Raw genomic sequence first — 72,089 nt, 5'->3', positions numbered from 1 at the left:
CAATGCATCAATGAGATGAGTATGAAAAAAAAGTAGTAGTAATCACCTAAAATATAATATAGTTTGAATATCATTAAGAGTGGTAGACTTCTCAACAATTGAAATGTCACCTTATATGAATGGACGAGTACATGTCATCGTCTTAATAAACCTCTATCAGGTCTAGGTCCAAATGTCATTACATTATTATTCATTTATTATATAATCTAATTGTTAAAAAATAAGTCACATTCATGTGTTAAATTGGTTAAATACAGAAATCTCAACAAGTTTCATTTCTCAACATTAAAGTAACTTCGCTAGAACAAAATATCATGCTTTCTCACTATATTTTTTCAATTTTTGTTTGGAAAAATGATATTTTGGATTGTTTGTTTAGTGTAAATATATACACTTGAGTTTAAACTATATATAGTAAAACATCTATTTAATTTGAATCCTACCTATTATTGATATTTATATCTATGATATAATTACCATATCAATTTATTAATAATATATATATATATGAAAGATATCAAATGATAACAGCTTTGAGGGCTCAGAAAAAGAAGATAAGAGAAGAGTGTAAAAAAGTGTGAAAGAGAACAATATTGTTATTTATTACTGATTGTGAAAACTGATCATAAAAGAGGTACAATGAAGATATTTATAAGGTGTGATTGGGAGTAACTAACTAAGGGTGAGTATAATTGATTTAGTGTAACTAACTGCTGAGCTGTCATTAACAACTTCCAACTGCTTTGTCAGTTTATAACTACTTTTGCTTTTGCATTCTGTGTATGGAGTTATCTGGCTATATACACTTACATGCCCCCTAAAACAAAAGCAATTCTGTGTATGGAGTTATCTGGCTATATACACTTACATGCCCTAAAATCAAGGGCTACCTCAGCTGCTCCAGACATTAGGGTGTTGCTTCAAACACTCTTAATGAATCCCTAAACCTCACGAAAGCAGCTGCTGGGAGAGGCTTTGTTAGAGTATCTGCTAGTTGATCCTGAGCTGGAATATGCTGCACAAAGATTTCTTTTTTGGTGACAAAATCTCTGACAAAAGACGGACTTAGTACAAAATGTTTGGATTTGTTATGTAGAATTGGATTTGCTGACAATAATACAACGCTCTGATTGTCACAGTAGACTACAAGCTTGGTAGAACAAGGGAGTTTTATTTCTCCTAGCAAGTTTTGTAACCAAATGATCTCACTTACAGTCTGAGATGCCCCTGAATTCTGCTTCAGTGCTACTTTTGGATACTGCAGTTTATTTTTTGCTCGCCCATGACACCAAGTTTGATCCCAAGTAAATTGCATATCCATTTGTTGACTTTCGGTCATCAGTATCACTGGCCCAGTCTGAGTCACAGAATCCATATATTCTGAGGTTGGTGAATTTGCTGAATCTCAGCCCGTGTTGTATGGTTCCTGCTAGATATCTGAGAATACGTTTGACAGCCTTCCAATGGGATTCAAGGGGATTATGAAGAAACTGTGCTACTTTGTTCACTGAGAAGGAGATTTCTGGTCTGGTTATTGTGGCATATTGTAGGCCACCAACAATTGACCTGTACAGTGTGGGGTTGGTAAATGCAGTGTCACCAAAGGCAGAGAGTTTCTGGGAGGAGGTCATAGGGGTTGGGACGGATTTTGCATTGCTCATATCAGCTTTCTTTAGTAGGTCTCTAATGTATTTGGTTTGTTTTAATGTGACTGTGCCTGTGGAGCTTCTATGGACTTCAATTCTGAGAAAATAGTGCATTTCTCCAAGGCTTTTTAGTGAGAAGGTGTTGTGCAATTGTGCCATGAAGGTGATAATCTCACTTTCAGAGGTACCAGTGACTAGTATATCATCAACATAGACAAGAATGTAGATAGCAGAGGTGGCTGTCAGTTTGGTGAAGAGGGATACATCAGATTTGGTGCTTGAGAAGCCAAATTGGTTGAGAGCAGTACTTAATTTTGTGAACCATGTCCTTGGAGCTTGCTTGAGCCCGTAGAGCGATCTTTGGAGCTTGCAAACTTGCTGTTTGTTGGAGGAGACAAAACCCTCAGGCTGTTGCATGAATACATCTTCATAGAGATCACCATTCAAGAATGCATTGTTGAAATCAAACTGGTGAATTTTCCATCCCTTGGCTAGCGCTATGCTTAATATGATTCTAACAGTCGCAGGTCTCGCTACTGGACTAAAGATCTGATCATAGTCCACTCCTTGCTTCTGATGAAACCCCTTTGCCACAAGCCTGGCCTTGTACTTATGGATGCTGCCGTCTGGATTCTTTTTGACTCGGAACACCCATTTGCAGTCTATGAGAGCTGAGTGAGCTGGAGGATCGACAAGCCGCTACGTACAGTTGTTTTGTAAGGCTAAGAATTCTTCTTCCATGGCTTATCTCCAGTGTGGGAGTACTAAGAGCTTGTTCTATTGACTTTGGTAGGTTCTGATCTGCACATTCCTCCGCAGTTGAGGCTAAGGTAGTTGTGAACACTCGTAGCTTAAAGATGCCATTTTTGCTTCCAGTCACCATTGCATGTGTGTTATGGGTAGCAGGTGCTGGAGACATTGATTCTATGGTTGCTTGCAACAGAGAGTTAGAGGAATCTGCAGTGGTAACAGAGTCAGTGGTTGCATTATGCTCAGTGACTGCAACAGATGCATCAAGTAATGAATTAGATACAGCATTGATATTAGTGAAAGGTGTATCATGAATGTCCATGCATGCAGGTGAGGAAGAGGGACTAGAGGAGGGTTGAGGTTGAGGGATTTGGCGAAATGTGAAGTTTGAGGGTGGGGAGAGGACCAGGTTGGTTGGTTTAGGTGGTGGGGTTTTGAATAGAGTTGTGTAAGGGAATTCATGCTCCCAGAAAATTACGTTTCTTGACATATAGACTCTGCCAGATGGGAATAGGCACTTGTAGCCTTTGTGGTCTGAATTGTACCCTATGAAGATTCATTTATGAGATTTGTGATCGAATTTGTGTTTATTGTATGGTTTTAACAAGGGGTAACATGTGCACCCGAAAGATCTTAGGTGCTGATAGTCAGGTGTGGTGTGGAAGAGGGTTTCAAGAGGAGTTTTGAAGTTAAGGACTTGGGTGGGTAAGCGATTTATCAGGAAGGTTGCAGTTAGGATGGCTTCATCCCAAAAGGAGAGAGACAGAGAGGCTTGAGAGAGTAGGGTGAGGCAGGTTTTAGTTAGATGCCTGTGTTTTCGCTCAACACACCCATTTTGCTGGTGTGTGTGAGGACAAGTGAGTCGGTGCTGAATTCCTTGGTTTGAAAAATGCTGGGTGAAGGGTTTTAAAAGATATTCACCACCATTGTCTATTTGAAGAGCTTTGATTTTGTGGCCAATTTTGGTTTCAATCATGATTTGAAATTGACAGAAGGCTGAGAAGATTTGGGACTTGGTTTGTAGTAGATAGGTACATGTGTATCTGCTGAATGCATCTATGAAACATGCATAGTATCTGTAACCGGACTTACTGGGCGTTGGGGCAGGCCCCCAAAGGTCGGAGTAGATAAGTTCTAAGGGTGTGGTGTATTGTGTTTGGGAGGGAGGGAATGGTAGTTAGTGTATTTTGTTGATGCAGCAAGGTTCACAGGTTGTTGTCCTGGGGTTAGTGAATATTGAGGCGAGCCAAAACGGTTTTGGTGACTTTAGTGGAGGGATGGCCAAGTCGTTTGTGCCAAAGGTCTAGGGAGTTGTTGGTATTGGTGCTTGTGATTTGGTTGGGTGGGATTTCGATTGTTGTTTTGATAGTGGGAGTGGTGTGTGTTGGAGCTGTGGATTCTGGTAATCTGGATTGAATCTATGATAGCACTGCCATACAGTGTGACCTGTCCTCCCACACAGTTGGCACTGGGGTCTGTTGTTCTGCCACTACGATCTGCCTGATCTGAAGGAATTTCTTCCTCTGCCTCTTCGACCTGTTTGACCTCTGCCATAGTCTCTTGTGTAACTCTTATACGGTGCTTCAGTTTGACTTCCTTGCTTGAATCAGGTTTCTTGTGCACTAGATTTGCATGCACCATATTCAGATTTGCTTTGCGGAATCTCTCATTCACTTCTTCCTATGCTAACAATTGTGATTCTAATTCATTGATGGACATATGATCGGATCTTCCATTAACCATGGTGATAAAGGCACTGAATTCTTCATCTAATCCTCCGAGTGTGCATTCAAAATATTCTTCTTTTGTTAACGGAGCCCCAAGGGCAGAGAAAGAGTTTGCTACCTTATTAATATTTGTGATGAACTCTGCTGCGGATGAACCGTGCTTCTTGATTGATTTCAGCTTAGTTTTTAGCAACTTGATCTTTGATTTTATCCTGGCTGCAAAGTGTTCTTCAAGAACTTCCCAGATTTCATGAGCATATTGATATTCAACTACTTTGTTTACAAAAAATTCATCCATTGTAGACAGCATCCACGCTACAAGACATTCATCTCTTTGCTCCCATTCTTCAAATTCTGGAGACACCCGTTCAGCTTCTTGATCTTTCACTGAGTTGAATTTTCTTGGCATTGAGCGTGCTGAGATATGGCTTTGTAATCGATTTGCTTTGATGCAGGCCAGAGCTTGTCTATTCCAGGCTTTGAAATTGTCTTCATCTAATTTGATTGTTGCAGAAAAGTTTGCAATTGCAGCCATGGGTGAAGTTGAACGAGCTTGCATTGCGGAAGAGTCGGGTAGAGCCATTGAATCATAATTGAAGCTCTGATACCATAAAAGGTATCAGATTCTTGAAAAAAGAAGGAGAAGAAATAAGAGCTTTGAGGGCTCAGAGAAGGAAGATAAGAGAAGAGTGTAGAAAAGTGTGAAAGAGAACAGTATTGTTGTTCATTACTGATTGTGAAAACTGATCATAAAGGAGGTACAGTGAAGATATTTATAAGGTGTGATTACAGATTGTTGAGGCTGGGAGTAACTAACTAAGGATGAGTGTAATTGATTTAGTGTAACTAACTGCTGAGCTGTCATTAACAACTTCCAACTGCTTTGGCAATTCGTAACTACTTTTGCTTCTGCATTCTGTGTATGGAGTTATCTGACTATATACATTTACATATATATATATATATATATATACCACATAAATATTGTAAATTATTTAATTATATATAAATAATCACAAAATTAACTAGAAAATTATTCTTATTAATATTTTAATTGTTCTTCACTACTGAAAATAATACCAACAAATTAATATATCTATTTTATTATTTTAGTTTAATTTATTAACTTGCAGTTTTATTCATTATTCTAATTTTTATTTTGATTTTTCTTCACGACTGACAAATATACCAACAAAATAATATCTATTTTAATTTAATTTCTTAGCTTGCAATTTTATTCTCAAGTTGAGTCTCATATGGTTCACGCTAGTACGTAGCTTATTAGGTAAATGTAACAAAAGTCTACATATAAATCTTCTAATAATGTATGTATGTGTGTGATCAAAGGGTTGGAATTAGATAATTATATATGAATTAAAGTTAAGATATTTGTTTGCTTATAGAAATGAGTGCCAATTGAATTGTCATTTTCACGAAAACAAACAATGAACACCTCTCCCATCTCATGCAAGCTAGGATTGACATCATGGAACTTTCAAGTTTCAACTAACATGGAACCTACATATCATATTCATGCCCTGCAAAAATTGATTGCTTTTCGTATGCTATTTCCAATAATAAATTAAATAATACCAAATTTAATAATTTGTTGACTAGTGAATAATATTAGGTTGAATGTATAAAAAGGAACAATCACCCACTTTGTCCCAAGTCATCTAACATTTCCCATTCTTAAATTCCATCACAAGCGGCATGCACAATGAATGAAAAAGGAGTGTGGATAATATAAGTAAAAGAAATAAAGAAAAAAGAAAAAAGAAAAAGAAAAAGAAAAAAAGAAAAGGAGTGACCAACAAAAAAGAAAGAACATAAATGTGGACACATGGATTCCCATTATCATATTTAATTTCTCTCTTTTACATCTCCTCTATTATTGCTTTCTTCCATCATCAACAAATATACACCATTCATTATTCATTCATAAATATATTTGTTCATATAATCCCATATTAAAAAAAAACACTATATACTTATTTATTATTATATTAAACTTTAACCACCTTGGAAGTAAACAAAAGTATTTTGAAACAACGAAAGAATCTTAGTGTTTTTTTTTAATTAGAAAAAGAAAGCATAAAAAGTTCATCATGTACTTAAAAAGAAAGCACAAAACTAGATAAAGTATATATATCACCATAGATAATGACCCTTTATCAAAACACTACTAGATATTTTATTTTATTTTTTATATTTTTTAATCTTAACTCAAAGAAAGCCAAGCCAAACAACACTACTGCCTTGGAAAATACGAAGATAAGTACTCATTATTAAATTTAAATAGAATAATATTTATTTTCTATAAAAGCATCAAAGTGTCAGTTAAAAAATATTAGAATATATATATATATATATATATATATATATATATATATATATATATATAGTGTGTGTGTTTTGGCATAAAGATGCTTTGAGTAGCTAAATTAAACTTGTCGTTTATAGTGTCATTAGCATAAAATTAAACACCTATTTAGCAGAGACAAACTTTTGGTTGCATTTGCTTACTACATGTGATTATGACAATAATACATAATATTAGGCATGCCATCATACATGCACTAATTAATTGTCAAGTGCATATATATATATATATATATATATATATATATATATATATATATATATATATATATATATATATATATATATATATATATATATATATATGAATTAATTTATTTTGGATCTTCATTTGATCATGATTATTAATGTGGAAAGTGTTCACAACTTTTCCAATTGGTCACATAATGTTAAAAGAGTTTCCACTAATTAAACTTCTAATGACACTAATTTCTAGTAAGCATAATAATTTATGGGTATGAAAATTTGGCCTTGAATTCATCTAAAAATAAGCCTCTTCTGACCAGCAATTAATCATACATTATTTTTTCATATGATAGTTGGAATTATTTGCCAACCAATTTGGAATTATACATCTATCATCCTTCGGTGTTTCAAAAAGTGTTTCAAAGTTTTGTGATTTCAATGTTGAAAATAGGGTCTTGAGGAGATCGAGTTGATGGAATTTAATTCCCATGTACCTTTTTGTATTTTGTTATTTAATTATTGAATTTTCTTCTTATTTTGTATTTTTTCATTTTTCTATGATCATTCTTAAATGTTCTTTATATAGTATTGTAATATCTATTAATTAAATAAATATTAATTCTTTATCTCTTATATTTTATGCCAATAATTTAAATTTATTAAAAATATATTGTTAGTTAAGTTAATTACCTTTTTAAAAAAAATAAAAAAACGTATACATTCTAATTTATTTATTATCTTTAATAATAAGTCATTTTTTAAAGAGTGCCTTTATTTACAAAATGCATTAAGAATAATTCTCATTTTATAGCGACACATAATACAATCAATTATATAATTTTGATTATACTGCTCTTAAATTCTTGATCTATATCAAGAAATCAGTTATTGATGTCTAGTACTTTTGACAGAAAGAGTAACAAAATGATATCATTATCGGCATCATCAACAGTATAAGTAGGGCATACTACTATATATCTATCTTCTTTCATCAATCCTTCAAAATTTTCACTCATCGTCATCATGTCATGTGTATTATATTGTAACATTTAGGAACCCCTACCTACCATATTTCAGAGAAAATAAATGCACTGTTTTTTATCTTTAGTATTTAATTTAACAAGGAGGAATCTCTGTTGGTCTGATATATAGAAGAGTTACCATTTTACATTTTTAATATTTTTATAGAATACTACAATAAAATGTATGTACTAAATGATGTCAAATTAATGTAAATTTTTATAATTATAAATTTATGATATATAACATATGAAATTTAACCAAATAATTAATTTTGCAAAATTTATCTTTTAAAATTTCTTTCATAGAAACGGTTAGATATATAATTATTCACCGTGGGACTCTTTTTATCGGTTTAATTTTTGAGAGAAATAATTTTATAAAATTTTTATGACTTAAATATCTAAAGTTTAATAGTTGTTAATCGAAAAAAATAGTATATATAAAAATTTATACAAGTTTTAAAAAAAGACTTGCATATTCTTTTTATTAAATTAAATTTTTAGAAAAGATGATTTTATGATAAATTTTAATTTTAATCTTTATATTGCTATAAGAAAATGCACATTAACTTACTTACACCAAGTTAATTTTTTTTACAAAATTAATGTTATATTATATATATTTTTTAATCATTGATTTGGTCGCCGATTTTAACAGTGTTTTTTTATAGTGATGGTATTTAATTTCTAAATCTACATGGGATCTTGTGAGATATAGTTGAATAATAGCTATGAGGATGAATTGAAAGAGGATTACTTTTGGGAGTGAATTTGAAAGTGGGTAGTTAAATCATAATTAAACTGAAGCTATATTTTCTAAAGTGCCTATGCTTTTTTAATCATATATAAATATATATCACAAAAGTAAAAGGAAATCGAAATCGAAATCACGTTTCGACTTTTGATTGATTGGATGGATATATAATTATGGACCTAATAGTAGAGATTATAGAAAAAAGATCTGATCAATTTAATTAATAATTATATATCAGATAAAGATTAAGCCGTGATTAATTGATTTGACCCCATTGAGTCTTATTTATTGACTTTGCCTTAACCAACATGGCCATTATTTTAACCTAAAGTTAATATGCTATACTAGGGCAAATCTTTGCTGTTTTAGGCACACACACAATTTTTTTATTGCTTTCATATGATGGATCGAACCTGGCAAGATAGATTTATTAATAATTAATTAACTTTTAATTAATTATTTAATTAAATTGTCACGGTTGAAAGGTTGTTAATTAAAATAATAAGAAAAGTTATGCAGTGTACATCATGTACGTATTTTATGAAAATAAAATAATAAACAAAGTTGATGAGTTTGAGGAAGTCAAGAAAACCATTTATGAAAAAAGAGAAATGAAAAAAAGAAAAACCGTATTTTATTTGGTATTTTGTTTTGTTGTCAGAAAGAAGATCAGATCTCATTAATTAATTAAATAATTATGCACTCTTTTATGTTTATTATTATTTTATTTATTTATTATTGAGAGGTGTTACAGAAGAAAAGAGACACGTGATCCAATAATTATCAACATATAACAAACTAATTTAGTGTACTTTGTGAATATGAAAATCTTTCAGAAGTAATAAGAATAATTGAGGACTTTTCAATATTATATATTTAAAAAATAAATAAAAAAAAATTAATCTAACCTTCCTAGTTAGTTCCTATATATGTGGCCCTAAATTGATGGCTACCAATGTTCCAAGCAACGTAATAATTGAGTCTAAGGTTGTAGATTGGTGAAAAAAAAATTCTGATATTTATTACCTGAAATTTGTATTGGGATTTCAACTTTCAACCTAATAATTGACTAGTTGCTCATTATTACAAAAACGAGATGGAAAAATCAAAAGGGAACTAAAATTGAACTAAAGATATTAGCAACAGTTTCTGTGCAAATTATATTGACTGATTGATAGATTATTAGATTGAACAAAATTTTTGGACTAAAATATTTAATTTATTTGGACAAAATTTTTGCTTTTTAAATAGATTATTAGATTGAAAATTGAGATATTTTGACTAAAATTTGAAATATTTTAATTAAGTTTTAAAATATTATTGAAAATATTAAAAATATGGAAAAAAAATATTTCACTGGCCAATCTATTTAATTCACGGATTAATTAGAATGAATTCATTAACATCTCATTTTTTATGGGTCTATTTTTAAAATAAAAAAATATAGGTTTAATTACTCTTTTAGTTCCTATAGTTTCGTAAAATTTTCAATTAGGTTCTTATACTTTTTTTTCTTTTAATTGAGTTCTTTTATCAAAATTTTTTTTAATTGAGTCCCTACACTTTTTTTCCTTTTATTTAGGTCCCTGTACCAATTTTTTTTTGTTAGGTCCTTATAAAATTAAGCCAATTACTATTAAGAGGGACTTAATTAAAAAAATAAATTTTGGTGTAGGGACCCAATTAAAAAGAAAAAAAATATAGGGACCTAATTGAAAATTTTACAAAACTATAGAGACCAATAAAATAATTAAATCAAAAATATATCATACAGTTAGGTTTAATTTTTTTTTTTTAAATTTCTAACAACAAAGGAAGATGCCCTAATGGAATCAATGTAGCCAATATAAAATAAAAATCCATTGGTATCTGCAGGAGAGGAGGATAGTAACATTTATTTATGCAATTAAGAAAAGGAATAGGACAATTGAATTTTCTTGTTTATATATATTTACAGAGTTTGATGAGAACCGTTGTGTGTGGACACTCCATGAGTCATTATTAATAGGTTGCAGGACCAAAGCTAAAGTCCAAACAAGAAAAAGAATGGAAAAGAACAAAATGCTTGCTTGGTAGCATATCAATCACGCATACCATATAAATAAATAATTAATTAATAAATTGCTTTAATGCTAACTTGAGAGGGTTGTACACAAACCCCATGTGACAAGTTCTTCCCCCTTCAAATTTTTAAAATATATGCCACCTATATATATATGTAGCTACCTCCTAATTAATTTCATTCACGTACATTTAGACCCATCACAATATTTTTGTAGGGTGCAAGACATTTTTATTTTATGTTCAAACTTATTTGATTCATTCAATTATTCAAACTCATAAAAAAAGGTATAGGAATTTCTCATACCCTTTTACTTTTTTTTGGTTAAAAACTTAACATTGCTTACTATTTTGGTTATTAGTTGCCGCCGAATTTCAAACTTGTTAATTTTTTTTATATATTTTATATGATATTCTCTAATGACTAATTTATTATAAATTTAAGTTTTATTTAAAATTTATTATTGACTAATAAATTATTACATATATAAAATATAAAATTTAATTTTTTGACATTTACTTAAGTAGACAGGTAAGTCAATTATTCAACTAACTCAAACTTATTTTGGGTGAATTTTAATTTGCCATAAATCAATTATATAAATTATGATCTAATGATCTATGATTGTCCTTTTTGGTAAAAAGAACATTTTTTTTGGGTGAATAAAGAACTAATTTTTTTGAAGCGATGTTACATCATCATATATTAATATTAGTCTAAGCCATCAATGATGAAAACCATGTTGAATATGCATGCTCCGTTCACATAATAAGTTTCTTGCAAAATATTATGAATCCAAATATATGTGTATATGTGGATCAAAAACAAATGAATCCAACTTAGTATATATAGCACTAAGACATACATGAATTGAAGAGTATGATTAGACATTTGAAAAAACCATTTGACAATTATCATATCTAGTTTGGACGCACTCTCTACAAAAAAATAAATAAATAAATAAATAAATAACAAATTAATTTTTTTTTTATAAAAGTGCTGCATACAGAAATTAATTTAAAAAAACTCAATTTTATTCCAAGTTTAATTTAATCTTAATTAGACTAGCCTTAATTATTTCTAAATTAAAATATTTAATTATGATATTATATTCCATTCAAATAAAAAAATTTCTAGCAAATTAATTGGTGTTGATTGCCGTATAATAATGGTATTTTCCTTTATATAATTAATGATAATAATTTGAAGGTTATGAGTGAATAATTACTAATACTTTAATTAAAATTAGAGTTATACTACGTGTACACTAAAATCAGCTACTAAAATCAACCACTAATATAAAATATATGTTAGAATACAAATACATATTGAAAATAAATTAAATCATATATGTATTTATACACAAATACATTGGTAGCTGATTTTAATGGCTGATTTTGATGTACAAATAACATTTTTGTTAAAATTAATTATCACATAAGGTTAAAATGTTGAAAATGCATAGGCACAAAAGAAGATCATCATATTCATGATTCATAATAAGAGATTCAATTCAAACCACAATTGAGTTGGCCATTGTAGCTAGCTAGACAGACAATACATCACAAAATAATAATAATAATAATAATAATAATAATAATAATAATAATAATAATAATAATAATAATAATAAGTGATGGAGATTGGTGTGAGTCACTTTCTTGGAATTTCTCTTTTGGAGGCTGCTAGATGAGCACGAAAGCCAGGAATTTGTGCGCGATATAAACAATTTTCTTTTTTCAATTTATTTTAATAAATATTATAAGTAGATAGTGTTGTGTCATGAGTCACGTACTTTAATGAAAGTATTTATTATTATTGTTATTGTTATTATAACATTGGACCCCATAAGAGGGGGTAGTGTGGACCAATTTTAACACCAATCTCTTGTAGTGACATAGATGGATGATTGTTTTTTTGTTTCCTTTCTGAGTTTCAAAATCATCAATTTCTCAAACTCATAGCTAGAGTACTTGTTTGGCTTTATTCACGAACAAGTTGATGTTGATATCTATCAATTATTTTAATTTATTATCTAAGCACACAACTCACAAGTGCAAACCCATCAAATATGCACCACCCTTAGCCTTTTTTATATATACAATAACAATTCTCTTAATTTAAACTATATTATTGTACGTCTCACTTTCATAGACTAAGCACAAAGGATAATTACAAAATTATTTATTTTAAAAATTTCATTTAATGAAATAAGATATATTATTGATTATGTATTTAAGTTTTTTTTTTAGTTTTGCCTTATAATAAATTTATTTTTTTATGTAATAAAGGATTTCTAAAACTATTAATAATATGAATCTGATATTATATTTTAAAATTATTTATTTTAAAAATTAAAATAAATATATTAGCAATATTAGCACATTTTTCATTGTAAATTTTTTTAACCTTTATTTGTTTGAGAATTTAGTATTTAAAATTTATGGTCTAAAATATTGAATTTAAAATTTAAGATAAGAAATAATTTTAAAAAATTAGATGATATTATTTGAAAAAAGAAATTATTTTCTTAATTGAAATCATTAGTTATATGTTTGGCAAATCTCTTATCTATACACTTCCTTTTTTTTATTAAATAAAAGAAGTTCCTTTATAAATGAAAAACATGATTCACTTGTTTAATTATTGGCACTTGGGTTTCTTTATTTAATGAAAAATAGAAAAAATGATGGGTGAACCACATGGCACGTACGCATGCCTTAGAAGCCTTAACAAAAAAAACTTTCATAAATAAAGAAAGTTGATGGAACTTATAACATCATATATATGCAAATATGCCATCCATATTAATTTACTTCTTGCATCTCCGTATATGTATAAGTTACAACGTCATATGGATACAATGCATGTACCAATTACCAATAATTGCCCTATTTTTTATGTGGGGTTTTCATCATTTGTCACGCATAAGTTTTATACATATAAGGAGCAAGATGCTTGCAACTATATAAGATGCCATTTGTAATTGTACAAATGAAGTACATATAGATATTATTCATATTTATTTATTGTTTACAAAAGTACTATACATACAGTAGTGGTTTATTTTTTAAGTGAAATTTTAAATAATTAAGCAAATTAATATTAAAAAAATATATTGGAGATATAATATTTATGTAACTCTTTTCATCAATTTAATTTAAAAAAATAATTTTATGACATGATATTAAAATTTTTATAATCCAAAGATCTAAAATTCGATCAGAAAATCTTACAAAAAAAAATCCATGCAACTAAAAAAAGTATTTTTTTTTGTGAGGAGATATGTGAAAAATATAATTATTCGTATATTTCTTTTTATCCGTTTAACTTTTTTAAAAGAATAAGTGATTTCGTAACAGAAGAAAATATGTCAATTTCATTATTATACACAATTTTTTCTTTTTTACCTAATGTGTTATATATTTACTAATTTTGTAGAAATTTGAATGCAAAAGTAAAAATTTTAAAAGAATAAGCAAATTCTTCAAATGATGATATCATATCAACAACACACAATATAGTTTTGTACATATATATATGGCACAATACAACTTTTCGGTTAGAAAAAAGAATATTGCAAATAAAGTGTTCCTAGCAAATTCTTTTTATCTATTTGTTTTGAAGCAAATAACATACTTTTATGGGAACCCTAGCTACTTTTTCTCAATCAGGAAAAAAAAAAAAAAAAACAAAATAAGTTAAACCTGTTTGGTTTCCTTTCAATTATTTTTCTTTTTACCGAAAGACATGTCATATATATATATTTTTTAATGGTAGAAACTCAGGTGCAGTCGACTTCACGTGAAGTGTATAGCTGAGAGCCGTTAGATGAAAATTTAGTCAAATCAGTCAAATTATCTAACGGCTCTCACCTATTAACTTCACGTGAAGTGAATTGCACCTGAATTTTTACCCTTTTTAATACCATAATGCTTTTATTAAGATAGTGTTATGTAGCTAACATTTTATTAATATATTATATATAAATTTTGCTAATGACAAATCAGAACAAAGAATTTAATACCTGAAAAAAGACACGTTTCACAACATCATCTATTGGATTCTTGACAATTATAGATTTGGCCCTACAACCACCTTTGGTCACTAAGTACTTTTTTAATTAACCCCAACAACCACTTATCAATTTTGGCTTCTTTGTCTATCTTTCAATTTATTAATAATTATTATTTTGATGAATTAAAATCATCAAGATAAGATAATAAAAATATCCAAAACCATCCAACTACTATATATATAACATCAAGTACACATTGCTAGTGGACATGTCTTATCATGTAGACAATGAAAAAGAAATTAAAAATAAAAAATTAGAGAGTTTATTAGGGACAAGACATCATGGATGGGGTTATGAAATTGTTGTCATTTTCAGTAACTGCACCCATTTATTTATTTATTATTTAAAATCTGATTTAGACCATTTCATGTGCTTGACCCTTCTCACAAGCTGTGTACATATTTTAATTTATGGTGGTTCATTTCATTCTCATCTATAATAGGTTCAGTCTAACTTAGAAGCAAGGAATCAGAAAATACAAAATTATTTTTTGGATTAATAAAAACCATTGCAATGTGTGTTAGGTAAAACGTTGATTGGGAAGACAGTGACATTAATAAACCCTATCATATCCAGATCCTATGAGCAATAATATTATTATAATTATAAAATAATGCCGCCTGAATTGATTTAATTATTAAATAATATTTTTTGAAAGTGTTTGACGCAATTAATGTGAAAATAAGAACTCATGTATCTATATATTTTTGTTTCTTGTAATGTGCAATTATTTGATATATAATTATTATATTATATATGGCTAAGATTATAGATAAGTCCATTATTTGGTGCTAACGTCTCTGAAAATGTCAACTAATTTGAGATTTTTCTTCTTTGCAAGACTTGACCCGTGAAGCAGCCAACTTGAACATACAAAACATATTGACTCTCTCAAAAATCAAAATCATTCATATATATATATATATATATATATATATATATATATATATATATATATAACATTTAACATTTACGTATGCATCACCATCATTTATAAAATTCCTTTGTATTTGATCTTCTCTATCTGATTAAAATAATTTATGTGTAAGTCAATTTCTTTCAATGTACTAAAATAAGTATTGCCAAAAAAAGATATTTAATTTTTATGATGATGGTATAAGTAGTTGAATTAATGTTGTTTAAAATGGAAGTTATAACTTATAACCATTATATATATGTTTGATGTATGTATTTGATGTACACTAATTTTATATTATCATTCAATTACATACATATATATGTGCGTAAGCGTTTTGAGAATTTAAGACGAGTATTAAAATAGCGAATTTAATAAAAAGTAATTTTTTTTATTGATGTGTATGATTATATGTATAGATATGTGAAAAAAAATTTTATGTTAGTCATGTATAAAAATTAAATCCCAACAAATAATTGAATCAAACATTTTCATAAATACGATGATAAATAATTAAATACATGTATAAAATTTACTTACAAATTAACAAGAATAAGTCATCATTTACAAGTGATTATTCATGGTAAATTTACTTATGCGTCTTGTTGCTATTGTTTGCTTCTTCCTCTGAAGTTTTGTTGGACACATAAACGTACAAATGAAGTGTGACATTTGAATGTGGAATTGCCCTTGATTGAAGGGGATATACCTTGCGTCATTTGGTTACAAATCTAAGCAAAGAAAATATATACAAGTATGGGAAAATAAATACTATATGGCTAACCCTAGAAGACTTTGACTTAGGTCGGTGAATTATTAACAAATTAATGATATGATGACACTAAAAATGAATTTGCATGTATATATTTTTTTTCATGAAATCGGAAATTCGTGGGCTTCTAGTTGCTAGAAGCATTTTGATTTGGGAGTAGTTTTGTTTTTTTTTTTTTTAGTTTTTTTTGTTGCTCATTGTATTTTCGGTCCTAGATCATAAATTAATCTATTGCGGATCAAAACTCCATTAAAAAATTTGTTACTGTTCAATAAATTATTGCATGTAAAAGCGGAATTTAAATTTCTACCATTTATTTAAACGTGCGATGAGCATCACCGGTCCAAGTTGGTTGGAGTTTTGTTTCTTTATGGCAATGTAATTATGTAAACAACTAACAACTAACAACCATGAATGAATTAATATTTGGGCTATTCAAACGTAAGAGCCCATGTAACTTTCGTTGAATTATTATGGGAAAAACAAAGCATTCCAGATTGCTATGAACAAAGTTTGAAATTTTGGTTATTTGACCAAGGACCCTTGAAAAACTGTTGATGAAAGAGTATGTAATTTATTATTTTAGAAATTGTTTATCTTGAAACACGGTTGCTTTGTCACACATTTTGTTTGTTTTTAGGGAGATTACTACTTTTTTCTAGGTTGAAAATTGATGATAATTTATGTTGAGTTTGGTCTCCTATTCTTCCTAAAGAAAAAATAAAATAAAATAAAATTTTAGCTCTGTTAATATTATTTTCTTATATAGCTATGTTGATATTCAGAGAACTAGTATATTCCCCGTAGGATATAAATATAAATATAATTAGTTTATTAGGAAACGCATAAATCTAAGCATGGTACTAAAAGTAATCAATATATATGTCTACTAAATAAAGAAAAATTAACAATAATAGCTGGATTTAGGGTTCAATTCTTTGCTTTGATTTGAGGAACCAAAGAGGTGTCAAAATTTGATTGAGTTAGGGAACAGAGCAAAATATTGGGAATAAAAAATCAAGATGAAATCATCTTAATTCTTAAATTTCATTTTCTTATATTAAAAAAAACACAGAAAATATTATTTTTTTTTCCTTTGGTATTAGAGAATGTCTTTTGCTGTTTAATTTCTTGGGCTTAGTATTAGATATTCCTTTTGTTTTAAAATTGTTTTGTCCAAAGTATTAGAGATTGTCTATTATAGTTCCAAAAAAAATATGGTCCTGATCCATCGCATTTGCTTTCACTCCAGAATTGTTTTGGGTTGACCTAAGTCCATTAATATGGTGAGAATAACATACCTCACTTCATTCAACTGGAGCCAAAAATTAATACCGCAAAAAAAAAAAAAAAAAGAAACCAAATAATTGTTTATTTTTTTTTTCATTTTTGTCAGACTACGACTAATTGTTATGAGTTGCCATATTGGGACGAAGAATGAAGACCCCACAAACAAAATGGGGGTGACGATGCATATATTTCACAAAACTGAAATGTTGTCACTTCTGTGGTTTCAATCGTAAAGCTACGAAGGGAATATGAAATAAATAACTGAATATATTAGTTAACAGTTTTATTATGTTTATACCAAAATCAACTAATAAAATTAACCACTAGTATAAAATATATATTGAGTTATTGAAATACAAAATACATATTTATACACAAATATACCGTAATTGATTTTATTGTACAAAGAAAAAGTATTTTTGATTAGTTTATAAGTAATACTTGACGTCAATTTGATGAAATATTATAATCCTAAGATAATCATATTCTGAGCATTAATCATAAAGATAAAATTGTTCCTTGCATTTAGTAAGATGGTTTTGTAGTATGAAATTCTCTGCTATTAAGGGTTCCCGCATGAACTTCTATCTGTTTCTTGTGTGCAAAGAGATTCATAGCTGGATTATTCTTACGAGTGAAGACATGATGGTGTTAATACCAGAAATTGTGCCTAGAAGATTATATGTAATTGGTGTAGAGTTAAACTTTTGTTGTAGATGTAATCTTTTCACTCTGTTGAGCTCTTTCATGCAGTATAATTGAAAAAAAACAAAGGCAAAAACAAAAACAAAAAATACCACCTAAGAGAGACAACCAGTCTCGATGCTCAAATTCCAAAGAGATACTTTCAAACTTAAAAAGTAAGATAGCACGAATTGAAACTAATAATGCTAATAATGATTTAAGCAACACAATTAGAAAAGTTGTAATGGAAAAAACTACGGAATATATATCAGAAGTAATTTTGCATGAAAAATGGGAATTAAAAAGGAACTTGATTACTTGAACAGAAAACCAAACATATATTTTCAAAAGCAATCCTATATAAGTAGAACAACGTGAACAGCATACCGAATTGTTATCTTTACTACATACAAAGTCATGACATATAGTGATATCTTTCCTCTCATAATCACAAGAAGCTAAAATAAACACAAAATGCGTCCTCAGAATATGGTGCTCATTTTCCACAGTGGCTGAACCCACGACACACAGACAGAACAATGATCAGGATCAGTGCTATCAAGATTCCCAATACAATCAGCTTTATCTTCATGTTCTGCAGCCACATTTTTCGACGGATTTTGGTTCCTGAGTTCCTGAAATCTTGTGCCTGCAAAACAAGAATCCTTTCCTCAGAAAATGTAAACATCAAATATTCATGCTTTGATGATCAAGGCAAAAATTGGGAATAATCTTGGGTACGCATGCTAGAAGAGGCAAGTGTAAACACAGTTAATAATAATAAAATACAAATTGAGTTTAAAATGCAATGTATAATAAAAATTCATTAGAAATAGACTGGATGTAAGAGACAATCAAAGCCAAAAGAGGGGAATGACCTTTTCTAAATATAGATAAGAATAACAGGCAGATACAAATATACTAACCTGGTGATGAAGGTTCTCAGTCTTGTCAACCAGCAGCTCTATCTTTTCACCCCTGTCCAGAACCTACATCAAACGATAAACATGTCAATATAAATTCTTTATGCATTATACATTTATACTTGCACATCTTAATTCAATCTTTGCACGAGTGTGCAAAACAATCGACTGTGTTTCAGATTTGTACAACTGATGTATAGTATTACTAGATAATGATGAATATAAGCCACTAACAGCGGTCAAGTGGGTGAGGGTTTTATGTAGTGTCCATCCATGAAACTTGTTGCCATTGATGTACCAATAAAAAAAAAAAGAGAGAATATTGAATATGATAAGGGCAGAGAAAAGAAACTCAGAACTCACTGTTCTATGTCATTGGAATGTCAAAGTTTCTATTTCCATTTCCATCTAAAATGCAGATGAAATAACATTTGCTATATCTTGATAATTAACTGCCATGGACGTACATTGTCTAAAAAGTTTGGTTTTTCACTCCAAAAAGAATTCTTATACATAACACAAGCAGCTCGTCAAGTAGATAAGTCAAAAACATACATATTGCAGAATGAAGTTGTCTGCTAGGTCCACAATATACTAAATCAAAATAACTCGGTGCCACCACGAACTAGATTCTAGAATACAGTGCCATAGACATCGTATAGTAATTCAACACCTATTTTTTCAAGATCCAATGTCTTCATATATGTGTTTGCAGTAAAACTCCCAATTAACAAGATCTCTTTAACAGCCAGGACCAGATCATTTATGTCAGATATCTGAATTCTGACATGCTAAGCTTACTTTTAGAAATATCTTTACAATGAAAAATTTTCATAAAATGAGACTACTAATTTAGAGTTCTCATGTATTTAGTTTCAAATAGTCTTATGTTCAATTTTGCTCGGAGTAGGAGGTCCACTTTGTTCTTTGTTTTGAAAATTCAAAACATAACTATATATAGTCATTTTTCAAAAGGATTCTTGAAGTTTTAATCACACAATTAGAATAGTGCTACCGTACCTTTTCAATATTCTCCATCATGACACCTTTAACTTCAGAAACCTGAGCTTTCACCTTTGCCAGCTTACTTATCTCTTCAGGATGATCCACGCAGTACTGCATATGTTCCTTCAACTTTGGGCTGCAGCAAAGAGATGACACATTACTAACGTATGTTAAAAAACCACAACTTGAAGCCTTACAGGCTTAGAACAGGAAGTCAATACCCAAATTCCTTGCTAAGACCATTTGCAGGAGCTGTAGCAGCCTTTCCACCACCAAATCTAGACACAAAATCATCCTTGATCCTCTCTAGGAAAGCAATGGGTACCTGTCTTCCGACCGATTCATCCGCAACAACGCAATATGCTAAAAATTTCCAAAGTCAGACATCAATTTTAACACTTACACACTAAAAAATAAATGCAGTATCTTAGTATATGATTAGAAGTTAAATTGCAAATCACCGAAAGAAGAAACGAGGGAATATTGTCTAGTTATATCATTAAAGTTGCAGGAATTGACTGATATTATTCCAATTTTTTCATCGTGTGTTCATATTATTCCATAGCCTCCAAAAAATGTGATATCGTTTGATATAATCACCCAAAAGAAAAGCAGAACATTGGCTACGTATAATTTGACATCTGTTGCATAACAATATATCCTTAAATTAGCATATATGGATTGGATAGTGTTCTCTACTCCCAATATGGTATTCATATTATATTCATATAGCATGAGATGATATTTTACAAAATCAATCTCGAGAAAAAAAATTTAAGGGAAAAAAAAAAAAGAGAAGATCCATTTACACAAAAATATACAATTAAAAACCCTGACCCAAGTATAACACACGGCTACGTAACAACTAACACGTGAAATACGCATATCCATAGATTTTTACTGTTGAAAATAAAAATTGATTTCGCCACGCATAGAACCTTCCCACGACCCAGTCGACCCTCAGTGACATTGAAATTTGAATGACCAGAAACCTAGCATAATCAACCCGGCGCCTAAAAAGTGGGGAGATTAAAAAACCCTAGTCAACAAGAACGAGCGTGTTCAAAACAAAACCCTTCAACCTTCACCAGATCAAGGTTTCTTTAAACCCTATCGTTAATCTAACAACAAAATATTCATTTCATTCAGAGTGACAACAATCGAAAGCAACAAGATCACACATCTCATATCTCATAATCATCATCAGGTCACTATAACCTAATCGAATCCAAAATCAATAACAAGAATCTGAAATAATAATCTCTCTATGATGCATAGCAACACAAACACAAAGCAAGAAAGTGCGAAAACATACTGTATCCATTGTCAACAAGGTAATTGAAGGTGTGATTATCGCAGTTGTAGGTGAACTTGTTGTTGGTAGCGGGTAGCTTCTGAAGGCACTGGAAAGCGATGGAGTTGAAGTTCCCTGAGAATTCAGTGTACTCGGCGAGAATCACGGTCCCGCGAGAAACGAAAGCGTAGATCAGCGACCTCTGGTTCTGCCCCATCGATGAATCGAAATTCCGAAAATTTGAAATTCGAAAAAATTCTAGGGATTCCGAATGAAAAAAAAGAAGAGAAAGGGAGAAAGAGATCTAGGAACAGTGTTTGCTTCGGTGGTGGTGATGATGAAGAAATCGAAACGGAAACCCTTTATTTCTCACTTTCTCTCTCTAGGATCTTTTTTAAGAGAGAGAAAGAAAAGAGAGTGTGTAAAAGAAGGAAAAGGGAAAAGGGAAAAGCGTGAAAGTGAGAGATAAGTATGAAGAGAAGGTTAAGGGTTAAGGAACGTTTGATTTGATTATTTTGAAACTGAAGTAAGTTTTAACTTGTAATAAGCAGGTTTTAGCGAGTGATTACTGATTATTTATAAATATTACCGATAAAACTATAAAAGCCTCGTTACGACAAACTTCTTGTTAATGCCGTGAATTTTCAACTAATTTTCCGCGTAATCAACTGGTGATTTGTTATTGTCTTATTGGTTGTTTTAAAAGAAAAAATAATAATTACAGTAGACACATGTACAAAATACAATTTTTTTTTTTAAGTTTTGAATGTGTTTAATGTATTGAAAATTTTGACAAAAATAATTTTAAAGATATGAAAAATAAGCCTCAAATAATTTAAAAGTGTGACAAATATAACAAATAACTATATTATTTATAAGTGACAAATAATTTTGTATTTAGTAAATGATGTATGTGTTTGATAAAATTTTTCTAAAATATTTACAAAAAATTGGCATAACATTCGATCATCCAAAAATTTTTTTAAAAAAATTATTGACATAAAATCACCTAAGTATTGAAAAGATATTTTTTCTAAAAAATTCTATCCAAATCATATTTCTAAAACCTTTTCTAATTATATATATTTAATATTTTTTCACGTTTTTTATTTTTTTTTTAACTTATTTATCATTCATTCTTTTGATATTATTTTCAATATGAAGTGCCATTTGGATAGTTAATTTGTTTTAAAAAAACATCAAACATTCATGATACTCCTAAAAATCTAAAATATATTTTTAGCAATATCCTAAAAACAATAATAACGATTTTTTTAGCAGAGTTAGATAATAGCCTTTTTCCTTTCTTATCCCAACCTCGATTTTTTTTTTCAAGGTAGGAATGATTTTTTGATTGACTTGAGCGAAGTAGGACCATAGGATGATGATATAATATTTGTTACTTTAATTTTAAACAAAAGGGTTAAATATGATTTGTTTAAAATTTTTAAAATTAATCATTTTATTTTTTAGGTAGTGTTCACTTGTTCATATAATGATTTGGATTTTAAAAAATTTAAAAATACAATAAAAAATAATTTACTAAAAACTATTAAAAATATAAACCTTTTATATTTTTGGTATTGCATATATCAAAAACTCAAATAATTTGTATTACTATACTCTTAAAATGTATTCTTATAATACAAAATAATTAAATTCAATTTTTTATTGAATCAAATTTGTTGTAATAAATGTCATCTAAATAATGTGGTGTGTTAGCAAAGAAATGATCATAGTTATCAAATCGTGTCGAACCGAAAACTTAATTATTCGGTCATTTTTTTTTTACCAAAGTTAGGAAGATTCAAACTCGTGATCTCTAGATAAGTATGTGAAAATTATGTCGTTTGAGTTGTAATTTGTTGGCTAATCACTGGATCATTAGCTCTGGTTAAATTACAATTTGAATCGGCTAAGTATTTAATCTAATTAAATTTGGTCACATTTAAAAAAAAATCGGTTGAATTCAGTCAAAACCAATTAAAATCGGATGAATTATTTGGGTTAAACTAAAAAAAATATTATTATTTGCTATACATGATTTTTTTATTAACTATATTACATAAATAAAATTAAATTATATTTAAAGATGTTCGGTAGCTCGGTTACCGGGCGGTTCAGGGTGGTACTACGGTTGGTGAGATAGGGTATCGCCTGGTTCCGGGTTGCTGGGTCGAATGAGGAGTAGCCGACGTCCCGAGCTCTTCGTGTGGAGAGGGGGGTGTCACCTGCAAAGACACTCCGACGCTCTAGTCAGTTAAGTGTGCAGGCGAAAAGGGGGTAAGGTGATGTGTGTGACGTACCTGGGGGAGGGGTAGGACCCTCCCCATATATACCGTGTCAGAGGTGGGTCTCGCAAAGGCAGACCCACCTTCCTCGAAACTTCCCCCTACAGCTGTAGTAGAGAGCTGTCAAGGACGCGTGTCCGGGTCGGTGACTGAGCGCCTCGCATCCGATCGTTCGGGTCGGGTCGCCTATGGGTCAGGTCGGCCCGCGTGATGTCTGGGTCAGGCCGTAACAGTGCCCCCAACGCGCCAGCAAGGATCGCGAGGGTCGTTGATGGCGTGTTATGTCCTCTCTTATGTGTTGTCGCTAGGTCGGCCGCTCGTGGAGAGGACGTGCCTCTTGCGCGCGTGTCTGTTCGTTGCTGGGGATAACCGTTCGCGCCTCGTTCTTCGCGCTAGGTATTAAATGCTCATAATGAATTATTTCAAAATTCTACGCGCAAAGACTATTTTGCCCTTTGCTTTTCGCGTTTCTTGAGTCAGTTTCTTAATCCCCCAGTTAGTTTTACGTTTCACTTTCGTTCCATTTCCTTGCTTGCTACTTCCACCTTCTTCTCTCTCGAATTTCCTGCTGACATCTCTGCGTCCTTGTGCATTCGTCCCTTCTTGCTTTCCCCCCAGCCATCGCAATCAATCAAGTAAGCACTCATTTCCTCGCTCTCTGCTTCGTGTTCATTTTTCCTTCATTATCAATGCTTCTGTATGCATGCTGCTTTCTCGATTGACTTGTATGCTGGATAACATTAGTGTTTAGTAGGTGCATTAGGGGGGTTACCATTCCAGGGTGTTAGTTTTTTAGGCTTTTACTTAGGATTTGCTTCGGCCATGCTTAGTTTCAGTTGTTGAATAGGCTAAAAGTAGTTTCTGGACCTTTTTCGAGCTCCCGACCTCGTAGACTAACTGAGTGGTGCCCCACTGTAGGTATGCCTCGTATCGTCTCACGAGCTTTCTCCTCGAGCGCGGGTTACGACCGGTATGCTTGGGCGACCTCCGACGTGAAGGACTCCCCAAACCAGATGGGTGAGGAGGAGCTTACAGAGTTCCGTCAAGCCGAGTACTTGTGCGGCGGGACTGACGAGAGGCTAACTACGATGTTTTCATTCCCGCCCCCAACGAATGGTTCTAGAACTCAACCTCCACTCCCCCGGGTTGCCGACTGGATTTGGTTCTACAGGGCAATGTTCACCCAATTAGGGGTTCGCATTCCTTTCTCTTCCTTTCAAATGGCGCTCCTTAGCCGGATTTTCGTGGCGCCGTCGCAGTTGCATCCGAACAGTTGGGCTTCCATCCGCTGTTTCGAGATAGTGTGTGAATACTTAGAGCTGCCGGTGTCTGTCGACGTTTTTCTTTTTCTCTTCAACCTCACGAATCCTTCCAAAGAAGGGAAAGCAAGGAAAGGATTCATGTCCTTCCGATCTGCCCAAGGTCGGAGGATTTTTGGCTTGTTCGATGACTCTTATCATGGGTTCAAGGGCAAGTATTTCAAGGTGCGTCAGTCAAAGGTCGCCATCCCTTCTGGCTATCGTTAGAAGGGCAACGCCTCATCCTGACGTATTGGAGTTTCGAGACGGGGTCCAATACCTTTATTAAGGTGACCTATAAGGGGATGTCCGCTGTGGACAAAAAGATTGCCGACGTGTTGTTGGCTGTTTTTGGGAGAAACCACGTGAATCCCCACCTCCTTATGGGTGACCGGGAGGTCGCCAGAAATTATATTTGTGAGTAGCTTTAACTTGTATTTCTTGCGTTACTGTTGCTTCGATTTGTTATGCCGATTTCATGACTAACCCGTTTTACTTTTTGTTGTAGTGGGAATGTCTGCCGAGATGACAGGTCTTAAGAATTTGTATAACACCTTCCTGGCTGATGAAAGCGATGAAGAGACGGTCGACGGGAAGCTGGAGGCCCCGCCTGAAATAAGGAGAACCAAGCGGTGTCTCTACCCCGTGATGCCGAGATGTCGGACCACAATGCTGATGAGGAGCGTGTCTCTCTTGTTCGTGAGGAGGTGGTTGGTACTGGGGGCTCGACCTCCAATCCACAAGTCGAGGAGGATGACTTGAAGGTTATCCACAACCCCAAGAGGCAGAAGTCGTCCTCCAGCCCTGAAGGAGCCCTCACTGTAATGGAGAGGAATTTTGATGCCGGGAACTTTATAGATTCCCAGCTGCTTCCCGGCACGGAGGAACATTTCCACGGCTCCGACCTTGCAGGGCAGGCGAGGTGGATATACCGTACCCTCCTCCGCGGCGCCGCCATAGCTCGGAAGGCCGAGTTTGAGCTGTCGGGAATGCAGTCGATGCATAGGAAGCTCGAATCTACTGTTAAGGCCAACAATCAATTCAAGACTCAAGTTGAAACACTTCGGGAGCAGCTGTCAAAGCGGAGGAGAAGCTTAAGGCTGCCGAGGAGAAGGCCACATCCGCTGAGAAAAAGTTGAAGATCTCTGATGCCACCGTTTCCTGGCTAACCGAGTGGGAGATGACTTTGGAGAGCCAGCTCAATGCTGCACAGGGTCGGGTGGTTGCTTTAGAGAAGGAACACGATGTGGCCGTCTCGTCGGCTAAGACTGCTCAAGCCGAAGCTGAAGAGTTTAATAAGAAGTACAAAGAGACTGTGAAGCAGGGGAAGAGCGCGATCCTGATAATTGAAGAGGCCCTTAAGGCTCAAGTGAAAATCGTGGCTCCTGACTTCGACACATCGGCAATCGGGGTTTTCAAAACAATCAAAGATGGTAAGATTGTCGATATGCCAAAGAAATGATCTTTTGTACCTTTGCTTGGAATTTGTAGTTTTGTTGTAGAACTTGTCGCGCGGTTTGATGAACTTGTAGAACTTGTGATTTTTGAACTATTTTGATAGTCGCTTGGTCGGCTTATGATTACCGTCTTTTTCCGCTTATTCGGCAATGTATTTTCATTCTATTTTATTACCGTTTTGTTGGTATTGGCTTGTCGCTTGCGTTTGTTTACCATTGTGTTGGTAATTTGACGAAGCCAAGTCGTGGCTTCACTATCGTTGCAGCCGTTTGTTATGGCGTTAACTTAGTCGGTTTCCGGGGTGATCAGTCCCGGGGTACCGTGTCGTTGTCCCGTTTAACATGTATTATAAAAAATTTGTTGTCGTGGGATGTATAAATGGGGGAGAGTAAGTTCAACAAGTGAGCATTAATCGACAGTTGAACAAGTCTATTGCAATGATAAGTATTTAACAAAAGTAAGTTATTTAACAAGTCTTACTTAGCTTGTCAAATCGCCTAGTCGGCGTGTTTGAACTAAGAATAAAATCTTCTTAAGTTGCCTGCATTCCAGGTTCTCGGGACTTCCTTGCCATCGAGCCCCTCCAATTTGTAGACGCCCCTGCCAATCACTTCTTTGACCCTGTAGGGGCCTTCCCAGTTTGCCGCCAGCTTACCTTCCCCTTGAGTCGGCAGCCCAATGTTGTTGCGCCGCAGAACGAGGTCATTTTGTTCAAATTCTCTCCTGAGTACTTTGGCGTTGTAGCGCAGGGCTATTCTTTGCTTTAGTGCTACCTCTGACAAATGGGCCATCTCTCTAGCCTCATCTACTAGGTCCTTTTCTACAACTTCCTCCACTCCCTCCAGAAGTAATCGTGGGCTCGGCTCGCCGACCTCCACGGGTATCATAGCATCCACCCCGTACGTCAGGCGGAAAGGGTTTCTCCTGTGGACGATTGCTCAGTCGTTCGGTAAGACCAAAGAACTGAGGCGAGTTCATCATCCCATGCACCCTTTTTATTATCAAGCCGCTTCTTGAGGCCTAGCAAGATGACCTTGTTTGTGGCCTCAACTTGGCTGTTCGTCTGGGGATGCTCCACAGATGAGAACTTTTGCTTTACGCCTAAACCGGCGAGGAACTCTACGAACTTCTTGTCAGTGAACTGCGTCCCATTATCAGAGATAACGACTTCTGGGATGCCGAATCCAGTTATCACCTGTCCCCACATAAACTTTTGACAATTGGATGAGGATATACTGGCCAGCCAGTGGCTCCGCCTCTATCCACTTGGTGTAGTAGTCGATAGCAACTATGAGATACTTGACTTGCCCCGGACCAACCAGAAGGGTCCCAAGAGGTTGACTCCCCACTGTGAGAAAGGTCAGGAAGACGTCAACGGGCTTAGCTCGGAAGCCGGCGCCTTATGGAAATTGTCATTCTCCTGGCACTTGATGCATTTCCTTACGAATTCTTTGGAGTCCTTCATCATTGATGGCCAGTAATAACCGGCTCTGATGAGCTTTCTTGCTAGGGCTTTGCCCCCGATGTGATGACCGCAGCACCCCTCATGGACCTCTCTAAGCACATAGTCCATTTGGTCAGGGTGTAGGCACTTCAACAAAGGTTGGCTGAGTCCCTTTCTAAACAACTGTCCTTGTATGGTCGCGTATTTGGCTGCCTCCCTTCTCAACGCTTTGGTCGTCTTCTTGTCGTCGGGGAGCTTGCTGCTTTCCAAAAAGACAGTGATCGGGTCCATCCAGGAGGGATTTATTTTTGTCAAGTGGAGGGTGACTGCTGGTTCCTTTATCAAACCCTGAATGAGAGACCGGTTGCCGACCCCTGGTTTTGTGCTTGCTAGCTTGGACAGGAGGTCCGCCCGTGTGTTCCTTTCTCTCGGAACGTGTTGGATCGTGACCTCCTCAAATTGTTTGCTCAACTCTTTAACCTTCTCCAGATATTTCTGTAACAAGGAGTCTCTGGCTTGGTAGGTCCCGTTGACTTGAGAAGTGACGACCTGCGAGTCACTGCATACTTCTAGCCTGGTGGCGCCGACTTCCCGTGCTAAGGTTAAGCCGCCTAGAAGGGCCTCGTACTCTGCTTGATTGTTTGATATCGGGAACTCGAACTTGATCGACTGTTCATATATGACTCCAGCGGGGCTCTCCAAGATGATCCCGGCACCTCCGAACGTCTGGTTGGTGGCCCCATCTACGTGGAGCATCCACCGTATGCTCGTTGTCTCGGTTGGGTCCCCTGTTACTTCTACCAAGAAATCGGCCATGGCCTGTGCCTTAATCACATGCCTGGGCTCATATTGCAAGTCGTACTGGGACAGCTGGATGGCCCAAGTCATCATTCTTCCCGCTAAGTCGGGTTTCTGTAGTATCTGGCAGATTCCCTGGTCTGTCCTCATGACCACCTGATGACCTTGGAAGTACTGTGGTAATCTACAGAAAGAGATTAGGAGTGCGAGTGCCAACTTTTCTAATTTGCTGTATCTCAACTCTGCTCCTTGCAGTGCTTTGCTCACGAAGTAAATTGGTTGCTGAACCTTCCCTTCTTCCTGTACCAAAACTGCCGCCATAGCTTCATCCGTTATGGCTAAATACAGGTAGAGCGGTTCTCCAACCTTGGGCTTCCCGAGAACGGGTGGTGTTGCAAGGATCTCTTTGAAATGCTTGAATGATTCTTCACACGATGGGGTCCATTCAAACTCTATCCCCTTTTTCATAAGGTTGAAAAATGGTAGCGCCCTAGCAGCCGACGCTCCGGCATGTCGGCTGGCGTCCAAGCAAACAGGTCGCTGTTAGCCCTGATCATTTCTATTAGGGGCTCCTTCAGGTTGTGTGGGAGATTTCTGTTCATGAAGGTGAACTTCTCCTCTGTGTCGCCAGCTCTGAATTTCTCTAAGTTACCTTCCGGTTCGGGTCTGGGTTTGTCATCGACTCTAGCGTCCAGGTCGGCAAGGAATACTCCCGATGCTTCCTTGGACTTCTTCCTTAATGAGAGACTGGCATTGTCGCAAGCGACTGCCATTTCCAAGTCTCCTTTTATGGATCCCACGGATCCGTCATCAGCGATGAACTTCATTACCAACATTTTTATACTGATCACTGCCCCGAGATCGTTGATGGTCTTCCTTCCTAGGATGACGTTGTAGGCCATGGAGTCTCGCAGAACCACGAACTCAGCCATTACCGATCTCCGCCCCTGTCCTAGTCCTACGGATATCGGCAGGGAGATTATCCCGTCTGGCTTGATGAAGTGGTCGCCTAAGCCTACAACACCGTGTTGTGGGTCTTTAAGTCGGCATCCCGTAGACCCAAAACATTGAACACATTGCAGAACATGATATTCGAGTCAGCCCCGGTGTCTACGAGGATCCGCTTGATGAGGCCGGTTCCTACTCTGGCCGTGATGACCATGGGAGGGCTTTCCGTGACCTCCTCAAACCACTGTTCTTCCGGACTGAACGAGATGGGTAGAAACCTCTTGGGGCTTTGCGCAGAAGATGAGGAAACCGCCAGGACTTTAGCGTCTTTCTTGTGTGTTGACTTCGACCTTGGGGCGCGTCTCTTGCTGTTACCACGTTCACTATGGTAAGGCCGTGTTCGTTGTCGTCCGGCTCATGACGTCGCTTCACTGCGCGGGTCTTGTCCTCTCCTTCACGGTCGCGATCTCGTCTCCTCGGTTCCCTGATGAGGTGGGAGAATTCAGCTAGTTTCCCGTCCCGGATCGCTTGTTCTAACGCGTCCTTCAGGTCGAAGCAATCCTGCGTCTTATGTCCATAGCCCTTATGATAGTCACAATAGAAGCTCTTGTTCCCCCGGTTCGGTCCTTTAGAGGTCGGGGCTTCGACAAAATTCCCTTCTCGGCTATCTGTTGATAAACTTCTATGATGGGGCGGTGAGAGGGGTGTAATTGGTGAACTTCCCGACCCGAGAAAATGGCCTGGATGTCTTGCCTGGACCGCCGTCTCTGGCGTGCTCCTTCTGCCTTTCTCCACCCCCGTGCTGCCGAGGTTGATTGTAGGAGGGCTGCCGCTTATTGGCAGCCACGACTTGACTGACTTCTTCATCGTTGATATATTCCCTGGCTACGCTTTGGATTTCCTGCATCGTCCATACCGGCTTCGTGGTGAGATGCTTCCTGAAGTCCTCGTTCAGAAGTCCATTCATCAAACATAGGCTAGCTACCGAATCAGTTAGCCCGTCGATCTCCAAGCACTCGTCGTTGAACCAGTCTAGATATTTTCTAGTTGGCTCGCCGGATCTCTGAGTCACCCCGAGTAAATTGATCGGGTGCTTTGCCTTTGCGATTCTGGTAGTAAATTGGGCTAGGAAAGCGTGGCTAATATCTGAAAACCTGGTAATAGAGCCCTGTGGGAGGCTGTTAAACCACCGTATTGCAGGTCCTGCCAGAGTGACCGGAAACGCGTGACACCTTACTTCGTTGCCTACTCCCTCCATGTTCATTCTGGCCTCGAAGGCCGTAAGATGTTCCTGGGGGTCCTGGGTTCCGGCGTACCTCATGTCCGTCGGCTTATCAAAGTGCTTTGGTAGCCGGACCTCGAGGATGGAACGATGAAACGGGGTTGCGCTCATTATCACGGGTCACCGTGTTCTCCTCGGCCTTCCCCCGCCATCTTCCTGGTCTCGCTCTGTGGCACGTCTCCTTTCCGGCCGGGTGTATATCACGGGGTCGCGGCGTCTTCTTGGGCATCCCTCTTCATCCCGGGTGCTCTCGGATTCAGATCGTGGGCTAGGCGTTCGCCGGGAGTGACTTCTCGGAGGAGAACGGGAGTACCTTGCTTCAGGAGTTCGTTGACGACATTCCTGGTCTGCCAGCTGGCGCTCCAGGTTCTGCATCCTGTGACGCAGTTCTTGCATTATTCTGGCACTGTTGCTGCCTGTTCCCCAAAGGGGCGTCCTTCTTGAGATCATGAAGACGTTTCGGTCCGTCGTGGAGGGGACCTCGTGCGCTCCCGGGAGGAAGCCACGGAGGCTTCCCCTCTGTGCTCGGCCCCGCGGCCTGGTTCTCCAGGACCTAGTACAACGTCCATTCAGGCAGTTCCCACAGACGGCGCCAATGTTCGGTAGCTCGGTTACCGGGCGGTTCGGGGTGGTACTACGGTTGGTGAGATGGGATATCGCCTGGTTCCGGGTTGCTGGGTCGGATGAGGAGTAGTCGACGTCTCGAGCTCTTCGTGTGGAGAGGGGGGTGTCACCTGCAAAGACACTCCGACGCTCTAGTCAGTTAAGTGTGCAGCGAAAAAGGGGTAAGGTGATGTGTGTGACGTACCTGGGGGGAGTGGTAGGACCCTCCCCATATATACCGTGTCAGAGGTGGGTCCCGCAAGGGCAGACCCACCTTCCTCGAAGCTTCCCCCTACAGCTGTAGTAGAGAGCTGTCAAGGACGCGTGTCCAGGTCGGTGACTGAGCGCCTCGCAGCCGACCGTTCGGGTCGGGTGGCCTATGGATCCGGTCGGCTCGCGTGATGTCTGGGCCAGGCCATAACAAAAGTTTTAAAAATAGCAATTAAAATATATTTTTTATTTTTATGATTATAATTTTTTTATAAATACTTGAAGAGTATAATAAATATAAATTTATAAAGACTTAAAGAATATAATAAAAATAAATTAATTGATAACTTATTAAAATTTAAAAATAATAGTTAATTTAACGTAAAATAAAATTTTAAAAAAATATTTATTATAAAAATAAAAAAATTTAATTAATTTTTATATAATTATTTATTTTTTATTAAATTAATTAGTTTAACTTATAATTTATCAATTAAATTAATAAATTAGTAATTTAATAGTTTGATTGATTTTATTATTGATTCGATTTTGATAACTATTGTGATGATAAATAATGGTGATAGAATTTGCAGCATTATTCAATGTAGCAAACATTATGAAAAAGATTGCAGGTAATTGCTACGAGTAATTGTTAGAGCAATGATATCTCAATTCATTGTATATCTATCAAAGATTGGTCCTAAAGTTCAGGAACTGGTTATAACAAATACTAGTAGAATTTATAACGAGTCACATCAAATGAGGATAGTTTAGTAGTTTAATAAACATATTAAATTATTTACACACTTCTTCTATGCAACTAAAATAATTCTCTAGGAGAATATATGTTGAACTGCTTACTATATTTATCTGCTGAATGCTAATAATAAATATTTAATCCTTTTCCTGAATCATGTTCCTAGCTATAAGAGGTTATTTTCATAATTATCAGTCATAAATCAAAATGCTTGACTTTTATCATAACTTTATCTGAATCAGGTAGAAGAATTCTTCTTTCATATGTGAATATAAGATGCAAGTTCTTTAGCTAATTTACACATTACGGTACGTTAAAGGATATGAAATGAAACTCATTAATTAGTAATTACTTTGAAGAAGGGGATAAAGATTTACATCAAGCAAACCATTAAAGTTGTATTCCAAAGATCTTACAATTCACAAACCCTATTTAGAAAGACTTATTCAGCTATATATCTTAATTAATTTTTGTATATATAATCTTTTATTTGAAAACTCTTTCTTACAATATATAATTCACAAATACCGAAAATTTTTATCTATTTATCATAAATATATCTTATTTTTATTTCCATCTCATTCATTTAATAAGTTGTTAAATTAAAATTTTAAATTTGTTTGGACATTTTTTTTGCATGTCACTTTAACCTTTTTTTTCTTTTTTTTTTTTAATAAAAAATACTAAAGGACTATTAGAATTTATTATTTTTTGTATTTATTTTTAGTTGTCAATTTAATTCTTTTATTTTAGTAATCTAATAATATATTTTAACATATATTTTTAAATATTAATAGTTAATTAATAACTAAAAATAATACATTCGGATGATCCTCTAGTATTTTCTTTTAGTTATAATCTCACCCTTTTAATCCTTTTTTGGTAATTACCACTACAAAAAATTACCAGAATAGCGACCGATTTTGATGGTCGCTAAAATCTTAGTCGCTAATTAAAAAATAGTGATCAACTTTGGTCGCTAACCGTTAGCGACCGATTTTTGAACAAGGCCATCAAACCCTCACCAAAGAGTATCGGTCGCTAAATGGTGGCCAAATTTTTCGTCGCTAAATCGGTCACTAAATGGTGACTAACTTTTCGGTCACTAAATCAGTCGTCGATGCCTGATTTGAAAATCTAAAATCGGTCGCTAATTCCTAAACTAAAAATCTAAATCAGTCGCTAAATCGGACGCTGTTTATAATCTTATAATTATAAATTTTTACTAAGTTCACATTTACCACTATTAAAACTTATTTTTCATAAATAATTAAATTTTTACAAAATATAAAAAGAATCAAACATAACTCAAATTTTCAAATAAATATAAAAAATATTCACAATGTCTACATAGAAATAAAAAATTTAAAATATTCAAAATTCCTAAATATATCAAATTTATGATCCACAAGCTAGACTAAAACATGGTAAAAATAATTCATGAACAACATAACTCTGCTCTATTTAGCTTGTACACTCCGATATAACTCGAGCCTCTTTTAAGGACACCACGTCTTCCATAATTGCAGGATCCTCATTTAGCAATGATGAAAATTGACAACTGCTTTTGCTGTAAAACAATATATCAAGATCAAATTAAAAACAACACAAGAACATTAAAAAAATAATGTTCACTAAATACATGAAAGTATTGGAAAGAGGGATGGATAGCTTACATCCATTTTGCCTAGCTCGGTGAAAAAGTGATTAGAGTTAAGTACGATTTTGGTAATGTAGAGACCAAAAATTTATTTCGTCCCCGACCTTTTTTTTGCTACAAAATGGTCCCAAAGGTTTCAGTTTGTTTTAAAATCATCATTTTTACCAAATTTTAAATTTTTATTCCAAACAGAGACCTAACTAAAAAAAACGTTGAATAAGGGGGAAGGGTTTCAATTCACGCTGGTTCAGTTTAGGGAAGGGAAGAGGGGACAAAAGAGGGGGAAGGGAAGGTGGGGAAGGGAAGGGGAAGGGCCACCGCTGCTGCTCCTCGCCGCCACCCCCGCTACTCCTCTCCCCTTCGCGCTAACCTCAGAGCCACCGCGACCCTCTCCCCTCCTTCCCTGTCTTGGACCTCCTCGAACCAAAGCTCACCCCCGGCGAGGAGCTGTCAAAATACTCCTGTTGTCCATCAGCGGCGAGGCATCTACGACCTTTTGTGACGAGGAATCTGAAGAAGGCAGCTGGTCCGAGACTGATGCGACGCTGGCGGCAAGGGAGGAGGAAGAGGCAGACGATGGCAGCGGCGGCGATTGCGGAGTCTCGGTGGTGGATTTGGGCTGGGCGCCGCGGACAACTTGAGCCCATGGAGACTTGTTCCGCGCTTTTGATTCCATTGAAGAAGAAGACGATGCTGTTTCACTTCTATTTCTTCTGTTTTTGTTTCTGATTTCATTGAAGAAGAAGAAGAAGAATGTTTTCTGTTTTTTATTTTCATAATTCAGGTTATTATTTTGCTTTCAATTTCTATTTTTGGTTTGATTCTAGATTAGTTTAGTTGGATGTTGATTTTCTGTTGGTGGATTTTATGAAATGGTTATTGTTGTTGGTTTGATTCTGTATTTGGTTTGATTCTGGATTACTTCTGCTTCTTATTTTGCTTTTGTTGTTGCTCTGATTTCATTATCCATTGTTGTTGTTGGTGTTATTCTTCTAGTTGTTGTTGTTTTACTGCTTCTGCTTTTTACTTTTACATTCTGCTTCTGAGAGGAAACCTAAAAGACTGAAAAGAGCAGCTAGTAAAGCTCTTAAGGGAGAATTTCGACCTCTTCGCCTAGAAAGCTGCCGATATGCCCAGCATAGATCCCGGCTTAATGTGCCACAAACTAGTAGTGTACCCTGGATCTCGACCAATACAGCAAAAACGCAGAAAGCTCGGTCTGGAAAGATCACAAATCGTGGAGGAACAGGTGCAAGCCTTGCTAGAGGTAGTGTTCATAAGGGAGGTTAAGTACCCATCGTGGCTGGCCAACGTCGTATTGGTAAAGAAGCCAAATGGAAAGTGGCGGATGTGTGTAGATTACACCATCCTCAATAAAGCCTGCCCAAAAAACCCCTATCCCCTCCCAAACATCGACACCCTGGTCGACGCGTCGTCAGGATACAAGTACCTTTCCTTCATGGACGTCTACTCAGGGTACAACCAGATTCCAATGCACCAACCCGACCAAGAGAAAACCTTGTTCCTAACCCTGAAAGCAAACTACTGCTACGTAGTAATGCCGTTCGGACTAAAGAATGCGGGGGCCACATACCAGAGGTTAATGAACAAAGTATTCGCCGACCACATCGGGAAGCTGATGGAAGTCTATGTGGACGACATGCTAGTAAAAACCCCAAAGGAGGAAACACTGCTGCTTGACCTTGCCGAAGTATTCGGTACCATAAGAAAGCCCGGGATGAGGCTAAACCCCACAAAATGCACCTTTGTGATAGAAGCCGGCAAATTCCTAGGGTTCATGCTTACCCAGAGAGGCATTGAAGCAAACCCAGACAAATGCCAAGCCATACTCAACATGAAAAGCCCGACCTGTGTGAAAGAGGTTCAGCAGCTAAATGGAAGACTAGCAGCCCTGTCCAGGTTCCTAGCTGGATCAGTACTAAGATCTCTCCCCTTCTACGCAATACTAAGGAAAGGAAAGAAGTTCAAGTGGACTCTAGAGTGTGAGAAAGCCTTTCAAGACTTCAAATCATTCCTAGGACAACCACCCATCCTGACTTGACCTCAACAAGGAGAAGAACTGATACTATACCTCGCCGTTGGAAGTCATGCGATAGCATCAGCCCTGGTCAGAGAGGATGGCAATCGACAACAACCAATCTACTTCGTTAGCAAGACCTTATAGGGGGCCGAACTAAACTACCAAAAGATAGAAAAGTTTGCTTACGCCCTCATACTCACCTCTCGGTGACTCCGACCATACTTTTAAGCCCACACCATCAAGGTACAAACTAATCAGCCCATGAAAGGCATCTTGCAGAAAACAGACTTGGTCGATTTGTCTGAATTCGACCTCAAGTACGAAGCTCGCACTGCCATCAAATCCCAGTACTTGGCTGACTTCGTTGCAGAGTACACAGACACCCTGGGGACCCCATAGAATGGAACCTCTACGTCGACGGCTCATCGAACAAAGCCGAAAGTGGAGCATGCATTATCTTAGAAAGTGACTAAAGGACCCAACTCGAACTCTCCTTAAGATTTGAGTTTCCAGCTTCAAATAATCAAGCAGAGTATGAAGCCTTGCTAGCGGGCTTGAAGCTGGCTAAAGAGGTCGGAGCACAAAAGCTTACCATCTTCAGCGATTCACAGGTAATCACCTCACAGATAGAAGGAAGCTACCAGGCAAAGGATCCCACTATGAAGAAATACCTGGACAAGACCTGAGAACAGCTCGGAGACTTCAGAGAATATGAGATCCAACACATACCTAGGGAGCAAAATGCCCGAGCGGACGCGCTGTCTAAACTAGCCAGCACCAAGTCAGGAGGTAACAATAGAAACCTCATCCAAGAAACCTTGTAGTACCCATCAACCTCAAGGGAAGAAAAGGTTTTAAACATATCAGACCAGGAGCAAGGGTGGATGACCCCCATAATCAACTACCTCAAGTCTGAAATACTTCCCACAGAAAAGAAGAACGCAAAAAGGCTAATACGGGAAGTGCAATATTACACCTTGGTACACGACATCCTATACATAAGAGGAATTTCAACACCCATCTTAAAGTGCGTCCCGACTTCTGCCACAAAAGAGGTCCTGGAGGACGTTCACAGTGGCATGTACGGCAATCACCTCGGGACATGAGCTCTAGCCAAGAAGGTACTCTGAACCGGCTTTTACTGGCCGACCTTACAGAAGGAAGTGATCGAGTTCGTCAAAACGTGCCCCCCATGCCAGAAGCACTCCAACTTCCATATTGCCCCACCTGAAGAGCTCATTTATGTCACCTCACCCTGGCTGTTCGCAAAGTGAGGTTCCCACTCCATCACCACGGACAATAGAACTCAGTTTATTGACACGTGCTTCAGGAACTTGGTCGCTGATCTAAAAATCAAGCACCAGTTCACCTCAGTAGAACACCCTCAAGCCAACGAACAGGCGGAGGCCGCCAACAAAGTCATATTGGCCGGGTTAAAGCGTCAATTAAAGGACGCAAGAGGAGCCTGGGCTGAAGAGCTCCCCTAAGTCTTATGGGCATATCGGTCAACACTTCACTCCACCACCGGGGAATCACCCTTCCGACTTGCTTACGGAATGGAAGCAATGTTCCCCATAGAAGTAGATGAGGGATCCCCTAGGGTAATATTCTACAATGAGGACACCCCCGGAGTACAAAAGGAAGAACTCGACCTTCTTCCAGAAGTTCGAGAAAAAGCTCGGATTAGAGAGGAAGCCCTGAAATGTCGAATGGCCTCTAGGTACAACCGGATGGTAATCCAACGAAGCTTCACTACCAATGACCTTATCCTAATCCGAAATGACATAGGAGCAGGTCGGTCAGGAGAGAGAAAGCTAGCAGCTAACTGGAAAGGACCATACCGAATTATGGAAGTACTAGGAAAATGTTACTACAAGGTGGCCGACCTCCAAGGGCGGGAGCTCCCGAGATCATGGCACGCCTGTAACCTAAGAAGGTACTATAGCTAGAAAAAGGTCTTGAGCCAAGGTGTGCTCTTTTTCCCACTAAAGGGTTTTTTAATGAGGCATCAGGCTAAGACCTCAAGGCGGCCCGACTCGCATGGTAAGCCCCACACATGTACATACTCTTACTTACACTTTAATTTATTGCATTTTACTTTAATAAACACAAAGATTCCCTAAAAAAGTTTCCTACCAAGGCGCATTAATTTATGCAAAATTCATCGCCCGACCAGGAAAGGTCGGCAAGGTGAAGCGACGAGATCCAAATTAATGTGAGAAGTTATAAAAGAAGCTCGTATAAAGCGACCTGACGAGGTCGGATAAAAAACGGGAATGCTAAAAATAACTTGAAAAGGCTTGACAGAGAAGTCAGACCAACTAAAGGATCACTAAAAAGGGAACAGGGCCTTCCTAACTAGGTGAAGGTCGAAAAAAGTTGAAAAACCTAGTGGCAAAATTGCTAAGCTAAAAGGTAGGAGTCCAAAAAGAACACCACTTAAAAAGCAAAAGCAGTCATAAACCCAAACAAGGCTAAAAGATCGTCCAGATAAACTAAAAGGTAAAAGGTTCAGAACAGAACACTACCTAGAAAGCTATTGGAAACCGACTAAAAGGGTGCAACACGAAACAACAAGTTGCGAGGACAAAATCGCCAAAAGCAGAATGAAAGCGCCTCGAAAAAGTTGTCAACACAACTAGAAGATGCGCAGACCAATAAGCGAATGTAGAAGTTCATGAAAAGAACACTACCTCGAGATCATCAGAAAGGATGCTGGCCAGGAAAAGCCTAAAACCTTATCCTAAGACATGGCTCACAAAGGGACACCATCCCAGGACAAAGGCCATAAAAAGATGACACAACAACCAAAAGATAAAGGCATTCCGCAAAACTTGTCCAACACACCACCAGAACAGTCAAAACAAGGAAATTTCAAAAAGATAGACATTAAAGACTCAAAGGTTACACAACGACAACCCAAGAGTAAAAGTGTTTGTTTAAAAACTAAGAAGTTGCTAGAAAGCAACTGCAAGTGTCAAGAGAATTACTCAAAAAAAGATACAGTATAAAGTTTAAAGGTCCACAAGTCGGACCATAGCAACACATGATTAAAAGAGCAGTAAAAAAGAGAAGTCACAAGGGATCCAGATTTGCCCCCGTCGCCACATCCCGAGGAGCTAGAGGAATGACTGAAATTGGGACAGCTCCGACGACACCATCCAGGCCGTTCAAGATCTCCACATCAGGTGCTGCCTCAGGTCGGGATGTCTCACCAGAAGGGGCTGTAGAAGCCTTGATCGTCGAGTTAGAAGGAGGAACCTCATCATCATCAGGGGCAGGCACAATCTTGCCATCCTCCACAATATTGTCCATGCTAAATAAGGTGAGGTCAGTATCAGGAGTAAGAACCCGGACCTGAGCTTTCAAATTCTCGTATAGAGCTGTCATACCATTCACTATGTGGCCTTGGCGCTCGGCGTAATCATCGTAAGAAGACTGGAGTTTTTCCCTTGCCTCCAGAAGCTCGCCATAAGTCCGGGTGTAGCTCTCCTTGGCCTTCTTCGCCATATCTTCAGCTAAATTGGCAGCCGCCTCTGCCGCAGTAACCCGGGCCTTCTTCTTCTCCAAAGACAGCTCCAGCCCAACATTCTTCGCCTTCAGCTCAAGCCTCAATCCCTCTACCCTATCATAATTAGTCATAGCTTTCCCAAGAAAGGCACTAGTAGCATGGATACGAGATTTCTTGAACTCCATCAACAGAGCAGTGCTAAGGTTGACCATCCGGATACTGTTGCTGGATATAAAATCAAGATGGTGGAGAATGGACACATCATCAGTCGAAACGAAGTCATACGGGGCGATATGCTTCGCAGCAAAAGCTACACCATCAAAATCCTTCTCATCTAGATTATAAGCACCAGCAGTCCTCGACCTCTTGGGAGAAGGTCCAGATGAAGAAGGGGAAGAGGCAACACCAAAAGTCGCTAGAGGCAGATCAGTAGAGGCCACCGAAACTCGAGGGGTTGAGATGATCTTCCTCGGACCCTGAGGACCAGAATCCGGCTTCTTCGGTAGGATCTGAGAAGAACCCTCCCCCGACGTCTTCTTTGTAGGAAGACGGGCACTACCTAGCTCGGAACGGAGAAGAGCAGGATTCCCTAAAAACTTTTTTGTATCCAAATGAGGAGGCTCCCCCCAATTCTCCTCCAAGACACCCACAAAGGCCATCTCTACCTCATCTAGACTCTCCCACGAATACTTAAGAACTACAGGCTCCTCTTGCCACCAAAGGGAAAAGGTGGGTTCCTTATTCTCATCAAGAAAAAAGGGATGAACATCATCCACAGCTCGAACCTTAAAGAAGAAATTCTTAAAATAATGAAAGGAGTCATCAAAAATAGAAAATACCTTTTTACCCTGGGTAGCACAGAAGGAGATGCAAGAAGCCTTTTTCTTGGCCGCCCCTGGCTTGGTCAGCACGAACAGATAGAGAAAAAGACTAAGGGAAGGTCGGACACCCAACTCCTGGCACAGTAGCTAAAAATTTTTCATAAAAGCCCAAGAGTTGGGATGAAGTTGAGAAGGGTCAAGGTTGCAGTTCCAAAGGAGGTCGGTCTCAAACTCAGTAAAGGGAAGGGTAATACCTAACTTGGTAAAAAAGCAATCATATGCATAAAAGAAGGGACGCTCCGCCCGACTTAAGGGAGGAAAACTGACCCTCTCTTTAGGGTCGGGCGACACCAGCTCGTAGTTCTTCTCATCCTCCCTATTCTTACAGACCCTATGATACCTCCTAAACTTCTCACAGTACTCCCGATCTGCTACAGAAACACATTCTAATACCACAGAATCTAGCCAGTCAGCCATACCAGTGGGAACCTTTGTAGACATTTCAACAATATTCCTACGAGTAGACATAGAAACTACACCTACAGCAAGAAAATAAAAGGAGTGTCACAACCAAACAACTCGGCTAGAAATAGGAAGATGAAAAAGCAATCAGCAAATAGAAACATGGCAGCAAAAGGGCGTCCCAAGGTTCACAAAAAATAAAGTACCACCGCGAACCCGGAAACACCCTTTGGAGGCAATGCAGACACAAAGAAGAAGAAGCACAAAGAAATAAAAAATCAAAAGCCCTAGTCCTTTCAACAAACAATAAAGATGAAAAGATCAAAACTTTAAAATGAAAAATAGAAGCATGTAGCAGAAACAAAAAGTGGATCACGACCATGAAAAAGAAATGCAAAGTGCACAAAACAGGGTACCAACCTGCAAACGAGAAGAAGCAGTAGCAAACGAATGCACAGCAAAATCATGGATGGTCCACACCAACAAGCGCCTCGAAGCCACAGGAAAAGGAAAAAATCCTGGGGCAAATTAAAGTAAAAGAAGGATTTTTCTCTCAGAAAGTAAAAGAAAACAGATGGAAGCAAGAAACTGAAGAATGCAAAACCCCTTTGATTTCAAACCAGATACAAAGAGGGAAACGAAACGGCAAAGGAATGAAAGCCCAATTAAAAGGCTTTAAAAGCGCACGCAGATATCGAAGAAACTGCCATACTCGAAAAGGGTGCAACATTTAAAAGCAAAACGCTTTGCGTTTCGAAACAGCATTAAAAATGCAAAGCTCACCCGAATGGAGCAACAGCACCTCGGGCACGGACAACAAGGATATGCTTTAGCTCGACTTTCCCCTTCGAAGCTCGGGAACGAGCACAACCTCGGGAAAAGGTCAGAGCTTAAGCAGGGGCACTGTTCATACACTGGTCCGAGCTATAAGGGCCAAGTTGGTTGAAAATAAAGGGACCGACCTCATGAAAGGTTGGCCTGCCACCGACCTCTTCATAAAGAGCTCAGACGATCGCCACAGAGGCCCAAGGAGGCCCAAAGTGAAAGAACCTCCACCTACCAGAAGGCGGTTGGCCAAATATATGATCACACCCACAAAAGATAAGATAAGATAACAAGCTTATCTCAAAGTGGGACCGTCAAACACCACTATAAATACACTGGAGCACCCAGGTCTAACTCATACTCCAATTCTACATAAAACCTACCTAAAGCCCGTACTGACTTAAGCATCGGAGTCTCTTGCAGGTACCACCACCCCCCGGTGATCAAGGATCAGTAGCACCTCAAGCTCCAACAAGTCGTACACAACAGGCCCAACAAGACCGGAAGATCTTGTCCGAGATCGACTTCAACGTTTCAGGTAACCCTCGGAACAATTAGGTTGGGTCCTACTCCCCATAATCCATCATAAATAGATTACGATCATCATGGCCCGATCTATACTCTCCTTCAATCATGAATTTTTGAAATCATAGGTTAAAAATTATTTTACTTTGATTAAAATATGATTTTAACTTGAGAGATAAACTTGATTTACTATTAACAAGAAAAAACTAATGTCCTACAACTAAACCTTGCTTGTTGGACTTTTCCTTATCATATCATCTTCATTATATATATATATATATATATGATTGATTACTTGATGAGCTTGTTCTTGAATTTGATGTGTAAATCTTCATGTAAAAATCTATTTTTACCCGCTATAAAATATTAAACTTTTTACGTCAAAACTTTATATCTATCAAAATCATTCGTCAAATTAGATGTTATTGTTGGGAAAACCTCAACAAAGGTTCAAATAAGAACTTGTCTAACAGCAGAAGCACTAAAAATAATTTTTTCACAACCTGTGCGATTAAATAGGCAACTCCAAAGATACTCCAAACAGCAAATATAATGACAGAAATTAAATAATCAGACACCAGAATTTTAACGTGAAAAAACCCCCCAAAAGAGGGACAAAAAACCCACGGGACCTAGTCCAGTAAAATCTTCTACTATCAGAATAATGGGTACATTAAGCAGTCTTCCTAGTGACACTAGGACATCTTAACAATCAACAAAATACATCATCAAAACTGATGGAATCAACATAAACCTTCCACAAAGTGGGTATCTCAAATCAGACAAAAGAAAAGGCAATACAATTAGCAAGTTATATCCTAATGTTCATCTCTACACCAGAAATAACATACTAAAATTTCATAAGAAATGGAGCAAGTTTACCGGTTTAATTGGATAAAAAATGGCTTGTCATTTTCCCTCAATTTTCTTCTTCTTCTCGCTGTCGAAGCCCCTGCTTCATTTTTTCTTTGTTTTCAAAAGAGAGTCTCTTTCTCTCTCTCCATTTCACTGTGGCTTTTGCCACTTTCTTCATTTATTCATTCATTTATTTTTGTTTTTAATATGTGGGCCCCACTTAGTTGGGACCCACCAACAAATCTTTCCCTCACCAACTCAAGTGGGGATAGGCTGCTCTACCAAGCCCACCTTCTCTTTGCAGGAATCAAACTTCACTGCAGGTAAACTCTTAGTCATCATGTCTAAACCATACTCATCAGTATGGATCTTCTCAAGTGCATATGACTTCATCTCAAGTGCTTGACGTATCTAATGATACCTCACCTCTATGTGCTTCGATCTGGAATGAAACGTCGGATTCTTGCTAAAATGGATAGCACTCTGACTGTCACAAAATAATACAAACTTCTCTTGATTGATGCCTAACTCTTGTAGAAATTTCTTCATCCACAAGAGTTCCTTAGAAGCTTCAACAACAGCAATGTATTTTGCCTCTGTAGTAGACAAAGCAACACATTTCTGAAGTCGAAATTGCCACAACACAGCTCCCCCTGCAAAAGTCATCATATAACCAGAAGTGGACTTCCTTGAATCAAGATCCCCAGCCATATCTACATCTGTGTAACCATCCAATACAGGTTGGCCACTCCCAAAGCATAAACAAACTCTAGAAGTACCATTAAGGTATCTGAGAATCCACTTCACTACTTGCCAGTGTTCCTTGCCAGGATTAGAGAGAAACTGACTAACAACTCCAACGACATGAGCAATATCCGGCCTGGTGCAAACCATAGCATACATCAAACTGCTAATTGCAGATGCATATAGAATCTTCTTTATTTCTGCTTTTTCTTTCTCACTTGTAGGACATTGCTGCGAACTCAGCTTGAAATGACTAGCAAGTGGAGTACTAACAGGTTTGGAATTACACATGCTAAACCTCTCTAAAACCTTCTCAATATACTTCTGCTATGACTACCACAGTCTCTCATTCTTTCTATCACGAGTGATACTCATGCCAAGAATTTTCTTTGCAAGACCCAAATCCTTCATAGAAAAGGATCTGTTCAAGTCTTTCTTAAGACTTTCAATCGTTTAGTGTCATGAACAACAATCAATATGTCATCAACATAAATCAAGAGAATTATAAAATCACCATCAGAGAATTTCTTAACATATACACAATGATCAGAAGAAGTCTTACTATACCCATGACCTTCCATGAAGGAATCAAACTTCGTGTACCACTGCCTTGGCGCTTGCTTCAGCCCATATAAGCTCTTCTTCAACTTGCATACAAGATGCTCCTTTCCTTTAACCTCGAAACCCTCTGGTTGCTCCATATAAATTTCTTTATTTATGTCACCGTGAAGGAATGCAGTCTTCACATCAAGCTGCTCAACTTCTAAATTCAAACTAGCTGCCAATCCAAGCACAACTCGAATAGAAGACATCTTCACAACTGGAGAGAAAATCTCCTCAAAATCAATACCTTTCTTTTGCTCAAAGCCTTTCACATCCAATCGAGCTTTGTACCTTGGCCGTGAGACATTTTCATCTGCTTTCAATTTGAACACCCATTTATTCTTGAATGCTCTCTTACCTTTCGGCAACTTCACCAATTCAAACGTATGATTCACATGCAAGGATTTTATTTTTTCTTGCATGGACTTCAACCAATCTTTCTTATGCTCATCAGACATAACTTCCTGGTAGCTCTCTGGCTCCCCAGTCTCAGTGTTCATCACATACTCATGAGGAGAGTATTTCTGAAAAGGATGACGCTCTCTAGTAGATCTTCTCAATTTAGGCTCAACTGGTGATTCAGGTGGAACTTCAACATCTAATGGAACTTCTACATCTGGCACCTCAGGTTGAGGTGTAGGTTTATCATGCAAATCATCACCAAAATCAACTTGTACATCTCCCCCATCAATAGGAGGTCTAGTGGAAGGATCAGGTTCATCATTAGCAGAATGTCTAACAGTTATTGACTTATCTGTCTTCTCAAGATCTTCAATAGTTTGGTCTTCAATCATATCTCGGCTTCTAATTATTTTCTTGCTCATCGGATCCCATAATTTGTAACCAAAGTCTTTGTGACCATAACCCATAAAAATACACTGCTTTGACTTTTCATCAAGTTTGGACCTTTCATCTCTTGGAATATGAAAAAAATCCCTACAGTCGAACACTCGCAAGTGACTATAGGAGACATCTTTCCCTCTCCAAACTTTCTTTGGAAAATCACCATTTAGTGGAACTAAAGGAGAAAGGTTTATCAAATCTACTGCAGTCCTCATCGCTTCACCCCAAAAGGATTTAGGCAACTTTGCATGAGAGAGCATACACCTAACTCTATCATTGATAGTGCGATTCATTCTCTCTGTAACTCCATTATGTTGAGGTGTCTTAGGAACCGTCTTCTCAAGCTTGATTCAATGTCCTTTACAATACTCTTCAAATGGACCCCTGTATTCACCAACATTATCTGTTCGAATACATTTCAATTTTCTTCCTGTTTCTCTTTCAACACTTGCATGAAAGTGTTTGAAGATTCCAAGCACATAGTCTTTAGATTTCAAAACAAAAGCCCATACTTTTCAAGAATAATCATCAATAAAAGTAACAAAATATGATGCACCACCTAGTTTCTTAGCATCCATAGTACAAACATCAGTGTGAACCAAATCTAGAACATGTAATCTCCTATGAGGTCCAGAACTATAAAATGTTACTCTAGCATGCTTTCCAACAAAACAATGAGTACAAGTATTTAAAGTTGTACCTTTCACTAGAAGTGAGTGCTTCTTGGCTAAGACGCTTAGTCCTTTCTCACTCAAGTGACCAAGACGTATATGCCATAAATCAGAAGAGGAATCATCAGCTACATTCACCTCTTCTTTGCACAACTTTTCTTGCAACCGGTAGAGAGTAGTGAGACTATTGTCTTCTTTAGAAACAATGAGAGCCCCTTTGGTAATCTTGCATTTTCCACTACCAAAGAAAGTGCAATACCCCTCTTGATCCAATGTCTTCACTGAAATAAGATTGAATCGCATGTTTGGCGCATGCCTAACATTCTTTGTAGGGCCCCACATCGGTTGGAGAGGGGAACGAAGCATGCCTTATAAGGGTGTGGATACCTTTCCCTAGCATGACGCGTTTTGACGAGTGAGTGTGGGGGCTCCGGCTATCATCCCTATCGTCAAAGGCAAAACGGTGAGGCCTTGTATGCCAAAGCGGACAATATCGTGCTAGCGGGTGGTCTGGACTATTACAGATGGTATCAGAGCCAGAGCCCGGATCGATGTGCCAGCGAGGGTGTTGGGCTCCCTTAGGGGGGTGGATTGTAAGGTCCCACATTGGTTGGGGGGGAACAAAGCATGCCTTATAAGGGTGTGGATACCTCTCCTTAGCATGACGCGTTTTGACGAGTGAGTGTGGGGGCTTCGGCTATCATCCCTATCGTCAAAGGCAAAACCGTGAGGCCTTGTATGCCAAAGTGGACAATATCGTGCTAGCGGGTGGTCTAGGCTGTTACATTCTTTAACTAAAACTTGCATCCTATGTTGGTTTCAAGCCACATATAACCCATACCAATGATATCACACACTCTTTTATCTCCCAATTTGATCTTACAAAAATTTTCAACAGTAAAAGAAGTGAAAATTCATGCCTCGGAGTGACATGACATGAGGCACTAGAGTCCATAATCCAAGTGGAATCGTCACAGATAAGATTCACATAATTTTCATCATATGTGATAAGAACATCTTCATAAACAATAACAGCAGTTTCTTTATAACTATCTTTACATTTGTCTTCATTTCTTTCCCTTGATTGTTCTCTTTTCAAGAACCTACAATACCTCTTGATATGTCCGAGCTTGCCACAATGGTGACAAATGAACTTCTTTCTTGGCTTGTACTTTTCTCTTGACTTGCTTCGACTCTCTAACCTGTCAGAATTGTGAGGTTTTCTACTTTGACTTCTCTTTCGTGACTTTGAAACAAGTGCTTCTGACTGGGAGGAGCATTAGCCAAACGTCGCTCTCTTCTTTTGGCTTCTTCATTCAACATGCTCTCTTTAACCATTGTTAACGTCAACTTTCCATTTGGAGCTGAGTTAGTCGGTGTCACAACTAGAACTTTTCAACTATCAGGCAAAGAGCTCAACAACAACAAAGCTTGCAACTCATCATTCAAAGTGATTTCATTATTTGTCAGTTGGTTCACCATCTCCTGAAAAGTGCTCAAGTGCTCCGACATTGATTTGCCTTCAATATACTTCATATTAACAAGCTTCCTAATAAGAATGCTTTATTTTGCACATTCTTCCTCTGATATATCTCTTTTAATTTATTCTACATCTTCTCGGCATTTGTTTCGGTGTCAACATGTGGATACACACTAAGATCAAGACATTGCCTAATCAAAGCAACTGCCTTCTGATTCAACTTCTTTCATTCAGCATCGGATTTAGTACCTTTGGATTTATTCCCCTCCACATGATCATACAAGTCCTTGCTATACAACATGTCTTCCATAAGGGTATTCCAAATCGAGTAATTTTGGGAATTCAATTTGACCATATTCGGTCCATGAGTATTTTTCTCCATTTAATTAGCATAGAAATAAACAACCAAAACTTTAGATACCACTTTGTTGGAAAAACCTCAACAAAGGTTCAAATAAGAACCTGTCTAACAGCGAAAGTACCAAAAATAATTTTTCCACAACCTGTGCGATTAAATAGGTAACTTCAAAGATACTCCAAGCAGCAAATAATGACAGAAATTAATTAATCAGATACCAGAATTTTAACGTGGAAAAACCCCCAAAAGAGGGACAAAAAACCCACGAGACCTAGTCCAGTAAAATCTTCCACTATCAGAATAATGGGTATACAAACGGTCGTCCTATTGACACTAGGGCATCTCAACAATCAACAAAATACATCATCAAAACTGATGGAATCAACATAAACTTTCTACAAAATGGGTATCTCAAATCAAACAAAAGAGAAGGCAATACAATTAGTAAATTATATCTTAATGTTCATCTCTACACTAGGAATAACATACTAAAATTTCATAAGAAATAGAGCAAATTTACTAGTTCAATCGGATCAAAAATGACTTACCCTTTTCCCTCAATTTTCTTCTTCTTCTCGCTGTCGAAGCCCCTGCTTCGTTTCTTTGTTTTCAAAAGAGAGTCTCTTTCTCTCTCTCCTTCTCACAGTGTCTTTTGCCACTTTAATTTTTTCATTTATTTATTTATTTATTGTTTTTAATATGTGGGTTCTACTTAGTTGGGAACCCACCAACAGTTATATCATAAAATATATGTCATGCATTTACTTTTTCATTTACAATAAAATTAATAGACACATTAGATTAAAATCGTGTAAAAGATATAAATTTGTTACTTTTCAAAATACTAGCTACAATAAGAATCATAAATATGTATTGTCATTCAACAAAACACATAAACATGCATATCATGTAAGATAATGAATATGCATTCAACTAGAATAACATTACTAACAACAATATTATGTTATACGATTGTTCTTGTTGTTTGTTGTTTCGATTTTATGCTATATTGTACCGTGATAATATATAATGCAATGCATCTGTATGTATCATTTAATATTTGAATTTTAAGATGTGTTTTATATGTCAAGTTGTTGTTAATATTTTAAATTAATTATTTGATTTTAATAGCAAAATGCATACTAATTTTTTAAATTGTAACAATTTTAATTTAATTATGATAATTAATAAGTACTGATTATTTTATTGCAACAACTATCTTTCTTGAATTAATATAATATTAAAGAAGTAATACAAAATGTAAAAAAGATGGTTGTTGCAGTAGAAAATAATTAGTAATTATTCATTGTCGTAATTAAATTAAAATTGATACATTTAGAACAATTAGTATCAATGTGATATTAAAGTTAAGTAATTATTTTAAATATCAACAACATAACATATAAAGGGCAACTTAAAATTCAAATTCTAAAGGTTACACATAATTTCAGAGTTAATCCCCATTTTAGTCTCTGAGATTAGCGAGTTGCATCGATTTAGTCGTTGATTTTTGAATTGCTACAATTTGGTCCTTCAAATTTAAAAAAGTGCACCAATGTAGTCCTTTATGTATTTTTTTTATCACCGGAGCTCAACGCCGTTAGAAACGTGGCTCAACCCTTGCCATGCTAGACATATTAAAATGACATCGTATGCATTTTGGCGTTAAAAAATACACTAAACGACGTCATTTTAGGGTTTCAACAAAACTAAAACGTTAAACCATCCCTTTTGATCACTTCATCTTCATCTTCTCCTTCTCCATTGAACTTCAAAACAAACAAAAAAAGGTTAACTCTTCCACGGTGAAAAAGAATTGAAGGTTGCTGGAGGATAAAGTATTTATGGCTACCTTAAATCCCCTTTTCAACCTCTATGACATTGATATACACTTCATGAAAATCAAAAGGTGGCCACAAACTCTTTCTCCTCCAACAATTCGTTTTATCCATGGAAGAGTTAATTTTTTTTGTTTGAAGTTCAATAGAGAATAAGAAGACGACGTGATCATAAGAAAGGGGTTTAACATTTTAGTTTTGTTAAAACCATAAAATGATGACGTTTAGTGCCTTTTTTTAGTGCCAAAATACTATGACATCATTTTAATATGTTCAGCGTGGCAAGGGTTGAGCCACGTCACTAACGGCGTTGAGCTCTAGTGATAGAAAATATACGAAAAACTACATTGGCTTACTTTTTTTAAGCTTGAGGACCAAATTATAGCAATTAAAAGATTAAGGACTAAATTGGTGCAACTCACCAATCTCAGAGACTAAAGTGGAACTTAACTCCATAATCGCATTGTATTACATATAGTTACAACAGAATGCAACAAAAAATAAAAAAAATGAATTGTTATATAACATAATATTAGGACACAACAAGTCAACAAATACTCTACAAAGTAAAACAAAAAGGCTTTTGCCTGAATGCAAAAAGGGGGAAAAAAAACTTCTCACATATCGCAAAATGTAAGAAAAAGAACTAAATTCTTATATATATATATATATATATATATATATATATATATATATATATTCTGGTATTTCATCTATGGACCTATTTTGGGCATTACATTAAAACTAAAGTCACAGCAAAATTAAGTTATTGCTTTTTAGAAAAGTTATTTTTTAGATATTAATATTACATCAGATTAAAAGTTTAACAAAATCCTATTTTTTCTTGGACTTTCTCTGCAAAAAGTACTTGAATATAAAGTTCTAAAACTTTCATAACCACATAGTACTACAAGAAAAATGTTGAATACCGTTAGATTTATCATTGGCTGTTAGTGACGGGTTTACCGACAGAATCATCCGTAAATTTGGCAATAAATTCGTCGGGTAAAAAGAAAAATACGCCGGCAATATTTGGAGGAGAAAAAAAAAAGAAAATTTCGCGTGATATTTACCAACGGAATTATCGTCGGATACATCCGCCGGTAAAAGCTCAATTAATGGAACACTTTGTTTTTTCATACGCATTTATTTACCATCGGATTTATCCGCCGGTAAATTCATAGTAAAATTGGCCCTAAATTAGAATCGTGCGCCCTCTCCCCCTCATTTTGGAAGACCACTCTTTTTCCAAACCTTCGGCTCCTTCTCTCTCTGCATCTCTCTCCCCCAAACTACCTCCGACAGACCCCTCTGCCAAGCCGGCCACCACCAACAACCTCCAAAGACTGCGTGGACTGAGCAGGTACTCCTTGTGTCGGTTGGCTCGTTGTCGTGCTGTCGCTGCTGTCCCCGCTGCTTGACGGAGCTGTCTCTTTCTTCCGTCTAGGTAGGTTGTCCTCCTCCCTCTTCATGTTCTATCTTATTTTACATTTGTATTTTTTTCAACAAAAATCCTAAATATAGCCCTACATGTTGGTCACTGGCACTGCTATTATGCCGTACATGCTGCCACCACCATGCCGGAGAAGTCCTTTGCGTCGCCACTGTCTCCAGGTAACTCACTCACTAATTAATTTAGAGTAGTTAAACCTTAAACCTAATTTATCTAATTTTAGATTGTTATGTGTTAGAAAATATGCAATTAGGATATTTTTATTAAATTATAAATTATTAATTTTCTCGTGTTATTTTTTCCTTTATAAAAGATTAAGAAATTTCAGTGTTAGAATCTTGGCATTTGTTAGTTGAATAACATGAATAGAAAAAAAGAATAATATCGTTTATTATACTTTATTACAAAGTAATAGAATATTTATAATTAGTTTTTAGTTTAAAACATAAGATCAATTACAAATTTTTCATATTTAAATTTGATGAAAGTAAATAGACTTTTGGGTTATTAATTTTTTCATTTCACTTGCTTTATTAAATTTTCAGGTTAGATTTTTTAGTTTTAATTATTAGTTTTTACATTTTACTAACTTCACTACTATTTTAGGACTTTTTTTAATGCCGCGTAGCTTAAATCATGGGTTGCTCGTGTAATACTTAGGTGGGTTTTCTATCTCTAGACATGCTATGTTGTTTATATTTTATGTTGGAATTACTTTTTCTAAGATAAAATTTTAGGACAGAAGTGGGAGAAGGTTGCGTAGTAGCACCTTCTCAAAACCCTTGTTTGCTGAAAAATTGTGGAGTACTAAGGGGTTATACATTAGAACGGCTAGGATTTGATATTTTATTGAATGTTTTATTTTTTCTAATTTACACCTGCAGCTGTTTTCTCTGGAAAAAGTGATAAATTTATTTGGTGGATGTCTTTACATTAAGGAGAAGTTCTGCTGAATTTTCGTTAAAATTGTTTAAAAAATATTTGGTTTGTGAGAAAATGATAATTGAATTTGTTGGTAGATTCTAATTATAGAAGAAACTCTGCTGAATTTTAATAAGTTGTGTTGTTGATTGAATTCTAGGTTGTTTGTTGCAAAGTGATTCCAAGTCATCGTTTGTAGATGTATAACAGGGATAATGGTGGAGGGGGGATTAAAACCTAAGTTCTTTGAGGGGGTTGACGAGTTTGTTGCGTATGTCTTCAATATAGAACCGTTTAGGCCTCAAGGGATATCTAGGTATTTGTGCTATAAGTGTCGACTGACTAAGTGGTTAAAATTTCGGATATAACACTTCACCTTCAAGGATGGGTATTGGATGTAAATGGAACACGGAGAAGTGGATGAGCAGGAAATCAACCATTCTACATGAATTCCAATAGGTTTGAGTGTCGATCAATAAAGGTTTGGGTGGTTAGAGAACTAAACATGGAAGAAATGAATTGAGAAGGTAACCAAGAGAGATACAACGAGATAATGTTTGATGCAATTGGTGTTATTGATATGGAAGATACTGAACAGGAGCATAACCTGGAGGCAAATAGTTTTTATCATCTACTAGAATCTATCACAAAACCTTTGTTCGAGGGGTGAGTTTACTTAAAATTGTCTACCTGTCTTTGAATGATGAGTAATAAACTTGAGTCAAATTATACCCAAGAGTCTTTTTGATAAGTGGGTCACCTTTTGCAACAAATTAATACTAGCCAGGACTACTGGCATCCTCTGGAGCCATTATAAGGCAAAAAAAAAGTTTCGAAATTAGTCTAAATTTGGTGAAAATAAATTATTGTTTAAATGGTTGTATGTTATTACAAGGGGAATGTAGACCTAACTGCTTGTAGAATTTGTGATGAACCGAGGTATTAAGTCGAGAGAGAACAAATTGGTAAACACGTACTCTTGTTGGTCTGTTGTGGTGACTCATTTTAACCTACTTTCTGAAATATGAATAAAGGACCCATACATGTTCTTAACTTGTATTATACCTAATCCAAAAAACCCAAAGACCAAAATAGATGTCTTCTTGCAATTCTTGATGGATTAGTTGATTGAGTTGTAGATACATGGTGTAGAAACGTATGATATTCCAACCAAAAAAACTTCCAAATGCATGTTGCATTGATGTGGACCATCAACGACTTTCCTGAATACGAGATGTTATCAGGTTAGTCAACTTCGGGCAGAATATCGTGTCTTATTTGTATGGAGGATACAAAGTCATTTTGGTTGATGAATAAGGGTAAGAATTCGTGATTTAATTGTCATAGAAGGTTCCTGAATATTGATATCCTTTTTGGTTGACGTAACAATGACTCGTTTACGAAGAATAAAACTAAACAAAAAGAGGCACCCGTGAGTTTGAGTGGTTTACAAGTTTGGTATCGTGTTAATAGTATCTTAAGATCATCGATAACAGGGTAGGATTGAGACCTCCGGAATATGACAGGGAGTATAATAGACAAAACAAAGTATATTTTAAGACTTGCCTTATTGGAAAGACAACTTAGTTCATCATTGTCTTGACATGATGCATATTTAAAAAAATGTGCTTGATATTATCATGTACACGATAATGGACAATGACCAAACCAAGGATAACAATAAGGTAAGGTTAGACTTGGTGGAAATTTACAGGCGGGCAGATCTGAACTTAAAGAGAGTTAGCCGGTGGACTAAACCAAAGGCGGTGTTCATTCTAATGAATGACCAAAGATAAAATATTTGTAGGTGGATTAGGGATTGAGGTTTTTTTATGGTTACGCCTCTAACTTCGGTAGGTGTACAAACGTCTCACAGGTTAAACTTGCTGAGTTGAAGAGTCATGATTGTCGTGTATTTATAGAGTCATTGCTTTGTGTCATATTTAGAGAACTTTCTACCAACATTTGGAAATCCCTCACAGAAATAAGTAAGTTCTTTAGGGAGTTATGTGGTATGAACTTTAGCATTAATAATCTTACAATTATAGAGAAGAACATTCCCATCATACATTGTAAGCTAGAGAGGAAATTTCCTCTAAGATTTTTTGATGTTATGGAACTAAGGTGGATGTACCTTTTTGAGAGGTTAATTGGGTCATTCAAGCATACGGTGAAGAACAGAACTTGAATCAAGGGTAGCATCTGCCAAATATTCCTAACTAAAGAAACATCCACATTTTACTCCCTCTATTTTGAGCCTCATGTTGAATTACGGAGAACAAGAGTTGGAAGGAATGATGAGACGGGATAATCCTCGTCAAGTGGACTAACCTGTCTAATATTTGTTCCAGAAGGAGTTACAATGGGCACGGGTACTAAATATTAGTTAGAGAAAAAGGAAATCGAAGCCGCATACCCGCATGTATTGCTTAACTGTAATAGCTGGTGGAAAAGAAAACAAATAACACCAGAATCTGGATTCGTAGGGATGCAGACGATAGTGATTCTGATTGGTATAGTTTGTTGTACAATATAATTCAATTAGAGTATTTTTGTCACACTACATACAAGGTGTGCGTATTTAAATGTGAATGGTATGATCCAAATTAGTGACTAGGTACACGAAGCACAATGACTACAATATCACTAAAGTAAATGTGACCAGGAAATATAGGCACTACGATCATTTTATTCTACCTCAAAATGCACGACAAGTATATTATTTGCCTTATCCAGGGTCATGCAAGTCTAATTGGGTGGTTGTGATTAAGATTAGCAAGAGGTCGCATCAAATCTGATGGGACAGAGGGTCAGGAACCTTACCAAATTAATGATCCAACTTCTTCGAAAATAGTAGTTGATACTGGTGATCCGATCACCCTTAGGTCGGCTATTATGGATGATGACATCATTAACCTTAGGGTAGATGACGAGACACTACTATTAGAGGACAGCGATATTCAAGAGGAAGAGAGGGTCAATAGAGACGAAGAAGACGAATTCAATGATTAGGAAAATTACCTCAAAAGAGGAGGATGAACCAGAGGAAGAAAATGATTAATCTAATTAAGATTAACCTAAATATAGTTTAACTAACTTGTATGTTTAAACTTTATTTAAAAAGATCATATAATTACAATGCACGCTAGCCTTATTAGTTCTATCTTATGTATTTTTTTCTTTATCAAATTTTGATTATATTATGATATAATTATATTGTTTCGGGTAGGTATGACAACAAGTTGACGTGTCACGAGCATGCCTTGTTTTGATTACGACAATGATGACTATTAGAACCCATAGTAATTATTAAGGCTTTGTTTTGATTTGTTTAGCAGCATTTTATTCCTTCGTATTTTTATTTTGTATATTTGATATTTTGCATTATATATGGATCATTGTTTTCAGATAAGTTACTAATTTATTCTTTACTAATTGGGAGTTAACTATTAATCATTAAATATCAGGGTCTATTATAGGTTTAAGAAAACATTAAAATAAAAAGAACTAAAACTATCATCGGATTTACCATCAAAATTATCCGCACTACAAGAAAAAGCGTGTTTATCGACGGCAAAAATCGACGGCTATTTCTGCCGTCGATAATTTTCGACGGCTTGCTGTCGATATTAATAAAAGAAACTAATTAAAAATAAAATATTAAAATCGATAGTCAGGTCGTCGATATTTTTATAAAGCATTAATTTTTTTTCTATTATAGTCATATTATCGACGCACTTGAGGTTGAAAATACTTTTAATTTAAAATCGACGTACAAGGTGTCTATTTTGTTATTTAAAATATCGACAAAATTGTCGTCGATAAAATTAAATGGTCTAGATCGCTTTCTAAAATAGAATAAATGGTATAGATTTAATGTATAAAATAGACGCTATAGGTGTTGCTTTTTTTTTTAAATAAAAATCGACAAATATGCCGTCGATTTTTATAACTATAAACACATATACCCGCGTCCCCCTCCCGCGTCCAAAGTGCAGAAACGGAATTCTCCCAAATTCCCTCGTTCAACCCCAAATTCACACCATTCTTCGCTGCTGTCGTCGCTCTGTCACGGTTGCGCTGTCGTCGCCCCTCCTGCTCACGCCGCCGTCGCGCTCTGTTGCTGCCGTGCTGTTATCGCTCCTCACATTCGCGCCACCGTCGCTCCTCACATTCGCGCCATCGTCGCTCCTTGTGCTCACGCCGCCATTGCTCCGCTGCTGTGGCGCCGCCTTCATTCCTTCTCTCTGATGCCGCCGTCGCTCCTCCTTCTCCACTCTCTCTTACGCGTCTTCTCTCCCTCAATCGAGCTCACAAAAATTAGATATCTTTTGCAGTTATTGTTACTGAACTTCCAAATTCCATTGTCTTATTTCTATTCCAAATTCCCCAAAATTTGTAATTATTTGTTCTTCCAAACATTTGGCATATATTTATGCATTTATTTCCCTATTACTATACTTTTTTCAAATTAAATATTCTCCAGCTTGATGCCTATTTGGACTGCTGTCTAATGCTTGCAGGTGATTAAATTGTCTAATGCTTTTCGAACTTTGAACTCTATGTTGAAGTGTTGCTGATCTTGGTGGTGTTCATGCTATTTGATGTTTTTTTAGTTTCATTTAAACCAAATCTTTTAATTAGAGTTCTATTCATAGCTTGCTGGAGTGATGTTCTCCTTCAACCTGTGCCAAATCTATAGAAATGCATTTCAGAAAAGCAGCTTTCATGTTATTGTTGGTTGTTTGTAACATTTAGCATTGGATATAGATAAGATTATGGATTAAAAATGTTATGTTTGTTGAGTTTAGGAATTTCAGCACATTGACTTGAATAATGTTGAAAATGCCAAATTAGTGATAGGAAAATCTAAAATGACATTAGTATTTTCTTGTCTTCTGGTTTCTCCTTATAAAGTGACATCCAAAAAAGACAAAAAAAAAAACCTGAAAAAATAATTTTAAAATGAATAAATGAAGAAACCTGATGTAAGAGGTAAATCATTTGGAGTTTTAATTGACAAGATCAAATAATTTTCTCTTTATTGAAGAAACCTGGAAAGTTTTGTGATTGGTTGGGGTTGAAATTGATGTATTGATTGTGTTGTAACTAGCTGGTTTTGTAATCTTTCTATTTCTATTTGAATGCTATATAGTGATTTAGAATCCATTTGTTGAGAGTTCTTGATTGTTAAGTTCCTTGGTATGATGTTTCCAGTGACTCTCTATTGCTTTTTTTTTATCCACCGTTGATTTTGTTGTTTATGTGAATAACTCTTGATTTGGGTGGCTTTCAGTTTTAGATATGGAGATTGAGAGAAGTGGAGAAAACAAAATTCTTAGACTGAGATTCACTTCAAGTCACAAGCGTTCAAAGAGGTATACCTTCTGTTTCATATGCTTCAATTTTTAGCTTCTATTGTTTGTTGCATGGATTGGTGTTCTTCACATACTTGTAAATGTTTACACATGACAACTTGCTTCTATTTTTACTGTGTTTTCTGTTTCTACATGACAGTTTTCCTGTTAAGAAAGGAGTGGAGGAACATGATAATCAATTTGAGGCATTACCCCTTCTAGCTCTCATCTTACACTACTTTACCACTTTAATTTAATTTCTCATGCTCTCTGCAATTGCTTCATATGAACTAAAAACAAAAAAAAAAGGAAAAAGACAATCTTAATTTGTGCGGAATAATAATAATGAAAGGTTCAATAATTAAAGTAGGAATCAAAGCAAAGAAAGAAAAGAAAAGTTCTCTCATGATTCATATAATGTATGGCATATATCCTTGGAAATAGAAAAACATAAAAACAAAATGCATGACTGTTATAATCAACTTGTGTGAGTAGGTCTTTGTGTGTGCTTAATGGCATGTATATTGATTTTTAGCAATTCACAAATGGCACAGCTTGGTTGCACTTCATTTCAGTGTGCTTTTCTCTTTTTTGTGAAAGTCACAACTACGGTTCACTTTAGTGGATGAGCTAGTTCTGAATTTGTTCTCATTGGAGCCAGGACCGGATACACTGATCAACCAGTCACTAATGTACCATAAAGAATTAGAGGATACACTGAATTTGTTCTCATTGGAGCTAATAAGGCAATATATATAATCCTAATATTTTGAAGTTGACACCAGTTTGGCCTTAAAAGAAAATATGATATCTAGTCCGAATGCAGCTGAATTTTGACCTCAACTTCATCTTACCATCAAATCATCAGTAACTTCACTAACTTCTATTACTGTTTGTACTAATACATATTTCTTTCATATTTTTGTTTTGACCTCTTGATGAACTGTTAATTCTGTTCTTCCAATCTGTCCCCCAGGGTGCTCAGTCATATAATTATAGTCGTCCTCCTGAACAAAATAATGGCATGTTTGGTAGATTTTGATCAAGGCACAACAGGTCATCATCACAAAAATGAGGATGCTTTGGGTTGTTGTTCAATTGATCTGTGCACATCCTCTATAAAGATGGATGCAGAGGATACAGATCTACGTCTTTGCTTCCGTATAATTTCTTCCTCAAAAACATATACACTACAGGTGACTGATTGACTTATTTCTTATATTTGAAGTAACAAATCATTAAATATTCCTCTATAATAATGTGTGAGCTTATCATGGTGATAACAAAACATAAATTTCTCTTGCACTTACCTCTCATTTGTCTGAGATAAATTTTTTTCTGTTTAGAACCTAACGTGGGGATTATGGACATTCTGTTTGTTAAAGTTGTATCATTGAATGTTTTAGGTTTAGTTTCTTCTCTATATCTTGCATCAGAGGCCGTGTGCTAGTTTATTGTAGTTCCATATTGGTTTTTGTTAGTTGACTCTGCATATTGTTTCTATCAGGCAGAAAATGAAGCTGATAGGATGAACTAGGTAAACAAAATTACTGGGGCTGTCACGTCGCTTTTTAATTCTCACTTTCTTCAACAGCTTATGTATTTGCACGTCTTGAAACATAGCACTATGTGTAATGTCCTTATAAGATTTTTACACTATTCCATTGTAATTTCTGCAGCCTCGTTATGATAGAGAAAATAGAAACTCAGCAACTGGTGCTTCATCAACTAGTCAATCAGAGGATGGTGACAAATATTTGATGGATGACATATATCCAAAGGAAGTCCATAGTGTCTCTAAGATTTTAAGGGGAATTCCTGGGAATGATAAATGTGCTGAGTGCAGTGGTGCTGATCCGGACTGGGCATCTTTAAACCTTGGCATATTACTCTGTATAGAATGCTCTGAAGTGCATCGAAATCTTGGAGTTCATATCTCGAAGGTGCATGCTTTAATATATAAAGGAAAACCACTTATTTTACTTCTACTTGGAAATGAGAAAAATTTTATAAACTGGGTAAAATTTGTTTTGAAGTTTACCTTTAAATTTTAATTTGAATATTTTGTATTATTGGTGGATTGTAATTTAAATAAATATAAGTCTAAGTTTAGTTATTTATCTTGTCTTAGAGTCTTTATGTTAGAGGATTATTTATTATTTTGATATGTTTATAAACTCATTATCTAATATTTAGTATAAATTTTATTTTTATATTTTTTGTTTATTTGTCTTGTTATCTAATATTCTGTATAAATTTTATTTCTATATTTAAAAGTTTATTTGCATTAATTGTTTACTATGTTTCAAATAAAAAAAATAATTAAAAATATGACTATTAAAATCGACGACCGTGTTGTCGCTTTTTAAATTTGTATCTAAATAATTAAATCGACGGCCATCGTGTCAATTTTATTGAATCAAATATCGACAGGAAAGCTGTCAATTTTATATAATAATATCGACGGCAAGATTGTCGATTTTATTTGTATCAAATATCGATAGTAGAGGCGTCGATTTTATATAATAATATCGACGCTCTTGTTGTCGATTTTAGTAAGAATATAAAATTATCAAACTCATAATATCGACGGTCTTGCTGTCGATTTTTTTAAATTATTATCAACGGCCAGGCAAGCCGTCGATTTTATTAGCATTTTGAAAAAATCGACAAGCTTTATAGCGACTAACTCCGCCGTTTATTTTGCCGTCGAATTTCAATATTATCGACGGCTAAGCCGTCGATTTAGCCGTCGATTTTAACGACGTTTCTTGTAGTGCCGACAGTAACGACCATCCAATTTAATAAAAAAAATAAAAAAGTATTACCGTGGGATTTTTTCTAACGGTAACATGAGGCAAAATAACAGCGTGTGGTGCAAAATTTACCGTCAGATAATTTTCAACGGTAACTAACATCAGATTTCTTGTAACCCTTAATATCAGAATTCGGCAGTAATTCCGCCGCAAATTACCGTCAGAAAAATAAATTTGCCAGTAATTAATTACTGATGAGGTTTATACCATCGGATTTTATCCGACGCAATTTACTGGCAGATTATGTTCGTTATTCTGCTGATAAATTCGACGGTATTCAACATTTTTTTGTAGTGTGAAAATAAACTCATTATAATATGTTTTTTTTTTACTTTTATATGTTGACTGACAATAATGTGAATTTGAGATGTACAAAATATTCAAACCCCTCATTGTTAAATATTATTAAATATTAATTACTGCACTCGTACTTATTAGCCTAGATATCTTTCCATTAATACGAAACTTGGTCAAATGATTTTCTGGCAGAATTCAATCAACCAAATTCACTCCATCCACAACTATTGTTGCAAACATAGGTTGGTTATTTGCACCAAAATTTTCCATAACTGTTTCCTCCACACAACCATCTCTGCAGGATCTTCTAAATCCTATATTTGCTTAATGAAGTGTGAATATGATGGTCTTATCAATAGACCAACAAATTGAATACGATCTACAAATTTTGGATCGGAACTGGATCAAATTTGTGAAATAGATGGATCAGATTCGATTTTAAACACCCATTCTGCAATAGTGATGACACCTTACCCATTTTGCTTCTTAGATGTGTGATTTTTCATAGATTACTATTAGATATTGGATGAGTTTAACAAAAGCCTGCTTTTTTTGGAACTTTATGCTATTTCAAATTAAATTTCTATAACTTAACAAACCACACTTAAATGAACTTATTGTAATAAGATTTTCATTTCATGATTAAACACATATCTTTTATTATTATTATTATTATTTTTATTCATAGTACGTTTTTTTATTTTATATAGTGACGGACAATAATGTAAATTTAAAACGTACAAAACATTCAAATCACTCCATACTGATTATTAGTAATTATTAATTACGGCGATCATACTTACGAACCCAGATATCCTTTCCATTTGCACGCAACTTGGCAAGACGTAATCCTTGCAGAATTTCATCAACCATGGCCACACCATTCAGAACCATTGTTGCAAACATAGATTGGTTATTTGCTTCATAATTTCCCATAACTATTTCCACCACAGAACCATTTCCATAGTCCGTTATGAATAATTCCCTCACCTCCTCTTCAGACACAGGGAAGCCCCTAGAAAATGTTAGGAACATAGTCTTATCTTCCTCAGTAACATCATCACAAGGTCCTTTATTACTCCAAATCTTAGCATCAAGCAAATCAAGATCCTCTACACCATGTGGCACAACGAAATCACCAAATAATGAATGTGGGAAACCAGGCACAACAAAAGGCCTAGAATTACTACTTCTAGCCCTTGATGTGCTAGCAACATTGGTGTAATTATAATTATATTTATAATAATAATTATTATTATAATTATAATTATAATATGTGGTGCTGAGAATATTTTGCAATATATCCTTGAAAACTCTAGCACAAATGTTGTTGAGGACACTCTTAATTCCGGCTATTGCTGTGTATCTTTTCATAATGAAGAGCTTAAGGGATATATCCTTTTGAACTAGGATCTTTGTTAAGGGCAAACCCCCATCTTTTGGGATAGGGGGATTTTCAAAGGCTGCCAATGTATCCAAGCAAGTGAGAGCTTCATTGGATAATGACTTGACCAAAGAGTCAGAGAGCTGCATCATTGTGGAAATGATGTTAGGGTAGTTTGTGTATTCAAGCCAAAACCACACTCCCATTACTAGGAGAGCTTGTGTGATGCTTAAATTTTGCTTGAACATCAATCTACAAAAAAGAGCTCTATCAGTTTTGTGGAACAGATGAAGCTCATCAGTGGTAAGAGGTAACATTTTTGAGTAGTGGTGTATGTGGATATGTGAGTTATTTGGTTCACAAACACATGCCCTTAAATAGGCATAATTAAGCATTATTCTAAGAAAGTTAAGTAATATTAATTAATGAGAAATACTACGGTCATCAAAATTTGTTGTTTTTGGTCATCACTTAGTTATTAATTTAATTTTTTTTAGTTTAGTTTCTTTAGTCTAATAATCTAACAACATACTTTATCTTATATTTTTAAACATTGACAACTAATTAATGACAAAAACCAATACATTCTAATAGTCGTATTTCTCTTAATTAATTTTCTCATTAATTACTATGCTAAACAAATATAAGGAAGTAAATATTTAAGAAAATAAGAGTTTATAAAAGTAATTTTATATAATTATTTTAATTTATCTAAAATTATTTTTTAGTTTATGTGCATGATTGTAATTGGATACTCATTTAAGCAAAGAGACAGTACATAAAATTAATTAAATGCGTTGGTCAATTCACTCGTTCACTAAACTAAGTAATGGAGGTTTAAATCTTGTAATATATATGTAACAATTTATTGACCAGTGGAAGAGTTTAAGGTTCTGAAAACCAAATCGGTTGTCAAACTGGTGGAACTAGATATTCAAAGGTATAAAGGTTCAACTGGAGTTTAACCAAAATTGAAGAATGAGTAAAGTATCATTTTTGTTCTCAACTTTGGAATAAATTTTAAAGTTGTCCCTAACATTAAATCGTCCTATTTATGTCCCTAAAGTTTCAAAATCGTCTCAATGTTGTCCTATTGTTAATGATATGTTAATAGAATTGACAGTAGGACAACATTGAGACGATTTTAAAACGTTAGAGACTTGAATAGGACGAAAATATTAGGGACATAAACAATAACTCTTAAAAGAATTAGCAAAACCAAATCAAATAAAATAAGAGTGAATTTTAACAGAATAAATTGCATTGCAAATTCAAGATTTTTACTCATCATGAAATACTTATAGAATGACTAGCAGATAAACTTCCAGAAAAGAAAAAATAGAGCATGATACATATGCAATAAAATATAAATTATACTTTTTTGTCGCTAATGTACCGAACTTCTTTAATGTTTCATTTAAATAAATGTTATTTTAACTTTGAAATAAATTTTAATCTTATCCTTCAATAATATTAACTTTTTATAGTACAAATTATTCAATTATTTTTTAATCACATATAAGTAAGTTATTCTTAATTACGTTACTTGTATTTTTTTTTTAATTTTACCCTTAAAGATTTTTACTCATATTATAGTACATATTTATATTTATTTTTGTTTCTAATGTATTGAAATTTTTTAATGTTTAATTAATTAAAATTTATTTTTAACTTTGAAATAAATTTTAATTTTATCATTCAATAATATTAATGTTTTATGGTAGATAATTATTCAATTATTTTTTAATCATATCTAAGTAAATTATTTTTAATCACAATACTTTCATTCTAAATAAATTTTTTAATTTTATTCCTAATCACATTACTTTCATTCCTAGTAAATTTATTTTTTATTAAGAATAAAATTTTAAAAAATAAATTAAATAAATATCTATCATAAAAATACTGATATTATTGAAGGATAAAATTAAAATTTATTCCAAAATTAAAAATAAAATTTAATTAAACATTAAAGAATTTGATATATTAGAAACAAAGTAAACATTAAAGAATTACCATATTCTTTCATTTTCTTTTACGAAAATTTATTTACTAACTATTCTACAAGCATTCCAGGATGAGTAAAAATCTTAAATTCTTAATGTAAATCATTCCGCTAAAATTCACTTTTATTTTACTTAATTCGGTAATTCTTTTAAAGCAATGTATCATTTTTGTCCCAATATTTTTATCATATTTAAGTCTTTAACATTTTAAAATAATCCCAATATTATTCTAATATTAGCTTTGTTAACAGATTACTAATAGCAGGACAATATTGAAATAATTTTAAAACGTTAGAGACTTAAATAAGATAATTTAAATATTAAAGATAATTTTAAGAAAGATAATGATAGAACGATAAAAAAAACAATCAAAACTTGATTTATTTAATATTTATTAATTATTACAATAATATTTTATTATAATGTGGGGTTAGAGAAAATTAAATATTAAACATATTTCAATAATTAATTACGTGAGAATCAATTATATTTGGACAGGTCTTTGAAAAAATACTTTACATGACAGTTTATTTTTATCTCTCTTTAATATCCATTACATAACAATTTAAACTTTTCTAATACAGCTTTAATACATTACTAGTATTAAAAGTTGTATTAAAAATTGTATATAAATTGTTATAGAGTAAAGTATCGCTTTTAATACAAGTAATGTATTAAAACTGTATTAGAAAAGTTTAAACTATTATGTAATAGTTATTGAAGAAATATTAAAATCTAAAATAAACTGTCATGTATAGTGTTTTTCAAAATCCTATCCAAATATAATTAATTCTCACGTAATTAATTATTTAAATGTGTTTAATATTTAATTTTCTCTAACCCCACATTAAATATTTTATTTATTTATTTGCAAAATTTTAACATCATTAAGAAGGAAAAAATTATATTATTCTACCATTAGCTCTGTTAACAGATTACTAATTGCAGGATAATATTAAAACAATTTTAAAACGTTAGAGACTTAAATAAGATAATTTAAATATTAAAGATAATTTTAAGAACGATAATGTTAGAAAGACAAAAAAAACAGTCAAAATTTGTTTTATTTAATATTCATTAATAATTACAATAATATTTTATTATAAAATGGAATTAGAGAAAATTAAATATTAAACAGATTTTAATAATTAATTACGTGAGAATCAATTATATTTAGATAGATTTTTGGAGAAATACTTTACATGACAGTTTATTTTTATCTCTCTTCAATAACTATTACATAATAATTTAAAATTTTCTAATACAACTTTAATACATAACTAGTATTAAAAATTGTATCCAACATTGTATATAAATTGTAATAGAGTAAAGTATCGCTTTTAATACTAATAATGTATTAAAGATGTTGTATTAGAAAAGTTTACAGTATTATGTAATAGTTATTGAAGAGAGATAAAAATAAACTATCATGTAAAGTATTTTTTCAAAGATCTATCCAAATATAATTAATTCTTACATAATTAATTATTGAATTGTGCTTAATATTTAATTTTCTCTAACCCCACATTATAATAAAATATTATTGCAAATATTTTATTTATTTATTTGCAAAATTTTAACATCATTTAGAAGAAAAAAGTTATATTATTCTACTATTAGCTCTGTTAATAGATTACGAATAGTTAGACAATAACGAAATAATTTTAAAACGTTAGAGACTTAAATAAGATAATTTAAATATTAAAGCTAATTTTAAGAATAATAATGTTAGGAAGACAAAAAACATAGTCAAAATTTATTTTATTTAATATTCATTAATTATTACAATAATATTTTATTATAATGTGGGATTAGAGAAAATTAAATATTAAACACATTTTAATAATTAATTACGTGAGAATCAATTATATTTTGGATAGGTCTTTAAAAAAATACTTTACATGACAGTTTATTTTTATCTCTCTTCAATAACTATTACATAACAATTTAAACTTTTCTAATACAGTTTTAATACATTATTAGTATTAAAAATTGTATCCGAGATTGTATATAAATTGTTATAGAGTAAAGTATCGCTTTTAATACCAGTAATGTATTAACGCTGTATTAGAAAAGTTTAAATTATTATATAATAATTATTGAAGAAAAATAAAAATAAACTGTCATGTAAAGTGTTTTTTCAAGGACCTATTGAAATATAATTAATTCTCACATAACTAATTATTAAAATGTGTTTAATATTTTATTTTCTCTAACTCCACGTTATAATAAAATATTATTGCAAATATTTTATTTATTTATTTGCAAAATTTTAACATCATTAAGAAGAAAAAAGTTATATTATTCTACTATTAGCACTGTTAAGAGATTACTAATAGAAGGATAATATTGAAATAATTTTAAAATATTAGAGAATTAAATAAGATAATTTAAATATTAAAGATAATTTTAAGAACAATAATATTAGTAAGACAAAAAAACAGTCAAACTTATTTTATTTAATATTCATTAATTATTACAATAATATTTTATTATTTTGTGAGATTAGAGAAAATTAAATATTAAACACATTTCAATAAATAATTACATGAGAATCAATTATATTTGGATAGGTCTTTAAAAAAATACTTTACATAACAATTTATTTTTATCTCTCTTCAATAATTATTACATAACAATTTAAACTTTTTAATACAACTTTAATATATTATTAGTATTAAAAATTGTATCCAAGATTGTATATAAATTGTTATGGAGTAAAGTATGGCTTTTAAGACCAATAATGTATTAAAGTTGTATTAGAAAAGTTTAAATTGTATGTAATAATTATTAAAGAGAAATAAAAATAAATTGTTATGTAAAGCTTTTTTTTCAAAGATCTATCCAAATATAATTAATTCTCACGTAATTAATTATTGAAATGTGTTTAATATTTAATATTTTCTAACCCCACATTAAATATTCTATTTATTTATTTGCAGATTTTAACATCATTAAGAAGAAAAAAGTTATATTATTCTACTATTAGCTCTGTTAACAGATTATTAATAACACGACAATATTAAAACAATTTAAAACGTTAGAGACTTAAATAAGATAATTTAAATATTAAAGATAATTTTAAAAACGATAATGTTAGGAAGGAAAAAAAATAGTCAAAATTTATTTTATTTAATATTTATTAATTATTACAATAATATTTTATTATATTGTGCGGTTAGAGAAAATTAAATATTAAACACATTTCAATAATTAATTACGTGAGAATTATTTATATTTGAATAGGTCTTTGAAAAAATACTTTACATGACAGTTTATTTTTATCTCTCTTCAATAACTATTACATAACAATTTAAACTTTTCTAATATAGTTTTAATACATTACTAGTATTAAAAATTGTATCCAAGATTGTATATAAATTGTTATTGAGTAAAGTATCGCTTTTAATACGAGTAATATATTAAAGTTGTATTAGAAAAGTTTAAATTGTTATCTAATAATTGTTAAAGAGAGATAAAAATAAACTATCATGTAAAGTATTTTTTCAAAGACCTATCAAAATATAATTAATTCTCACGTAATTAATTATTGAAATATGTTTAACATTTAATTTTCTCTAACCCCACATTAAATATTTTATTTATTTATTTGCAAAATTTTAACATCATGAAGAAGGAAAAAGTTATATTATTCTACTATTAGCTATGTTAATAGATTACTAATAGCACGACAATATTGAAACAATTTTAAAACGTTGGAGACTTAAATAATATAATTTAAATATTAAAGATAATTTTAAGAAAAATAATGTTAAAAAAACAAAAAAAAATAGTCAAAACTTATTTTATTTAATATTCATTAATTATTTCAGTGATATTTTATTATAATGTGGAATTAGAAAAAATTAAATATTAAACATATTTCAATAATTAATTACGTGAGAATCAATTATATTTGGATAAGTCTTTGAAAAAATATTTTACATGACAGTTTATTTTTATCTCTCTTCAATAACTATTACATAATAATTTAAATTTTTCTAATACAACTTTAATAAATTACTAGTATTAAAAATTGTATCCAAGATTGTATATAAATTGTAATAGAGTAAAGTATCGATTTTAATACTAGTAATATATTAAAGCTGTATTAGAAAAATTTAAATTATTATGTAATAATTATTGAAGAGAGATAAAAATAAACTGTCATATAAAATATTTTTTCAAAGACCTATCCATATAATTAATTATTGAAATGTGTTTAATATTTAATTTTCTCTAACCCCACATTATAATAAAATATTATTGCAAATATTTTATTTATTTATTTGAAAAATTTTAACATTATTAAGAAGGCAAAATTTATATTATTCTACTATTAGCTCTGTTAATAGATTACTAATAGTAGGACAATATCAAAATAATTTTAAAAGGTTAGAGATTTAAATAAAATTATTAAAATATTAAAGATAATTTTAAGAATAATAATGTTAGAAAGACAAAAAAACAGTCAAAACTTATTGTATTTAATATTTATTAATTATTACAATAATATTTTATTATAATGTGGAATTAAAGAAAATTAAATATTAAACATATTTTAATAATTAATTTCGTGAGAATCAATTATATTTTGGATAGATCTTTGAAGAAACACTTTACAGACAGTTTATTTTTTTCTCTCTTTAAGAACTATTGCATAACAATTTAAACTTTTTAATACAGTTTTAATACATTACTAGTATTAAAAATTGTATCCAAGATTATATATAAATTATTATAGAGTAAAGTATCGCTTTTAATACCAGTAATGTATTAAAAAAGTTTAAATTATTATGTAATAGTTATTAAAGAGAGATAAAAATAAAGTGTCATATAAAGTGTTTTTTCAAAGACTTATCCAAATATAATTAATTCTCACATAATTAATTCTTAAAATGTGTTTAATATTTTATTTTCTCTAACCCCACATTATAATAAAATATTATTGCAAATATTTTATTTATTTATTTGCAAAATTTTAACATCATTAAGAAGAAAAAAGTTATATTATTTTACTATTAGTTCTGTTAACAGATTACTAATAACAGGACAATATTAAAACAATTTTAAAACGTTAGAGAGTTAAATAAGATAATTTAAATATTAAAGATAATTTTAAGAACGATAATATTAAAAAGATAAAAAATAGTCAAAACTTGTTTTATTTAATATTCATTAATTATTATAATAATATTTTATTATATTGTGCGGTTAGAAAAAATTAAATATTAAACACATTTCAATAATTAATTACATGAGAATCAATTATATTTTGATAGGTCTTTAAAAAAATACTTTTTATTTTTATCTCTTTTCAATAACTATTGTATAACAATTTAAACTTTTCTAATACAGCTTTAATACATTATTAGTATTAATAATTGTATCCAAAATTGTATATAAATTGTTATAGAGTAACATATCGCTTTTAATACCAGCAATGTATTAAAGTTATACTAGAAATGTTTAAATTATTATGTAATAGTTATTGAAGAAAAATAAAAATAAACTGTCATATAAAGTATTTTTTAAAAAATCTATCCAAATATAATTAATTTTCACGTAATTAATTATTGAAATGTGTTTAATATTTAATTTTCTCTAACCCCACATTATAATAAAATATTATTGCAAATATTTTATATATTTATTTGCAAAATTTTAACATCATTAAGAAGGAAAAAGTTATATTTAATTTTTCGTGATTCGACACTTGTTTAAACGTACGAATAAATCGATCACTCGATCAACTAAAGTTGATTATAAAAAAATTTATTTGGTCTATATAAAAAATAAAACAATTGTTAAATAATCCCACATATGGCACCAAATCTGGTCATCTATATGAATTAATGATAGAAAGCTGAATTCACTTCTATTCTTTTGGACAGTGTCAACAAGAATGAATTCAGGTGGTCAACTTTTCCGTTGGTATTTGCTTATAACTTTAGTTTGACTGAATTATTCTGTTTCTAGGAGTGAATTTGTGTTGACGGATTGCAAAAATAAGAAAATTTAGGATAAATTTGATTTGTATTTTGTATTTTGTATTTTTATTTTTATTTTTATTTTTTATTTTTCATAAAATAAAAAAAATAAAATAATAATAAAAAAATAAAAATACAAACTAAACACACCTTTAACATTAATAAAATATTTTTATATCAATAAAAATATTTGGCTTGACTATCTATTATCATAAATAAAATTTTAAGATTGTAAATAATTTATTAAATGATGGTATAAAATAATATCTTTTACTCTATCAAAGTGTACGGTATACTTTATTTCAAAAGAATAACAAATATGTGATATGAAATAAAGAATAAATAAAAAGATAAGAATTGTAATTGAATGAAAAATATAAGAATTGAAATTGGAAAATAAAACAAAAAGATAAATTAAATTAAATATAGAAAAAAAATTTATTTTTTATTTAATTTTTGGATATAACAAAAAAGTGATTATCTCAATCTAACTTATCTACACCATGGTTTGAAAATTGAATAGAAGGAAGCCACTCAATCTTCTATTCGATTGTTTGATATAACAAAAAAGTGATTCTCTCAATTTCATTTGTTCACACTATAGTTTTATCAAAAAATCAAAAAGTACTTTGACATTTTTTTAATCTTTCTATGATGGCTACAATAATTTAGGAGATATTTATAATTCTTATTATGTTAAAATAAAAAAAAATTTAAACTTACTCACCTAAAGTTCAATCTAATAACTAAATAAATAAAAACAAAATATATGAAATTAAATTGAATGTTCTAATACTTAAAAATATAAACTAATAAATATTAAGAGTATGTTCATTTTGTTGTTTGGGAGATAAAAAACGCATTCAAGTTCCTTGACCGCTTCAATTTTTGGTTTGGGAGATTAAAAGCGCATTTAAGTTCGCTTCAATTTTTTATTTGGATATTTTTTTTTCTTGTGAACGCATATAGAATTTTGTTCTCAAACCCACATTTATAAGAAGTAAAAATTCTTAACTTTTGCATTCACTAAGAACTAAGAAGCGTTCAACCATTAACGCTAAACTTTTAATTCCTTTCTATCAATTCTACCCTTGATATATATTATTGTTTTATTTATAAAATTTTTATTATTTCTTTTTATATGAGTTCTTTTTTTATTATTTATTATTTTTATTTGGTTTGACATTGTACACTTTTATAATTATGATTCTTGTGTATTATATTATTATTATCTTTTTATATATAATTTATTGATCCATTAGATAAAGTAAATTAAACAAAAATATTAATCATAAATAATAAAAATAACAAAATATTATAGCGTATTAAAACAAATACAAAAAGTACTAGAAAAAATATATAAAAAATATACCAGAAAAAGTATAAAAAAAAATTAAACATGGTTAAAAAATAATATTATAATTTAATATCATTTTTTTAATAATTATTATTTATCTAAAAATAATTTTAACTAATATTATCTAAATAATATTTATTTTATTAAAATTAATTTTAGTATAGAATTGTCAAACATAAATTATGTTGATACAAATTTCTACCCAAAATTTATTTTATAAAATCATTTTTATTTAAATTTTAATTTGATAAATGCTAATCTAAATACACACTAAATAATTTTTAAACTTTTTATATAATGAATATCTGAAATACATATCAATATGTTCTTGATTTTTTATTGTGAAGATAATAAAATATTTTAATAAATTTATTATAAATAAGTCAATGATCTTTGTAGACGAAGACATATAGGTTCATTTATACCAAATTCAAATTATTGTTAGAAGAACTTAAGTGGGATCTAATTACAAATACTAATGACTTATTTAAAATTTACAAGAGATTTAATTTTCTTTGTAATAAATTGCTAGATATTTATTTATATATTTTTTTATTTTAAAGTTAATATTACTACACCAGTTTAAAAGAATGATTTGTCTTGAAATTTAGAGAAATTATTGAGATAATATTTAATTTGGTCATTGAACTTGCACGTAAACTTTAATTTAATTTTTGAAGTTTCAATTGAC

General features: G+C 33.6%; 5 protein-coding genes across 7 annotated transcripts; 1 reads left to right on the top strand and 4 right to left on the bottom strand.

The window, feature by feature from the left end:
- Positions 1-18,587: 18,587 nt before the first annotated feature.
- Positions 18,588-22,061, bottom strand: LOC107638790 (vesicle-associated membrane protein 721). The gene is made up of 5 exons (XM_016342185.3): positions 21,513-22,061; positions 20,419-20,560; positions 20,213-20,333; positions 19,196-19,258; positions 18,588-18,918 (listed from the first exon to the last, which is right to left on the bottom strand). The coding sequence occupies exons 1-5, from the start codon at positions 21,706-21,708 to the stop codon at positions 18,766-18,768; spliced, it is 675 nt and encodes a 224-aa protein (XP_016197671.1). The 5' UTR covers positions 21,709-22,061; the 3' UTR covers positions 18,588-18,765.
- Positions 22,062-27,898: 5,837 nt separating this feature from the next.
- Positions 27,899-29,248, bottom strand: LOC107635985 (uncharacterized). Its single transcript, XM_016339531.2, has one exon. It carries the CDS (start codon positions 29,246-29,248, stop codon positions 27,899-27,901), a length of 1,350 nt encoding a protein of 449 aa, XP_016195017.2.
- Positions 29,249-30,410: 1,162 nt separating this feature from the next.
- LOC107635984 (uncharacterized) lies at positions 30,411-31,121 on the bottom strand. The gene has a single exon (XM_016339530.1). The coding sequence runs from the start codon at positions 31,119-31,121 to the stop codon at positions 30,411-30,413; it is 711 nt and encodes a 236-aa protein (XP_016195016.1).
- A 25,064-nt stretch (positions 31,122-56,185) lies between these two features.
- Positions 56,186-59,664, top strand: LOC107638789 (ADP-ribosylation factor GTPase-activating protein AGD4-like). 3 transcript variants are annotated; one of them, XM_016342183.3, is made up of 5 exons: positions 56,484-56,714; positions 57,488-57,569; positions 58,525-58,744; positions 59,056-59,085; positions 59,228-59,360. In XM_016342183.3, the coding sequence occupies exons 1-4, from the start codon at positions 56,627-56,629 to the stop codon at positions 59,083-59,085; spliced, it is 420 nt and encodes a 139-aa protein (XP_016197669.1). In that variant the 5' UTR covers positions 56,484-56,626; the 3' UTR covers positions 59,228-59,360. The 3 variants fall into 3 exon arrangements, with proteins under 3 accessions (XP_016197666.1, XP_088339407.1, XP_016197669.1); XM_016342180.3 differs by lacking the exon at positions 59,056-59,085 and having other exon boundaries at positions 56,186-56,714; positions 59,228-59,664; XM_088483281.1 differs by lacking the exon at positions 59,056-59,085 and having other exon boundaries at positions 56,410-56,527; positions 59,228-59,664.
- Positions 59,665-61,441: 1,777 nt separating this feature from the next.
- Positions 61,442-62,251, bottom strand: LOC107635983 (uncharacterized). Its single transcript, XM_088484341.1, has 2 exons — positions 61,959-62,251; positions 61,442-61,868 (listed from the first exon to the last, which is right to left on the bottom strand). The coding sequence occupies exons 1-2, from the start codon at positions 62,249-62,251 to the stop codon at positions 61,442-61,444; spliced, it is 720 nt and encodes a 239-aa protein (XP_088340467.1).
- Between the last annotated feature and the right edge of the window lie 9,838 nt (positions 62,252-72,089).

This window comes from Arachis ipaensis, chromosome B4, assembly GCF_059453495.1.
Source record: "Arachis ipaensis isolate K30076 ecotype BB chromosome B4, ASM5945349v1, whole genome shotgun sequence".
NCBI lineage: Eukaryota > Viridiplantae > Streptophyta > Magnoliopsida > Fabales > Fabaceae > Arachis > Arachis ipaensis.
Note: the sequence above shows the minus strand (reverse complement) of the source record. Positions and strands in the feature narration are given on the sequence as shown.

Coding starts and splice junctions, on each gene's coding strand:
- LOC107638790 (XM_016342185.3), bottom strand. CDS start 21,708: ATGGGGCAGAACCAGAGGTCGCTGATCTACGCTTTCGTTTCTCGCGGG. Junction 19,259..20,212: donor TGATGGAGAATATTGAAAAG/GTACGGTAGCAC, acceptor CGTTTGATGTAG/GTTCTGGACAGGGGTGAAAA. Junction 18,919..19,195: donor CTGAGAACCTTCATCACCAG/GTTAGTATATTT, acceptor CTTGTTTTGCAG/GCACAAGATTTCAGGAACTC.
- LOC107635985 (XM_016339531.2), bottom strand. CDS start 29,248: ATGAAAAAGGGGATAGAGTTTGAATGGACCCCATCGTGTGAAGAATCA.
- LOC107635984 (XM_016339530.1), bottom strand. CDS start 31,121: ATGAGCGCAACCCCGTTTCATCGTTCCATCCTCGAGGTCCGGCTACCA.
- LOC107638789 (XM_016342180.3), top strand. CDS start 56,627: ATGCATTTATTTCCCTATTACTATACTTTTTTCAAATTAAATATTCTC. Junction 57,570..58,524: donor AGTCACAAGCGTTCAAAGAG/GTATACCTTCTG, acceptor TCTGTCCCCCAG/GGTGCTCAGTCATATAATTA. Junction 58,745..59,227: donor CAAAAACATATACACTACAG/GTGACTGATTGA, acceptor TAATTTCTGCAG/CCTCGTTATGATAGAGAAAA.
- LOC107635983 (XM_088484341.1), bottom strand. CDS start 62,251: ATGGGAGTGTGGTTTTGGCTTGAATACACAAACTACCCTAACATCATT. Junction 61,869..61,958: donor AGAGTTTTCAAGGATATATT/GCAAAATATTCT, acceptor CAATGTTGCTAG/CACATCAAGGGCTAGAAGTA.